The 71424-nt window shown below is 48.0% G+C and overlaps 2 protein-coding genes across 2 annotated transcripts in view; one reads left to right on the forward strand and one right to left on the reverse strand.

Moving 5' to 3' along the window:
* The window catches only part of Igfbp5 (insulin like growth factor binding protein 5), a 16824-nt gene extending 16790 nt beyond the window's left edge, over positions 1-34 (forward strand). The window contains 1 exon segment of the mRNA XM_028870018.2: positions 1-34. This exon segment is cut by the window's left edge and continues 4423 nt beyond it. The gene's annotated coding sequence lies outside the window, so the exon portion shown is untranslated.
* Positions 35-5158: 5124 nt separating this feature from the next.
* Igfbp2 (insulin like growth factor binding protein 2) lies at positions 5159-31299 on the reverse strand. Its single transcript, XM_028870019.2, has 4 exons — positions 30818-31299; positions 8485-8714; positions 7609-7749; positions 5159-5633 (listed from the first exon to the last, which is right to left on the reverse strand). Exons 1-4 carry the CDS (start codon positions 31200-31202, stop codon positions 5469-5471), a joined length of 921 nt encoding a protein of 306 aa, XP_028725852.1. The 5' UTR covers positions 31203-31299; the 3' UTR covers positions 5159-5468.
* Positions 31300-71424: the final 40125 nt, after the last annotated feature.

Genomic DNA, 71424 nt, shown 5'->3' on the forward strand with positions numbered 1-71424 from the left:
TAAGGAAATAAAAAAAAAAAAAGAAAAAAACGCAGAAGATCTCACATTTTATTGCCAAGTGACAATTACTGTATTCTATTTATTCAACTTACAATTTTTGTTACTCCCCCGATCTTTGTCTTTTGTCGTGACAAAGCATTCATTTAATAAAGTTCTGCATTCAGTTAGCTTGCGTCGCCTTCCTCCTGGGGCAGAGGGCTCTGTGAGCACCCAGGCTGCCGACAGGAGGGGAAGGATCCAGACCTGTGTGCGCCCTCCAGAGGGTCCCTGAGTGGAGGAAGGCCGGTCCCCACAGACAGCACCCATTCTACTTAAGTTGCCACTTCCTTGAACTCTCTGTCCTTTGCGGCACGAGCTAAACCCTACAGAGCTGCTGAGAGACTATAGGGAGCCAAATTACATGGAGCACATGGAACCGTGAACACACGCGTGTTCTACGGTTGTTGCTATAATTTAATCTCCACCACTGTCAGCGAATCCAGTGGTCTAACCCACCCTTAGACAAATCACCTTCTCTTCTCCTTGGAGAAGAAGCTAAGGAAGACATTTCTAGAATGTTCCTCAGTCACTTATACCAATCCTTCACAAGTTCTTAATGCATAGAAACTCCTGGCCCAGGTGAATCCTACTTTCAGCTCCTCCCAGGTACCCGCTACTCCTGTTTATGCCCAGGGAAAAAGCAAAGCTATAAACTGACTGCTGGGTTTAACCACACCCTCTGCCTTCTGCCTCAGTTTCCCTGGGGCTTTCCTTTCTAGGTTCTTTCAGCCCTTGGACTCTTTGCCCAATTCTGCATGGCCCGTGTTTATTCTCAATGATATTAGGGCCGTACACCGCCCCTTAAGTGTGCCATTGACGACATCCTACAGGCCCCCCACAGCTGGGGAAATCAAGGCAGTGAGCTGTCCATCCTGTCCCAACTCAATGCTGAGGCTCTGGGAGGTGTCCACCTCTTGTGGTCCCACGGTAAATGGGGCCTCGTTTCTCACTGCACACTGGTCCTTTGGGAGCATCTCCCTGGCGCTTCTCAGCCCTCCACATCACAGAGCCAGAGACCCGAACACTGTGTTTTAGGTAGAAATGAACTGTGAAAGGTGCATGCAGTGCTGTGGAGAGGAATCAGGTGCTTGGAAGGAGTGTGAGCAGAGGACACCGCGTGGCTTGCGGTGTGGTGACACCCGGGACAGTCTTCTGACTGCTCCATCGGAAAGTGCTCACCCTGCTATTGCCCATGCAGTGTCTGAAGGGAGCAGGAGCCAGGATTTTCCTGCCAACTGTTTCTCGTGACCCTAACTCACTCCACATTCCTCGTGGCCACCCCCCCCCCACCACACACACACAGCACCTTATCTGACCCTTATAACCCCCACCTTCTAACTCCCTGCTCACAGCCTTGTGGCCATTTAGCAATCTGCCTCTTGGCTGGTCTGCACAATTCATGATCGGGAGGCACGATCTACATGACACATTCCCATCACGCATCTTACCTGGACACTTACAGTCTTGAGTGGAGCCTGGCATCCACGGTCTCCCATACTCCCCCACAGTGGATGGCAGTTGGTCCAAGACCACACGGCTCTGTACCCTATTCATCTTCTTCTGCCTCGGTCCACTTAGGCCACACTCCGAGTCTCGGAGCTTCCTTGTCTCTAATGATGTCATCACGTCCTCCCAGATGTCCATGCCAGACCGGCAGGTCTCAGTCCCCACTCCTCACTTACCGTCCCATCCGTGACCCCAGCAATCGGCTGCTCCCTGGTAACTCTGAACTACCGTCCCATCCGTGACCCCAGCAATCGGCTGCTCCCTGGTAACTCTGAACTACTGTCCCATCCATGACCCCAGCAATCGGCTGCTCCCTGGTAACTCTGAACTCGGCCGCTCTCACTATTTCTCTAGTCCTAGTCGGGGTCATGTTCAGTTCTGCCTCCTGGACCCAGCTCCACCCTCCTCTCCAGGTCTCATCCTCTTGGATGGCCTTCTCACAGCCACCGTGCCCTTTCTAAACACATACCTAATCTTACCCATCCTTGACGTAAATGATCTCCCAGCTTCCAGCCCGAAGTTCAGTCCTCAGCAAGCAAGACACTCACATCCCTCCTGTTAGGTCCCCCACAGCCTTCCTCTTCAGCTGCCCTCTGCCTGTACCCTGTGAACACCACACGTCCTCAGCCATGTGCAGGCCTCCAGGTTAGAGTACAGCTTAGGGCTGAAGGCCTTCCATGTGCTGTTCCCTCTTTCTGACACACACACACACACACACACACACACACACGCACGCACGCACGCACGCACGCACATTTCCTTTCATATCTATGTCTTCATTACAACTCCCCTTACCACTCCAAGATGCTCACAGCTGCTCCTCATTGCCCCACGGTCCCAGCTGCTGGAGGGCACACCTCTGCCACATCATGCCCGAAGACGGTAAAGCACTGACTGTAGACTGTTTCCAGCATTGGAATATAAACACTACAGGACATCCCTTTCAGCTCTCTTTCAGCCACATCCAAGCACTGCATCTCGAAGCTTCGGTCACAGCAATAACTCCGTTTCACCAACACTTACTATGACAGAAATGATTTTTCTATTCTGCAAGCCCATCTTTGGGATAGACGTTATCCCACTACTCGGAGATGACATTGTAAGAGGTGTACAGAAGTCGGAAATATGCACAAAGACACAGAGTTCGTAATCGGGGCAAAACAAATTCTTCCCAACAGCAGTCCGGGTTCCTAACTAGCACATTGTAGGTAGCTAATACCGAAGATACACTTAGCAAATCCAGGAGCTACAGCAGGGTGCCTGTGCGTCCAAGGAGCAGAGAAAGGGGCCAGCCTCGTGGACCTGTATCTGTGACGTCACCCAGAGCACCACGCTTTGGTGTTCTGCTTTCCTATTACTGTCTTAAAGTTCTTAGTCATGTGGGAACAAGAGGCCTCATATATTCATTTGTCCCAGGCCCTGCAAATTAAATCACCACAGTCTTCCGGTAGAAAGCACACATGAGGTACGCATAAAGATTCGCAGGCCCTGTCCATAGCTGCTAACTCAGGAAGTCTGTGAGAGGGTTCAAGAATCCATCCAAAGCCGGGCGACGGTGGCGCATGCCTTTAATCCCAGCACTCGGGAGGCAGAGCCAAGAGGATCTCTGTGAGTTCGAGGCCAGCCTGGTCTACAGATCGAGATCTAGGACAGGCACCAAAACTACACAGAGAAGCCCTGTCTTGAAAACAGAGGAGGAGGAGGAGGAGGAGGAGGAGGACGAGGAGGAGGAGGAGGAGGAGGACCAGGAGGACGAGGAGGAGGAGGAGGAGGAGAAGAAGAAGGAGGAGGAGAACCCATCCTATGAGGCAGTACCTCCATTTGACTTACTCTGGGTTCCTGCATCCCTTTTAGGACATTTAAAGCCCAGTGAGCTTAGCTGCAGTTCCCCATGCTGCCACATGTGGGCAGTATTGCCTCAGTGTTTACTTGCAATGGCCAGGCTTACCCTTCAAAGGACTAGGCCTCTAGTGAGAGACCAGGAGACACACTCAATCGCCTCACCCAGCCAGCCCCCTCTTTCTACAGAAAAGATGGGCGTAGCAGGTTGTGGCAAATATCAAGAGCCTTCCACAAAATGGCATGGAAAGAACCTAAACAAGGTGGCTATCTGAGTGTCTGTAAGCAGAAGAGTGACCCGAAAACATCCCAGAAGCCCTCCCATCTGGTAGGCTTGACAGCTATCTCCCCGGGATATGGCCTTGTTCCGTAAAGCTAGGCCCAGGATAAAGTGCACCCACAGGGGGACGCATAATCCAGGTCTGAGCAGCAACCCTGATCCTGGACAAAAGGGGCCTCTGGAAAACTTTCCCTCATCTGTACAATGAAAATGAGTAACGGTGCTTTTTGGTGTGGGAACTCATGAGGATTTGCTGAAATAGTTTATTCTGGGGCAGGGGGATGACACCCTCTGTTCCACCCTGAAGTAGTTCTGTTCCCTGCAGGGGTCTGCTCTCGGAATCTTGCCTTCTGGCACCTGCCAAAGGTCCCAGGAGTCCCTCGACATCTCCAGATGTGCTAGGTTAAGTCAGATGGGAGGAAGACTGGGCAAAACCATGAAAGAGGCCCCTCCATGGCCAGGGGGCTCAGATGCAGCAACCTTGCACTGGGGCGGAAGGTGAAGGAGACTCCCTGGACCTGACTGGGGCTTCAAGTACAAACAGAACAGGAAGTGATAGAGAGCCCTGACACAGATCACTGCTTTAAAAAAAAGCAGCTTCCCCCACCCTATACTCTGTGACTCCATTTCCAGTCTCTCAGCCTAAAGTTCTTGCCTTTTTTGAGACAGGGTTTCTCTATGTAGCCCTGGCTGTCCTGGAACTCACTCTGTAGACCAGGCTGGCTTTGAACATCCACCAGAGGCGTGTACTGCCACCACCGCCCACCACCACCAGGTCCCAGTTCTGTGTCCATATAGATCTCTTTGTGGTTGACTTGCTGACCTGGGACCAGTTCTAAGGGCCCCTCCAGGAGCATCTTCTGAAAACTCAGAAGTGACCTTTCTGTGTGAGTCCAGCAACAAGAGTCATCAGCCTTTCCCTTGGGGGGCCCAAGTGAAATTCCTTGTCCTGGGCTGAAAATTATTTCAGGGGTAAGAGAGGCCCAGTTCCAATGTTTCCTATTCCCCATCTCCCACCGCAATGGCGTCTGAAGTTTTTTGTTTGGTTGGTTTTGGTTTTGGTTTTGGTGTTGGTATTGGTATTGCTTTGTTTGGGTGTTTGTATGTCATGTAGCCCAGGCTAGACTTGACTGTCAATCTTTCTGCCTGTGCCTCCCAAATGCTAGAACTGCGGACCAATGCATCCAGTGTCCAGTGTCTTCTGGATATTGAAGAGGAAGGCAGGCTTGTGCTTTGCCTTACCACCCATCACCTCTAAAGAGTCAGCTAGAGAGGCCCAGCGGGTTGGAAACCCTCCCTCGTGGGAGAAATAGCAGAATCCTGGGTCCCACCACAGACCCAGATCTGGGTGTAGAAGCATTTTCCTGTGCCTGTGTATGGTGAGAAGCAGTAATCCCCTCTGTTTCCAAGTGCTAGGGGCAAGTTGGATGGAAGGCTTAGCCGGCCTCCAAGGCTCCTTCCCAGGGATGCCCCAAAGACACACGCAAGACACACTTTATTTTTTCCTTCCTTTAATCTTAAGTAAAAGAGACGCGGGGGTTCAAAAATAAAAATTTCTTTCCCCATTCCCAAGCCTGTACCCAGCACACCCTTTTCCCTCCCTCATAGAAGCAGGAATGGAGGTACAGGTCATCTGCAGCTGGGGAGGAGGGTGGGGGGCTTCTGAGCTCACTCAGTGTGGGTCTCTTTCCAAATATAAATACATGTGTCAAAACTGGGAAATCCTCCCCACCCATCACCCAAGCACCCTCCATTTCTGCCGGTGTTTGGGGTGGGGGAGGCAGGCACAGACTGGCTGTGGCTTTTACTGCACCCTCTGGGCATGAGCCCCACCAGCCTCTTGCTGCTCATTGTAGAAGAGATGGCACTCGGGGTCTCCCCGAATGGTGGGGGCTCCCTGGATCAGCTTCCCGGTATTGGGGTTCACACACCAGCACTCTCCACGTTGTCCATTCAGAGACATCTTGCACTGAGAGGTAAGAAGGGAAAAAGGTAAAGATCCCCCCTATAGCCACCTTAGCTCGCTTTCTCGTCACTTAACCCAAGGCTGACCAAGTTCCCAGGTGCTCGGCTATTTATTACACGGCGGTCTTTCCTTGCCATAAGTGAAGACGGGGAAGCTTGTCAAAATGCAGATTCCTATACAGGTGGCCCTAAAATGCTTCGTGGCCCACAAGCTGCAGCAGGGTGCTGAGACTGTAGGGCCAGGGGCTGTGCCCATCGCCAGGGCTGCTGGAGACATTAAGACAGAGAAGTGACTCAGCTTCAGTGGGAAACCCAGACTAGAGTGTAGCCACGTCAAAAGATGAAAACCCTCACATCACGATAAAGCGTGTGCCGGGCGCTGTGAGAGCCAGAAATTCCGCCCACTGACATCGAGTCACATCGACAGTCTAGTGACATCTATAGTCACATAATTCTTTTTTTTTTTTTTAAGATTTATTTATTTATTATGTATACAGTGTTCTGTCTGCATATACATCTGCAGGTCAGAAGAGGGCACCAGATCTCATTATGGATGATTGTGAGCCACCATGTGGTTGCTGGGAATTGAACTCACGACCTCTGGAAGAACAGCCAGTGCTCTTAACCTCTGAGCCATCTCTCCAGCCCCCTATAGTCACATAATCGACGTTACATCACACTGCTTTACAGCGTGACCTGAGCAAGATTGCTTAAGTGACTCCTAGAGAGAGAGCTGAGATCTGAACTTGGGATGTTCCCATCCAGGGTCCCTGACCTTATCATATAAGCTTCAGGGATCGCTGTTATAAATGGGTCTGGTGGCTCAGTGGGAATAGGAGAACATCTCATTAGATGTCCTCTTTTTTTCTTCCAAGTTCCAACTGAAACAATTAGCTTACACTTGGAGGGAAAGACATACAAACAGCTTCTAAGGCTGGTGTCATATTGGAGGGGCTAGATGATGATGAAGCCGAGGAAGCAAGACCCAAAAAAGAACAGTAAGAGTCTTGTAGTATCCCAGCTGCTGGCTCCACACATCCCCTCCTTAAGTGAACCCTGCTGGCCAGCCAGTAAGATCACCAGAAGAGTTCTATAAAATACCACACACCCAAAAGATCCAAATCTCTCACACAAAAACCTGGCAACTAAATTTTTTTTTAAAGCTGCCCAGACAATCCCACATGCACTGAGGTCTAAGGGAGTCTGTTTACTAACAGGGTGACAGTCCAGTTCCCACTGTCCCCACCACACCCCGACTCCTGCCAAGCACATCCCCTGCCCCCTCCCTTCTCCTCCGTCTTCAAGAAAATGCATGGTTTCCCCTGTAAGAGGTTGTGAAGTGGAGGAGGAAATGAGGGGTGGACCACCTAAAAGGACTTATACACACAGAGAAGCAGGAGGGTAGAGGCTCCTGGGAGTTTACTCAGACTTCCTTAACTCTTGCTAAGGTACCAACTACTATGTTTAGAACTAGACTTTTAGTACTTAACTCCCCAATTTCCCATCTCTTGAGATACCTAGGCACCAAAGAGGCTACTTGGCCAATGGCTAAATTGGTGATTCTGAGAATACAGTTCATGGACCATTAGCAACCCACAGCAGCTTCTTAAAAGGCAAACTGTAGGTTCCTAGCCAACCTACTAAGTGACAACCACTGGAGGAGGGCCCAGGGGTCAGATCTCAGGAGAAACTGAAGCGAGAGGGCTTAAACCTACTTCTCTCACTTCTCCAGGGCCCTCCTTCCTGACAGACACCCGACAGACAGAAAACAGCCGGGAGAGTGGAGTCAGCCCTGACCTGCCTGAGGACCAAGAGGGCAGCCTCCTGGAGCTGATGCATCACCCTTTTGGTTACAGAAGCCTGCATCGAGGCTCAGCTCTCAGCTTCCAAGATGACGAGCAGGTTCAGTGTGGCCTAAGCACAGCAGGGCTCAGGGCTGAGGAAGGGCCTCCCCAGCCCAGGCTGGCGCCCACACTCACCTGTTTAAGGTTATACAGGCCGTGCTTGTCACAGTTGGGGATGTGTAAGGAGTAGAGGTGTTCCAGAGGGCCCCGGTCATCCGGAAGGCGCATGGTGGAGATGCGTTCCAGGACTTGGTCCAATTCCTGCTGGCAAGGGGTCTAAAGGCAAAATGGACACCTGGGGTGAGAAAAATGAGCCCACAAAACCCCAGTACTAGACAAGGTCTCATAAACCCCTCAACACCAAGCGGCTAGTAAGGCAACATCCATGGCAACCAACCCCACTGTGCCCTCCTAACCCTCTAGAAAGTCACATGGCTGTGAATTTTCCCTGCTCTCCTCCAACTCTGACAGACAACAGCTTGAATGAGTCAAAGCGGGCTCCCCTTGAAAGATTAGAGTTTATGTCTCAAGCCATGGCCCAATCCAATTCAGACATTGTTCCTAGACAGTTTATACCCCAGCCCAATGCAAATGCTGTCCTTGTACCCCAGCCAATGGCCCAAGCTCCATTCCCCTAACATAACCTGACCAGGGTCAATTGCCCAGACAGTGAAGCTGAGCTGGTGAGAAACTCATCACGACACAGGGGAGCGGCTTCATTTGCACTTCTGGATTTTTCTCTCCCGGTATTCCAAAGTCCAACGGACATGGGAAGGTTTTAGGAGAGATGTCAAGAAAGCATGTCAAATCCATGTTAGAGACAGAAATGCCATGTGGCTCCCAGGTCATCAAGTATGTCAATGACACTGTTTGTTTTTTTGTTTGTTTGCTCATTTGTGGCAGAGTATGTGGGACACAGTGTGACATCCTTCCCAAGGGTGAGGCTCCCTTTCCACAGCCTCCTTCCTCCGTCAGACCCCCTTCCTCCATCAGACCCCGTTCCTCACTGACCCTAGCAGGAGGTGGCCGCAGCTTCTTGGGCTCCTCCAGGCTGAGGTGGTGTTTGCCGCCTTTGCCCATCTGCCGGTGCTGTTCGGTGACCTTCTCCCGGAGCACAGCCAGCTCCTTCATGCCTGACTTGAGGGGCTTCCGGCCAGCACTGCTTCCACCTCCCAGCATGTTCAAGGTCCCATCCACATGATTCTCCACCAGGCTTCCTTCAGAGTGGTCATCACCAGTGTCTGCAGAGAAGAGAAGAGACACTCCCGATTCAGCTCCCCAGACAGATGGGGCCTGCTGAAGCCTACCCTAAGGGAGGGGGGCTGTAAGAATAAGGGAGAAGCCTGACAGCTATGCCCATGGCCCATGCTCCACAGCTTAGCTGGACTAGCCATCTAGTCACATGGTAACTCTTTGGGAGATATCATGGGCTGGATACAAAATGTTTGAACTCTTGCTCCCTGGGTGGCGACACTGCTGAGGGAGGCTGTGGAGCCTGGCTGGTGGAGGGGAGTTACTGGGGGTGGAACTCTGAAGGTTAGGGTCCCACCCTGCTTCTGGTTCAGACTGTGATGCGACAAGCCTCCTGGATGAAGTCCCCTGAAACTATCACCCCAAATAATGCGTTCCTCCTCTAACGTGGCTTCCATGGGACATCTAAGCACGGTGATAAATAGGCCACTGGCATCCCCTATCTTTCACACACAAGTTGGAGCTCATGGAGGCCAGGTACTGTACTTGACCAAGATCATGACGACCCTGGTAAGTGATGGACCCAGGAGTCAAACTCAAGCTGTGTGACTCCGGAGAAATGGGAGAGCCATCCTCAGTTCTGCCCTCATTCTCCAAAGCTGGGACAGAGGAGCCCAGAAGGATGAAGACAGCCACAAAACTCTCAACATGGAATGGAAATAGGTCATCCCTAGGTCCATCAGAATCTACCAGACTCGCCCACAACCATCCTAAGTTTAAATTCTCCTTCATTTCTGGTCTGAACAGGGCAGTCTGAGCAGGACTGAGGCTTAAAACTACTACCATGAGCTCCCTGAGCTATGGCACAGTTGGCAAGGGAGTACCAGGCAGACAGCCACCTGCCAGTGAGTACCAGGCTCCAGCACTCCCGTCCCTCTTCATCCACTCATGCATCCCTGATGAAATTCCCATAGTCCTTTGCTCCTAGGCGCCTAGGCTGCTACAGTACTAACCCCACTGGCTTTGCTTTGTTTTAACATCTACCTGTGTGTTGCACCCCATCCCACTGAGAGGCCTCAACGCAGGAACTACATAGGATAGCACTGACTCTGTAGATTTAGCTTCTCACAAGGCATGAAACCTAATCGAGCTGTCTGCTAGAGAACAGCCCTTCAGTCTCTTGAGACCATCTTACAACCTGCCGCATGCAGCGGACACTAGAAGCAGCCCCGAGATTGCAGTCTCAGCCTGGCTCACTCATGTCTTTCCAGGGTAGATAGACAGAAGGGGAACTGGGGGATCAGGTCTGCAACCAGGGACATGTACTGTCAGTCCAGCCGCAGCCCAGGGGTCCCAGTAAAACCTAGGTGTTTTCAACAAATCTTGCATCACTCAGCCCAGCTTCTAATGCTCACTCAAAAGCTTTACAGTCCCTGCCCCCAAATGGGATAACTCTTCAAGTACTTCTGTGGGGACGTTAAGGCATGTAGTTCCCAGAGGACTCTTCAACATCCATTCTGTACAGAGGGCATCAATGGTCCCGCTCTTAGGCAGTACCACAAGTTGGAAAGAGGCAGAATTAACTGCAAAAGATAAGGCGCACTGCCCTGTTTGAGTCATTAGAAACTAGACGAAGCTCAGCTCTTCCACACCAGGTGCAGTCCTGGGTACCAGTGTTGATAGCTACACCTGCTGCCGAGAGGTGCCTTAGCATCCAAAAGCAATCAGGGAAGGTTTGTTCCACACCATCCCTTCATGCAGCTGTGAACTCCAATAAACGCAACCCTTGCATTCTTAGGTGGATACAGAGGTAGAGGGCAGGAGCCCTGAAGAGACGTTTAAGGAGATCTGAAATGAGCCAAACCTTGGGAAACAAACATGAGAGACCTCTGAAATGCTGAGAGTTCTTCACCAGTTCCTGATAATTAACCTTCGAAACATCATGCACTGTTCTGGTCAGTCCTTACCCCAAGGGCCAGGGGTTTCCAGACCAATGCAGAAATGACTAGGCTCCATGCAGGGTAGCTCTAGCTCTTCTGTAATAGCTAACTCCCCCACCCCCACCCCACTTGCACCCACAGTCACACTAGTCCACAGGTCCAGGGAACAGGGCACGGGGTCTTCCCAGTGCATCCAGAGCACTCAGCTGGCCGATCTATTGTTTCCAAGCCCTCCCGGGCACTTCAACTACAGACAGTAGCCAAAGAAGAACCCCTCGGCTGAATCAAGGTCAGTCCAACATTGAATGCCCAGAACACCTTCTGGCAACCCTGGAGTCCTATCTGCAAAGAGACTGGCACTCTCCATGCTAGATACTCGGGTTTGGCGTCTACAGGCAGGGCAAACTTATCCATTACACACAGCAGACACAGGACGTAGAAGCCGAGAAAATGTTTTTGTTCACCTTAAGGTCAGAAGATAAAAAATAAAACTTTTAAAATCAAAAAGTCTTAACATATAATACTGATATACTTGCACTTATAAGGCCAGACGTTATCATTTTAAAATGTTTTTTTTTTTTTTTTTAATGGAGGGCCCACAAAGGTGAAAAGGCCTAAGATTCATGCAATGTCCTAATGTGATCCTTGCTTGGATCCAGGCCCCAGAAGACCAGGGTCAGTTGGGCAGCTCTCTCCTGTGAGACTAGTTGGCTTCCTGTCCTGAGAGGTCCCCAGCCTCCCCAAGGTGAAAGTCCATTTGTCCATCCTCACAGAGGCCATCTGAATTCAAGGGCATGTTTCGTTCTCTCCCTTTATTGATCTCACTACTACCAGCAAACATGCCAATAAGGTGGGGAAATCCACAAGCATGGCTTTGCTGACACAAGCTCCCTTTAAAGGCAGCAGGACATCCATTTCCTTCTCTGGAATAGATTGCCGGATGGACCCAAGCAAATACATCCTGAAGCAGGAGCCCAAGGAAGAGGAACAAAATGCTGGCAAGTCGAGAGGAAAGGGATGGAAGGCTGAGAAAGGCCCAGCGCCTTGTCAGTATCCCTGGCCAAAGGTGTTCAAAGGTTCAAGACCAACGTCTGAGTCTACAGGAAAGGACCCCTTTCCTACTCAGTTCTGAAGTCCCGAACAAATTCCTTAAGCTCCCTGTGCCTCCAGTGACCGTCTGTAAATGAAAGCAAAGGGCTTCCAGCTTCTGGATCTTGCTAGAATGATTCCCAAGAGCTGTTCATGTTATATGTGGAATGAAGCATGATGGGAGTATCTGGATAAGCTCATAGATGCTATTTCTCCATATTGGCCCCCACCTCACCTGAACAAGCACCCCCCACCCCGCTGCCTCCCATCATACATTTTCTTTTTCTTCTTCTTCTTCTTCTTCTTCTTCTTCTTCTTCTTCTTCTTCTTCTTCTTCTTCTTCTTCTTCTTCTTCTTCTTCTTCTGGAGCTGAGAATTGAACCCAGGGCCTTGGCGCTTGCTAGGCAAGCACTCTACCACTGAGCTAAATCCCCAACCCCATATACTTTCTTATAGGCTACAGAAGTGACCCACAGGAAAACATGCCAAATAGGAATTTCAGCTACAGATGGAATGTTGCCTCAGAACAAAAATACCAAGTTGCATTCTTTTCCGCCTAAGAAAGTTAGATCCAGAATAGTATTTATTAAGCAACCACTTCTACAAGCAGCTAAGCAGGCTATGTACAGAGGTCACTGCAGGAAACATTTCTTAAGCACCCCCAAGATCTATGTGAGAAAGGCTTCAACCTCCGAGGTAATCGGTAGGGACTTGCAGGGCCTCTGAAGGGACCTTGAGACGTCCCCTACCGTTGCTAAGCCTTGGCTGTTCTCCCCAACATAGCAACTAAGGAAACGGATCAACATGGAATCTCACAATTATATCAACATGCGAAAAGTAAAGCTTTTTCAAAAAGAAGGAAGGTAGGCCAAGGAATAAACAAAACAGAGCCCTGAATGGAGGAGGGTCTGAAGAGCATGGGAAACTCCCTTTTCCCTCACCTTGCTGTACAGCCACATCATCCCACTTTAGACATGTGGAAATGAATCGGGCAGCTGAGATCAAAGGGAACAGAGGGCTTATCCTCTTTTAGAACTGGCAAACCTGAGGCCCAGGTCCATCTGGGTCTACAGGAGCAAACATACTCTGCCATCATCAGAGAAGCTTCACCCCTGGCGCGGGGACCCATGTTGTCCATTGACCTACACTTACTAACCTGGCCAGGGAGCCCAGCTGGAGGCGGACATCAGAAAAGAGGTCCATGTCCAGTTCATGCATCCATACAACAGTTTTAAGACTTAGTTATGGCACGTCCCTCTCTCTCTAAGGCAATCCTGTTTGAGCATCAAGGACCTTACTCAATGAATCAAAATCTCCATGTTTTCTAGAGGCCTGCCTTCTTCCAGGGCCAGGTTCTGGTCCCGCTGCTCCACTTGGAAGTCCATGGTTCATGATCTGTGGGAAATTCTAAAGCGTTATTAGCAAAACAAACCCCAAGAAACTAAAAGCAACCCCTTGTTTTGAGTACTTGGCCCTGGTCCTTGCCCCGCCTGCAGGGCTTCAACGGGTTCTCAACCACCCTAAGGAGGGAATGTAGGGACAGGAGAATACAAAGGAAAAAACACCAAGTCTGGATTCTGATCAAGGTGCCACTTTATTTCTCTTCCACAAAGGTTTATATAGTTCCACAGGGTTGGGGGAGCAAGAAGCTGCCATCTGCATAAGGTGGGGCAAGCTAACAGGATGTTTGTATGGGATGTTTACAGGGTGAGAGGGTCAAGGGCTCTGACTCAATGTCCTGTTGCTAGGCAACCTGACTGTAAGATGATCTAGTTCCCTGTCTTATTGAGGGTCTGTATTTTTCCACTAACTAGAGATTCTGTCCTTGTCCCTGACAGGTCCTTATCTAGTATAGTCAGAAATGAGCCCTTACCCCCAAGCCATGACCGTCTTCCTAGTGAACCAACTAGCCTTCTTCCTGCCTTGTGTTTATTCTAAACTATTTCCCAGCCTTCTATCTCATTTTGATCCCACACTCTGGGAGCTCAGGCACCACTGAGGTGAAGACCCTCAGTCTTCAACAGGCGCTGGCCTTCCAGACCTGATGCGATCAGTCGCCTCTGAGCATCAGAGGTCAAGGATTGAGTGCTGGGTGCCTTCCAGTTCTGGCCGGACACAGAACTCGAATGGCCCCTCTGCTGTCCATCCCTCCAAAAATGCACTTAGCCTGGGCATCTGCTGGCCCTCTTCCTACTCAGGCAACTTCTCTACTAATATCCATGGCAACAGAAAATTCATGATCAAACTCAAATGAGCAAAGCACCCCCAGAACCAGCCGACGGAATTCCACACTCAGGAGCTGTCTTTCTTCCGTGGCTTTGGCCAAACTGTTTAATTTTCCTGATCTCACGACTCTTAAGTCGGAGCAGTGGGAATAATGGCCACAATCTAAACATGATACCATTTTCTTACTCTCCTCACTCAAACTTTCATTACGGGAAAAACCAAGCTTTCTACAAGACGGATGGATGATCTGTTTCTTGACTGCGTAAATGTAGGATTATCTGCATGTAGGGGGGAAAGTAGCTTATATCTAATAATAGAATCATCAAATACATGGAAAAAACTAATTAGATGACAGTTGCCCAATATTCTCTGCTCTGATCTGATATTTCTCCATTTTGGTTTTTAAGATTTTATTATTTATTTCATTGTATGTATAATATGGATTTTTTTAAAGATTTATTATTTATTATGTATACAGCATATGTGACTGCAGGCCAGAAGAGGGCACCAGATCTCATTACAGATGGTTGTGAGCCACCATGTGGGTACTGGGAATTGAACTCAGGACCTCTGGAAGAGCAGTCAGTGCTCTTAACCTCTGAGCCATCTCTCCAGCCCCAATATGGATTTTTTTGCCTGCATGTATGTCTGTACGTCATGTGCACGCAATATCTGCAGATGCCAGAAAAGGATTTCGGATACTCCCTGGAACTGGAGTTAGATTGCTGTAAGCCATAACGTGGGTGCTTGAAATCAAACCTGGGTCCTCTGCAAGGGCAGTGAGTACTCTTAACTGCTGGGCCAGCTCTCTAGGCCCCTCAGTTTGATTTGGAGGGAGTGTATTCTATGTTTTGTTTTTTTATTTTTTCACTTTTTGCAGTTCTGGAGACGAGCACACACTGCAGGAAGTAGGGAGGCAAGAGAGAGAAAGAGGTGCCTATTTGTTGTTTAGTTTATATACATGTTTGTTTGTTTTTAAGGAGACCCTTGCATGGACTGGAAGTTTAAAGTAGATGATTTTGCTTTGTTTTTCTTTCGTGGTTCCGGATATGGAGCCCCGAGTCTTGCAGCCACGAACTGCACACTCCACCATGGAACTATACGCCCAGGCTAGTTATAAATCCTATATGTGGCTACACAGCAAGGCTCTCTGCTGCTAAGCAGAAGTCTTTGGGCAAGATCAGGCTTGCCTAAATTCATTTGACCTACAGAATTTGTGCCAAGAGGGAAGGAAGGGGAGGGAAGGAGACCGGGGGGGAGGGGCGGGCCAGAAGTACCCAGCATGCATGGGTAAATGTCCAGTACACATAGGAAACAGATTGTGTTAGTGAAAATTGGAAGCTACTCCCTTTAGAAGGCAGATCACTACCACCACATTCACCTTCATGGCAACCACTCCCCAGCACACGCCGCAGGAAGTAAGGGAGCCAGAAGAAAGGGAGCCCCACTTGTTTGTTTAGTTAATATTTAACCTGAAGACCTTAGTCTTTTGAAGTGACATTGTATTTTCCCCCATCATTTTTTCAATAGGTCCAGGACAGCAGGCAGCAGTGGCCTCTGGCTCTGGAATCCAGAACAGTGTACAGGGATGCCTTTATACAGAATGGTGCACAGGGGTCCCTAAATATGGAATGGTGCACAGGGATGCCTGAATACAGAATGTGCACAGGGATGCCTGAATACAGAATGTACACAGGGATGCCTGAATTCCGAACAGTACTCGAGTGTTCCTGAATTCCAAATGGTGCATGGGGTATCTGATTCTTAACAGTGTAAAGGGATGTTTGTCATGGTATAAGTTAGTCCCCAGGACACAGTCTACTTTAGTTACCAAGTGACCCTCTCTGGGTTGGTTGGTCCATCTACCCTCTGCTGACATCCAGCTTCTGTCCTAACTCTCATCCTTGACCCCGTCCCCCCTACCTCCCAGAATCCAAAGCCAGTCAAGTAAAGCCTGGCATCTCTTGGGCACCACCGCCCATGGCCACACTCTAGAAGAATGTCTCCTTGTCCAGTGGACCACAACAGACAGCCCTCCTCTCAGAATCATGCTTGTGGAAGGAAATGGTCGGTGTTTAGATCCACAAGCCTCAGGGACCATCCTATTGCTATTGCTCGGAAAAGACTGTCAAGTGGAAAGCTGAGGAAGTGCATGCCCTCCTCCATGTGTGGGAGAGCAAGGCACCAGAGCACAAAAAAAAAAGGGCAGAGCACTGACCACTTGCCTGAGGAACCCCCATCCATCCCGCCATATTCTTGCAACACAGGTCTTTGAGCTCCCAAGGCTGACTCAGTTCTAGCGTGGTTGGAGAAGCAGTGCTGCCTTGCAAGTCAAAGGACATGGTTCTGACCCTGAATTTACTGCCCGTGGTGCTGGGAGTGATGCCAGGCTGGGTGCTGAGCAGGACTAGGCATCAGTGTGTTGTTCATCTCTAAGTCGGGCAGTTGGGCTAGGTCACAGTGTCCAAACGTTAACTGTACAAGAGGGATCATCTGAAACCTTTAAATACAGTCCTGGACCCAAGCCCTGGAGATCCAGAAGCATCAAGCCTGGGCCAGGACCAAGGAACCTGTATTTCAAACAAGAACCCTCAAACACTGGCGTTTCCAGGGTTCCATCTTTCTTTGATTCTTCTGCGGGGCTTTCTTGAAGTCCTTGGTGAGAAGAAAAAGAGATCTCTTCTATTGGAGCAGGACAGCCTCGGGTAAATACTTCAAGCTGTCTCCCCATTGCCTCCTGGGTTTGTAGAGAGACACATATGGATGCTTACACACATGCAGAGGGGCTGCCCTCCTTGGCCAGGCACCATGGAGATTTCTAGAGCATGCCCTCACACTGCAGGCTCCCCCTGAGTGAACACAGCCTCACTGGAGCCTCCCTGCCTGTGCATACTCAAAAGGGCTGCTTTATAAACACCAGGTTCATTCCTGGAATCGCGAAGACCTGGGGAGGGTCAGAGCTGAGGCAGACAGTTTGAGAAAACAAAAACATACTCAAATTCAGCCCAGGTCCTCTGGGGCTCTGCTAGCCAAGTTGTCCTTGAAGAGCCAGAGAAACCGATATCAAGACAGGCAACAGCCGCTACCAGTTTTCCCTTCTTCCCATGAGTCCTGAACATTTCTCCTCCAGCTCGCTCACGTCATCCAGAAACCTGGCAAAGTGACTCAGTGGCCAAAGGCCCAAGTGAGGAGTGTGTGCGCCTTAGCGGACACTGGGACCCAGAAGCTACAGGGACAGAAGGAAAGTATCTGACCCCCAAGGTCTACTTGTGCATAAAGTATGTGCATAAAAAAAAAGTTCCACTATCTGTAGTTGTAAATGATTAACATCTTGACCAGAAGGTGCTATACAATTGGCAAATGAAAACATAAAGTGGATATGGAGCAGCCATAAAGACAAGCTTTCACCTGTGTGAACACCAAGAGATGCATAGTGAGAGCAGCCTAAGGTAACCACCAGCCGCTCCTCCCCATCTCAACGAGGGTAACGGTGAACTTGAAGAGTCCTAGAGAACTCCTGACTAGACAAGGCCTTAACTGTGCCATGGCAGGCACACCACTGCCACTGGTTGACACGATGTTGCCGGTACGAGACCAGTAAGTCTCTCCATGGGCCCCTCTCCATTGCTCTGTGACACGGAGAGGTGGAAGGCTGTGTCAGGGGAAGAAGACCCAGACCCAGAGGCAGAGGGTCCATGACTCAAGAAGGACAGAAATGAAGGAATGAAGACGCTCAGCCCAGAGAACAGAGAGAGTCAAGTGTACCCTGGTGCAGCCCAAGGGGTCAGTGGTGTGGGGCTTCCGCAGATGCAAAGAGGTAGAGATGTCCACAGGGCTGTTCTGCCTCCCCAACAACAGGTAAGAGGAGAGATCCAGGCAATTACCTAACTTGGAATTTCACAAGAAAGAAGAGAAATAAGTGACAAATAGCAGGGGGAAAAAAATCACACATATCCTCTGGGATAACTTAGGAGGACCTTTGAAGGAATAAGGAGGATGGATAATGTGGCTACTGAGGACGCAAAGCCACTTGACTTTGAGTTGATAAAAAGACATCACTGGACAAAACATCCTAGTAATTCAACTTTACTTCCGTCTTAGTACTTTAGGTCTAGTCCTTTAACAAACATGGGGAGATGCGGAGGAAATAAGTGTCTGATAAAGGGCCTGTCCCCAAGCCTGACAACCTGAGTTCAATTCCCAGGAGGTTTGAATGACATGTCCCCCCGGGGTCTCTGGCTTTTGAATGTTTGGTCCCTCGTTGGTGGCGCTGTTTAGGAGGTTTGGCTTTGTTAGAGGAAAATGTCGCTGGAGGTGGACTTGGAGAGTAAAGAGACTCTGATCACTCTTGAGTTTCTTGGCTTCATGACTGCAGTTAAAAATGTGATTCTTAGCTTGTAACTCAGCTGCCTAGCCATCTCTTCACCGTCACGCTGATTCTTATCCCTCTGGGTAGTGTTTTATCACAGCTATAGAAAAGTAACTCACATGAGAACTCACACAAGCTGTCCTCTGACTGACACAGGTACCATGGTGCACATGCGCACACGCACACACCCACACACGTGAAAGCAATGCATGTAATTAAAACAAACAAAAATCAGTGAGTCCGTGGACTCAACTTCTCCTCTGACGTATGGAAGCCTCAAAGACGCTAGCTTGGTCTTGGCTTCCCCCAGAGACTTAAAAATTATACTTCATAAAAAGGGACCATTGTGGGAGGTGAGTGATGGAGAGGGGACTAGCAGGGTACAAGTGATCTGAAGGAGGAAATGGAAAAAAAAAAACCAGAGGCTCTAATTAGGCAGGGGGAGGGAGATAGATGCAGATAAAGGAGGGTAAAATAACAGTTAAGGATGTGGGGAAAAGTTGTAAGGAATTATATGATCATCTAAAAATACCTATAGTACACAGAAGTTGGCATATAAATATGCACTTATAGTTTAAATGGAATTCTCACATCTGGGCTAGCATGGAAGGGGCAAAAGCTGACGAGGCTTCAAACCTAGGGGAGGAACCACCGGCAACCAAGGAATACAGAGAGAGGAGAAGTAGTTTCCCAAGGGAAGAGAGCACCACCTGGCTATCCAATTCCAAACTGTCAGCCCTGAAAAATGCATACAAGTAACATTATAGAGATTGGGAAGGTTGTATTTATATATTTAGGAATGTGCATGTATGTGTGTGTGCACCTATATGCATGTGCATGTATATGTGTATATGCATATATGTGTGTATATGTATATATGTACAGATATATGCAACAATATTTTTTTTTAAAAAGAGGCCATGAATGTGCAAGAGAGCAAGGGTAGGTAAATATGTGGAAGGGTCTTGAGGGATGAGAGGAAAGGGAGAAGTGACGTCATTATAACCTCGATAATTAATAAATAGAATTTTAAAAGTTCTGCATCATCACAGATGGAAAAGAGGTTTGCTTTTCTGGAAGATCACGTGCCTTCTTCCTCCAGTCCAAAGAAGCAATTCCTCCCAAGCTTGACTCTCTTCTGTGGATTCTGCCACTTCAGGGACCTCACTGCTTAAGAAGGTCTTCCTAGAGTGTTTATCAAAGGCTGGGTCTTCTGCTCAAAACTGCATTTAGATATGGAGACATCTCTTCTGACCTCATAACGTGGGCAATATTTAACTTTTAAACTATTGTTCTTGTGTTACAGATGGCATGGCAGTCAGCTGTGGGCTGGTGCACAGTATATGATCAATTGTCACTTCAACATTAGAAAAGCTAATTAATGTGAGGAGCCTTCCCCGTCCTTCCCTGGAGTACCTTCCTAATTCGTTGTTTTCTTTAACATCACACCATCTCGGCCTCCACAGCAGCAAGAATGGTTAGGGGATAAATAAACAAGAAGCAGTGAGCAGTAAAAGCATGAGATGGGAGGGACACGCGTTTCTTCTAGGGCCCATATCCAAGCTACTGTCCGCTGTATTTGATTCTGATGATGTGACCCCACCGTCCTGGTCCAAGAAAGCGATACCCACTGACCTTTCCAACCACTCTCCCATCATCACCTTCCCGGTCGGGACGGCCTCCTCTCGGTCTCCACAACACCGCCCCCAGCTACTCCACCCTGACACACTGAACCCAGAGGAAGCAGAAAGAACTGTAAAACCTGCAGGGATGCCCAGGCTTGCCAGCCACACTCTCAACCCAGCACGCCAGTGTCCTGAATATAAATAAGTGTCTTTAAATAGGTCACCGTGCTCTCCTCTTGCTTCAACTCAACGTTCACTGATTTGTGACTCATCGAATACTACATCACATCCATCACCGTCCTTGATGTGTCGCTCTCTTGGGTTGAAGGGGCAACAATCCAAACTAGAGACAAATGATGGCGCCTTGAGCAAGAATTCTCACGTCTGGGCCAATGAGACGGCTCAGTGGGTGAAGGCGCTTGCTGTGCAAGCCTGGTGTCCTGAGTTTGATCCCCAGAACCCACATAAAGGTAGAAGGAGAGAATCAACTCTGCCAAGTTGTCCTCTGGCCTCCACTTGTGCTATATATCCAAACTCCCCCACCAGACAGACAGACACACACACAAAAATAATAACAATAATAATACTTTTTAAAAGGATCCTCATGTCTGGGACATAAATGAGCCATCAGGCTATCATCAGAAGCACCATCGTTAGGGAAGATTTCGATGGCCGTGACTGCCCACTGGAAATCCTCAGACATGGACTCCAAGCTCTGGATTCACTGAAAGCTTTGCCAAGCAATATGCTACACCAGGCATCCTCCTCTGTCTCCTTATTGTCTTGAGACAGGTTCATTCGCTGAACCTCGAGCTTGGTGGGTTTCAACTAGAATGGCTGACCAACAAGCCCCAGGGGTCCTCCTGTCTCTGTCCCCAACACCCCTACACCCCAGCAGCTTTCTTTTTTAGCACGTGGGTGTTGGGGATCCTAACTGGGATCCTCAAGTTTCCATAGCAAGTGCATTTACCTACTGAGCCAGCTCCCCAGCCCTTCCCCCAACCTCACCACCCCCTCCCCCCATCCATGCTACACCTCATCAGAATTCAGGCCCTGACTCCCTCCTGACCTCTGCTGAGATGGGGAGAGAAGAAGGAGGAAGAGATCAGAGTGTGCATACATACCATCAATTTGACTGTTTGAGTTTCTCTGCTTAGTCATTTGTATACACAACTCCGTTTATTGTCAAACCGTCACAAGAGGTTGATGAATTCATAGCCCCTCTCACATTTGATAACAGCCCTGGAGTTTGAAGGCCAGCGGCACAGTTACCTTGTCAGAGGCAGGGCCCAAACCAAAGCCAGGCTACTGGCCTACACAGCTCTTAACTCCTCAGAATGCTTTCTGATCATAAGATCACTTAAGGAAAAGCAACCAAGACATTTCAACCCCTAGGGAAGCAGGTTACCAGTCAATATGCCAAGTGGTCCTGCCCCAACCACAATAACCTTTTCCGACCCAGGAAGCCCAATCCACTTGACCCCTTTATCCTGCCTGGCATGCCTCCTATGACGGTTGGAACAGAACCAGTCAGCATTATCAGGTACGGGGGAAGAACTCAAGACACCAGGGAAACTGCTTTTCTTGGCCTTGGGAACTTTGGGAAGCAAATTCAGCATCCAGGGGAGGCTGGGCATCTCCATCCAGAAGTAAAGACAATAGTCCCCAAAGAAACTCCCTGGGGAGCTGCATAAAGGAATGTTTTTTGATGTTATCCCCCTTAATGACTGCCACCCAGGGAAAAAGAACTTTTCCAAGAAGCAGTGTATGCCTGCCTCACTGATTGTGTGCACGTATTAACTCCGGGGGGAGAGAACACAGGAACAAGGATCCAGGGCCATGGGTTTGCCTTGGCGCTTGACCCAGAACACAGCCCTGATTTCTCCCTCTGACTCTGAGCTGTGTAGAAGGAAATGCCTGCAGCAAGGCATTTCCAACTGTCCTGGACTCATTGTCTGCCTGTCGAGATGGCACCTTGGCTAGCGGCTCTCTCCCACCCCGCAGTCTAACTCCGACCCGCCAGCTGGAAGCCAGCGCCCCCCACCCCCCCATCTTTTCAACCCACCAGGATGAACACACTAAATAGGCTCCTCTAGTCTTCCAAGCTCCAACAACCTGCCAAGGCCTTCGGGGGGCCCCCCGGCCCCCTTTCCCTCCTCGACATCCTGGCTCCGTTCAGTTCCTTGAATGAACATGGGCTAACACACCTACGCCCGTCCACTAATTAGAAACCTCCCCAGCCTTCCCTCCCAGCCAGCTCCACCAGGGTCTGTGGGCTAATTTCCCTGCCCAGCACCTGGAGATGTGCCAGCCCATCCCCTTCTCCCCGGTCTTCACTTCTGCCCTGCTTCCCAACCGCCAGGAAGGGATGTGGGGCAGACAGCCAGAAGGGCTTCAAGGCTTCCAACGGCCTACCCTCCTCAGGGGAAAAAAAAAAGAAAGGGGAAAAAATGTCTAACTGTAGTGGACTGTACTTCTCTCCCAGAAAGCCAGCTCTCTGAGCAAGGTCTCCCTCTGAGTCCTGACTGACACCCAGGCTGAGGCAGCCCAGATCTTCCTTGGCTTTGTTAAGGAACAGAAGGGGAGGGGGCTAGAAGCCAGGGAGGAGGAGGGGAGGGAGGATGGTCCATCCTCCACTAGAGAAAAAAAGGGGGGGAAATCCCTCATTCGGCTCATTGTGGAAGGAGTGACTGGAGAAAACGAAAGTCCCACACGTATCCTTGGTCTCACAACTCATCACTCAAGGGGCTTCACCTTCCCATCCCTACCACGAAGGACCTCAGGGTCTAATTCACCCCACATTCCCCAGGGTCTTGGGTTCCAGCCTAAATAGATACTCACCACCCCTACTTGCCTAGGGTCCCACCTCAATTAGATGCCTAAAAATAGTTGTCACTGAGAACATAAAGGCTACCTCTCAAGAGAGGGCTTTCTAGGGTCCCAGATTCCTCAAACATTAGGCAAGCCCCCAGTACTCAGAAAACCCTGCCCAGGCCAGCATGGCCCTGAGGATCACTCCTTCCCGAAACTGACAGGCAGCAGCCCCATCAAAGCAGTGAGGTCAGCTCTGGAGACCACGTAGTAAGAGAACATTGTCCTGGAGAGAATATCCAAATTCTTTGCCAGGGTCATGCTCAAACCCCTGGCACCCAAGGCTCAGTGACACCAGACCTGAAAACTTCTGTTTCCCTGGAACAAAAAGGGGGGATCTCTGGGGTCTTCACTGGGTTTGGCCACTGCATGCCCCTGAACACACACACCTCCATGTGCGAAGTGTGTGGAGCACTTGTGTTAGTATGTGACCCCACTGTTCTGAAGCCTGTGTCCAGTCAGCTTCTTGGGAGGAACACTTACAGAGAAAGGGCTTCCCACCAAGACCATCCTTGTCCAGTGACACCTCAGGTATTATCCTGTCTTCCCAAGCTCTGGAAGGCTCTGGAAGGCTCGGTCCCTAGGTTGGCTGCCTGGTGAAGGCAGGCAGGACTCCATCCTTTGTCATAAGCCAAATGAATAGGAAAGCTGGCACAAGAACCCAAGAGTCCCAGCTCTAGAGTCATCTCGGTCGCTCTGGTTTTTACTCTGAGCACTGTCAAGTGTGAACTACAGCCCTGGAATGGTCAGTCCCAGAAATTTGGACCTGGGCCCCAAAATGCACTCAAAAAGCCTAACTCATTCATAAGAAATGCAAACCATTTCTTCTCAGCTGGTTTTGTATTGCACTGAAGTGTAGTTTCATGACCTCTTCCACAAAAGGACTCTCTAAAGCTCAATGGACATAGGTCAGAGAAAGATAGACTTCTTCCTTTTATAGGTAAAGAGGTAGGCATCATGTGACACCCCCACAAGACAGCAAGCACTGAGCATTACATATATTATCTACTTTGTTGTTGTTGATGATTTTTTTTATCTTGTTTTATGGAATAGCTAATCTTGTTTGTCAACTCATTGAGTTCTACAATCAAATGAGAGATGATGGGCTTCTAGGTGTGCCTGAGGGGTGTTATCTCAAATCAACTTAATTGACATGGAAAAAACTGCCCACTGCAGGTGGCACCATTCCCTAGGCTAGGGTCCTTAACTGCATAATAGGAGAAAGCAAGCAGAGGAGAAGTATTTATCCTATGCTTCCTGCATGCTGTACCCCTGGTGCCATGACCTCCCCTCCATGATGGACTGCGTCCTTGAACTCTGAGCCAGAATAAACTCTGCCTTCCTCCAGCTGCTGTTGTCAGGAAATTTCATCACAACCGCCAGAAAAGTAGCTAAAACATTCTGTTTTGAGACCCCAAGCTTAGCATGACAACCCTTCTGCTTCAGTCTCCCTAAGATGATAAGCATAAACTATCTGCCTAGCTGTGTTATCTACCTTAACACATGTCCATGCAAATGTAACTCAGTTGAGTCATGAGCATCACCAATTTCTGATTTATAGACACACAAGAAAGAAAAATGGAGGTTCAAAGAGACTAGACATCTTACATCTGAATGCACAGTTGACATGTGGGATTGGGTCCTAAAGAAATGAGCAGCCCACCTGATTTGTCCAGACTGGCCTTCATTGGAAGGGCCAGCTACCAAAACAGCAAAGATGTCACTGGTGAAGATGAAGTCAGCTAATGTGTATGACAACTAGTTTGGTTAAGACACACAACTATTGTGTGTGACACTTCCCACCACTAGCCTAATGTACATGCCCTGAAAGAAATAAAGATTATCCCTCCTTTACCAAACCTGTTTTCTGAGAAAGGCCCGTGCTCACCATGAGTTTTGTTTTGTGGCTTTGTTTGGGTTGTGGAACTCACAATGTAGTCCAGACTGTCCTCTGCTCTTGACTGACCCTGCCTCTGTCTCCCAAGTGCTGAGATTCCAGAGACACATGCCATCAAATCCAGCCCACCACACAGGCTGCTAGATACGGTGTCTGCACTGGGACAGGTTAGTTTAAAAGCACAAGCCGGGCTACTTCCCCCAGAAAATGTTGTCTCCATAGTCCTTCCTCTCCAGAGTGTGTGACTTCTGTCTTCTTCATCTTCCCACTCCATCTCACATGCCGGCCCCTTATGTTTTTGTGGTGTCCTCTCCCTCACCAAAGCTAACAGGGGTGTACCATGACCTAACCGTCACCCAGATGCAACAGGTATCCAGGAACAAAACCTCTGGCCCATAGGCTCAAAAGTATTTTTCCACCAATAGCTCAACCCTGACTTGAGCACAGAGGTAGAAAGGATTCAGCAGCAGGAAGCCAGCAAAAAACCTTAGCTCTTATGCTAATACTGAGCCCATGTAGGCACCTAGGATGGAAGTACAAAAAGCTCCCTTCCTAGCTGGGTGGTGAAGGCCTGTGCATTTAATCCCAGCACTCAGGTGGCAGAGGCAGGCAGATCTCTGAGTTTGAGGCCAGCCTGATCTACAGAGCAAGTTCCAGGACGGCCAGGGCTATACAGGATAAATTCTGTCTGGAACAGGGGAGGGGGGGGGACAAAACTTCCCTCCCCTAGGGGGATGGAGGAAAACTGGGCCCAAAGCAAGCAGTCATTTCAAAATAGGACAAGGACACAAGAGGGGCTGACCCATCTTTGGATGGCTGCCGGCCACCACAGGAAAACGCCGGCCAGAGATAACAAAGAGAAACCGAGGGGGCTGGAACATCTGCCAGCCAGATCTCAGGCTCCCTAGTGAAACATCTGTAACTCTCTCCTCTCTGCCTCCACTTAAGCAAATGCAGCAGGACTCGGCTTTACGAGCAAAGTGCCACGTCCCTTGTCTAAGGAAGTCTCATTCTCTGACCCAGCCCCTGCCTGCTCCCTGACACTCAGCCAGCCTTTTTCATTCCGGAATCTGCGTTTTGTTCAACGTTCCGGTCTCCAGTCACCTTCCAGGCCTCCCTCTGATTGGAGCTGAAGAAGGCTGGGGCCAATAGATTATCCATGCTGCTTGTTCTGAACACTGTCCACCTACTTACCATGTAGTCAAGGATTCCAGCTGGGCCCGCAGTGGAAAAAGGCACAGGAAGAGGCAACCATGTGTGTGTCTGGGCGGGGGAGGGGGAGGGAGCTACAGAGACTTCAAGGTCAGGATAGAGGCAAGAAAGAGCTGAAAACGGAGAAGGCAAACACTCAATGCAGCCACGGTGGCAGACAGTTGCAGCATTGAGACCCAACCAGTGAACTAAAGGTGTCTGCCCCTCCTCCAATCCCTTCTGCAGCCCTGGCCCTACTTCCAGGTGTCATTTACCCTCTTCTCCATTCCATTAGCAGGGTAGTCCTGATGGCAATCCATCTGACTTTTTATAACAGTGAAGGGCCACGCTCATCTGATGCTGAGACCTCTCCAAGTAGGCCCTCAAATGTCTGAGGCTGGAGGGATGGACTCCTGCTTCCGAGCAATCTGTGACACTTATTATAATTACTACTACTATTCTGGGGGTCGGGGGGTGGTGGTGGGAGGGGGCACATGCCACTGCACGGCTCTAGAAATTAGAGGACAATTGGAAGGGATTGGTTCTCTCCTTCCACGCTAGGTTCTGAGGATTGAACTCAAGTCACCAGGCTTGCATGGCAGGGTGTTTTTATTTATCAGCTGAGTCATCTCCGCAGCCCCAGAGTGCTTTTATAGGGTTACTCTGAGATGCCCCTACCCACCCTCATTGTCAGGAAATGTTCTAAGATGTACCGCTAAGGTAGACTGGCAGCGAGGGCCATCCCAGCCTCCCTCTTCCTTTGGCTCCCTAGCAAACTCAATAGGTGGCCGAGAGCCCCTTCATAGAGAAACCTTCCATAAACACAGCCAGTGGGTGGCTTCTCCTAATTCTCCTACCTGTTCTAACTCAGAGCATCCTGAGCTCTAGTTTGTTAAAGTGCTTTTTAAGTTTGAAACATTTACAAAAGGTTTCTGCTTTGTTTGTGGGTTGTTTTGGTTTGGTTTGGTTTGGTTTTTTGTTGTTTTGTTTTTTGAGGGTTGTTTTTTTTTTTGTTGTTGTTGTTGGTTGGTTGGTTGGTTGGTTGGTTAGTTGGTTGGTTAGTTTTTTGGTTTTTTGAGACAGGGTTTCACTGTGTTGCCCTGGCTGTCCTGGAACTCAATTCTGTAGACCAGGCTGGCCTCAAACCCACAGAGATCCACCTCTGCCTCTGCCTCCCTCTCTGCCTCTGGGATTAAAAGCGCCAAGTTTTTCTTTTTTAAGAAATTTTATTATTTGTTGTTATTGTGTATGTGGGAGGCTGGGCCCACATGCATGGCACAGGTATGAAGGTCAGAGGACATTCATGGAGTAGGTTCTCTCCTTCCACCTTAACAGGGGCTCCAGGGACCAAGTTCAGATTGCCACACTAACACCTTTGCTACCCACTCAGCCATCACTGCCAGCCCACAGATTTGTCCTTCTTCAGGCTTTCTCTTAAGGAACTGGGTCATCATTGCCACACAAAGGAAACCATGCAGGGAACATTGCTGACATTTGTAAAAGGCGGGGAATGAACCTGAAACAAAGACTGGACATCCAAGCGGCTTCCAATCCCAGCCCCTGGACCAAGGCAGGCCAAGGCCACAGTATGTGCCTCCCCGGCCCCCTGCACTGCCCTGACTCTCACGCCTTGGTACCCAGAGCCACACCCTGCACAGGTCCCAAACCAACCAACTCCAGGAGTCCCCAGCCATCCTAGAGCAGTGGCCTTAGTCCGTGCCTCGCCCTTCCGTGGTCCTCAGCGGAGTGCAGCTACTTAGCCGGACTGGGTAAGTTCTGTCCAGAATCGGGGCAAGGAAGTAGAAGGTGGTGCTAAGAATCAGCAGAGTACAGGGAGTCCCACTCATTCCAGAGTCTATTTTACCATTTTTGAACTCGGTATGCAAATTTATGCAAGACAAGATGCAAAGCGGTGCTCTGAGCCAGAAGTCCCAGTGGCTTTCTCCCCCTTAGTCTTGAAGCCGAAGGGAGTCACTGTAAATCAGGTCCCCCTCTCCTAGTAACTGAAGACTCGGGCCTCCCCGCGCCATCACCTACCAGCAGGCTGGCCCTTGTCACTCTGGGACTTTAAATGACTGAACATTTCTATAGCACCTTTATATGTGCTCAGGGCCAGACAGCCACTTGGACGGCCCTGCCCCTCAGCATAATCCTTGCATTGTATGAAATGGGGAGGGGGGGGGGTGGAGCAGAACAGGAGACAGGGGAACTGCTGAGGAACCAGCCTGGCTGAATTCTGAAAGGGCTTAGCCTGGCCCAAGCCTCCACCCCGTATTCAGTGACCCCCACCAGAGATTTTTTTTGGGGGGGTTATTTCTGCCACCCCACCACCTTATTCCCTCCCAGACCCTTTATAAAGCACGGAGTTGCGACAGTTCTCGGGAGTTTGCTTTTCATTTTTTTTTCTCCCGGGGCCTGATTCCCAGCCTGATTTCTGTTTCTATGAACTGAAAAGGCCCAGCCCATCACCTCTTAGGATGCAGGATCCCCCCCCCCCCCCCGCAGCCACTTCTACCCACTGATGTGCCCACCCCCACCCCCTGCCTTCCTGCCATTCCCCAGGAAGCCAAGCCACACAGCCCCTGAGTCCCTGGGAACAAAGACAAAAGAACCAGCAGCAGAGCCGGAACTTCGTGGAAATAAGAGGGGTATGCTTAAAATTCTCAAAAGCAACCTGCTCAAAGAGGATGCTGCCGGTGGGGGGAGGGGGCTCGGCCTTCAGAGTCGGGAGGAGAGGGGGTAAAAGACTGTGAGCGGGGAGGCAGGAGCCTTCATGGCTCAGATCCGTCTGGGCCGGGTGTGAGATCTCCCTCCCCACCACTGGGACTTCAACATTCCCTGCCCCAACTCAAAAGCGTCTCCCACCGGCCCAGAAGCCCCCCGATCTTTGCCCCTCTTCTAGAGGCCCTTGCAAAACCAGGCTCCCTCCCAAATGACTCCTCTGAGAGCCCTGCTGGCCTGCTGACCACCGTTTTCAAGTGTACCTACTCAGCTTCCAGTTCCCACTCCCACCCCACCCCCTACCTTGGTTAATCATCCCCCCCCCCTTCCAGACAGGAACACAAGAGAAAAATGTGGAAGGCATCTGGACCTTGCTTGGGAGAAGGCTGAGGCAGCAGCTGGGAAGAGTCAGTGGAAGGGAGACCCATACATAACCAGGCAGAAAATCCAGAGTGACATTCTTCCCACGAACTCACCTCATTGTCCCCTAGCTCCCCTGACAACCCCTGTCACCCCACCTCCCCCACCCCTCCCCCACCCCCGCCGCCTGTAAGGAAAAGTGACCCAGGGAACCGGCCCCATCTGTTGCCTGCACAAGACTCCAATCTATTTCAGAGTCTTGGGAAGCAGGAAGGCTGGATTTCAGGGTTAGAATGAATGCCATGGGGGGCGGGGAGGGGGGGTTGAGGAGGAGGCACTAAAACCATGAGAGGACAGTACGCCAGGATTTGATGACATGGTCAAAATTTGAAGGATTCTTCAAGGCCTGTTGAGGAAGATGATTCTGGGGCCCCAGAGGTGATGGGGGAGGAGGGAGGGCGTGGAGAGAGGACTTCTTTTTCTTTTTATTATTATTTAGAAGTAAGAGGCAAGGATTAATTCCAAGGCAGGCTAAGAGAGAAGAAAGAAAGCCTGGGACTCCAATCAAAGAAAGCCCCACCTTGCTCTGCACTCAAGGTCAACAATGTCTCCAAGAATGAGAAGGCTTCAACTGACCTCTAACTCTGTTGGGGCTGGGCGATAGCAGAGCCAGGGAAAGTGTGGGGTGCACAAAGAAATCGAAAAGCAGCAAGAGAATTTGTACTCTCTTCCTTCCTTCCTTCCTTTCTTCCTTCCTTCCTTCCTTCCTTCCTTTCTTCCTTTCTTTTCTCTCCCTCCCTCCTTCCTTCCTTCCTTCCTTCCTTCCTTCATTTCTTTCTTTTTTTTAAACCAACACCTCTGAGAAACTTGGTCAAAGTCTCCTTTTAAATATTAGCGAATAGTGGGCACAATTCAGCACTGTCCCCAAGACGAAATAAAACAATTACAGCTTTCTCCAGACCGAATGGGCAGGAGGCTTTTCGTAATGAAGAAGGGGGGAGGAGGGTAGTGAATTGTGTTCCTCAAGTTAACTTTTTTTTTTTTTGAAAGAAGGGCTCCTTAACAAAGAACCCCACCTCCCCCATTCTGGGGGATAGGAAGAGTTCCCTAGATTTAGGAGGAGGTAGGGTGTGAAACACACCCACGTTAAGGGTTCTTGCTTCCCGGCTCTCAAGCTGCTCCAGCCTTCAGACCTGAGGCCCAGATGCTCAGCCGCACAGCTTGGCTGCCAGGGTGCCGGAATGCAGCTGGCGATCGGGCCAAAGTTAACACAGATGGAGCCCCTCCATTCTCCACGGGCAACCTTACCCTATAAAAAAACACCAGGTCTTTTCTTCTCACCCCCCAATGCCAGAAGGAAGGGCCCCTTCATGTCTGCGGTGTTACCTGCGCCCGGTGGCCTCGGCCTACCAGCAACTTCCCCCACCGGGGAGCATTCGACCGGCGGTCACTGACTCAACCTGTGTCCTAAGTACGTTTCAAGTTCCTACAGTCCCAGCTCCAGGCCCACCCCGCCGCCCCTAGATCTGACCAATACTCTCCTCACCACTAAGTCCCGCCAGAGTAGAAGTGAGGGTCACTTTCACCCAGGGAAGACCGTGGTGACACGGTGTCTCCTTCTCCCTCCTCGTCTACCTCACCTCGTTAATCCCGCCGGCTCAACCTCTAGCCTCCCTCCCGGGAATCTTTCCCGCTCTCCTGAGTCTCCCTGGATCAGATCGAGGACTGGGCTGTTTCTCGTCTACAACAGTCCCAGGGTCCAGACAGACTCTCCTTCCCCCACGTGAGGGCTGCCAGTCAGGAGACCCCGCTGAGCTGAGAGATTTTTTTCCCCCCCCAAACTAGTGCTCACTGTCCGCATTACCTGCAACCTGCTGTGGGGTGGCGCCCACGCGACTCTTTGCACAGGTACCCGCGCCGGAGACCAGCGCTTTCAGGGGCAGCTCGGAGCCGGGATTGGGGTAGCAGCGCAGCATCTGGGCGCAGCGCGGGGTGTAGACGCCGCACGCCTCGCCCTCCAGCCGGGCGCACACCGAGCAGCAGCCGCAGCCGGGCTCTCGCACCAGCTCGGCGCAGGGCCCGTTGGGCGGGGGTCCGCAGGCGGCCAGGCGCTCGGGCGTGCAGGGCGGGCAGCGGAACAGCACCTCGGCGCGCACTCCGGGGCCGCAGCCGCCCGCGCCCAGCAGCAGCAGCAGCAGCAGCGACGGCAGGAGCAGCGACAGCGCGGGGCCGCCCAGTCTCGGCAGCATGGTGGCTTGTGGGCTGCGTGAGAGCGGCGGGCGAGCGGGCAGGTGGCACGGTCCTGGCGAGCGCGGGAGACGCCTCCTTGCCTTCTTTCTCTCCTCCCCGCCTGTGCCGGGTCCTAAAAAGCCTGCTTCTCCCCGCCCCCCCTCCCGCCTTCTCCCCTCCCCCTTTTGGAGACCACTCCCTTCTCTCCCCCCCCCCCCAGCACTCCTGTGTGCGGGCACGTGCTTGCGCACACGCCCACTCGCCCACCCTACGTTACTAGGGCATTAAACTGGTCCCCCCACTCCTCGGTGACCACGGCTTTGCGCCCTTCAGCCTTGGCTCGCCCGCTCCGAGAGAGTAAGAATAACTTGGCAAGCGTGGGTAGAAGCGGCGTGGAGTGGGAAAGAGCCGGTGCTTTTGTCTCCTTTCTTTTAGTTTAGTTCGGGTTGGAAGGACTTAGTTTGCGCACTTCCCACGTGGCCGGCTCGGAACTGACTGCTGGGGAGGCACAAAGGCCGTCTTGACCTTAAAGATGTCGGCGCTCACACCGACTCCCTACAGCCCTCGTGTTGCTAGGAACAATGACCTTGAGTGAGTCCCCCAGGAAGTTCAGTCTTTCTAGACCAGGCTGGTCCCAAACCGCACCTCCTAGCAACAACTTCAGTTGCCCAAACCAGAGCTCACGGCTACAACAGATGAAAACCCGCCGTATTTCCTGGTACCTCGCAAATCTCCTCCCTTCCCATTCCTCACCCCCAAGCCCTCTAACCTCTGAGAGATCCAGGCCACCATCTACAAACCCTGCTGTATTTGCCCACCCCACCCACTACACACACTATCTCCCACCCCACCCCCGCCCCAAGAAGTCTGAAGACACACCCACTGCCGGGGTCTTGAAAAGGTCAATTTAGACGCCCCCCCACCCCCGGGTGTGAGCGAAAGCCCTAGCGCTGGGCTGAAGCGCTCACTCAGGTAATACGGATAACAAAAGTGTGGCTACCTCCGTTGTTCCGACTGACAGAGTCACCCAGCTGCCCCCAGCCTCCATCACTCCAGCCTGGACAGGACCTTAATTATTCATTCATCTCCCCGGACTGTGACCTTAACAAAGACCTTCGCTGGGTGAGGTGTCTCCCTTCCCCCACAAGACTTCTCCAAGCCATCCTTTCTAACTCCAGGGCTCCGAGCCTATCTCGTTCCATTCAGCAACTATTTGCTCATGTGTCCGCCGGGCCCCCAAAGGTGAATTTCATGCCTCCTGGAAGGCAAATGTCTAATCTTGAGAAATGAGGAGAGAAAGAGTTGTAGGGGAGAGTCTGGGCGATTTAAGTATCTGGCCATCGTCGGGACCCTTGTGGAAGAGGACTAACCAGATGGAAGAGAAGAGGGATGGTGTAAAATTAAAGCTTGGAGATGCCACAGAGGGAAATGGTGGCTTGGCAATGGGTGCTCTCAACACAACGACCAGCCGAAATGAGGACGCAGAAAAGGAAGATCACAAAGAGACTAGAAAGTCACTTTGGCCAGAGACCAAAACCCCTGGGGAGATGGAGAACTGGCCCGCAAGCCAGTGAATTGTGCTGAGATTTGGCTTACGTTGGGGCGTCACAGGGGCACAGCATCAGTGTTTGAGCCGAGGGATGGTCCTCTCACAGTTACCTGGATCTATACAGAATGAAGACCTCCCAGTAGGAAATCGACAAAAGCTGGTGCAGGCGCCTGCACATCGTCTCCAGGGGTCCTGGTGTCTTGGGCCTGCCGTGGAATATGTTCCTATCAGCCTCACCCACTGAGTATTCCCTTAGAGTAGAAATGGTGCCGTAGACATCCAGCGCAGACTGCAGGGGGAGGCACGTTACTACCTAACTTTCCTAGTAGCCGCATCAAATAGAGTCAAGGTGTGGTGGTGCACGCCTTTAATCCCAGCGCTTGGAAGGCAGAGTCAGGCGGATCCCTGAGTTTGAGCCAACCCAGCCTACAAAGCAAGCTCCAGAACATTCAGAGTAACACAGACAAATCCTCTCTCAGAAGTGGGGAAGGGGTTAAAAAAAATAAAGCACCATCTGTTTTAATAATATACTTGAATTCTGTTTACTCCAAATAGTATCATTTAATCAGTAATGAATATAAAAAAATTATAAAGGCAAGATGATCCAAGCACATCTGGAGACAACCTTGAACTCACAATCCTCCTGCCTGGGTCTCCAGACATCACAGGCATGAGCCACTGTGAATTTCTAGAATTTCTCTTTCTGGTGAGTCTCATCACTGCTGATTCCTTCCCCTGATTCCCATATTAATAGCTTTACCCTGCACAACCCCAAATACTCACACCCCAAGAGTAACTCATCTCGGTCCCTTCCTGATCCCCATAACCTTCAGATTCTACTCCAGAGCAGTCTGCCAACACTGGCTTCTGATACAGCTTCTATAAAATACAGGGGGGATTCGGGAAGCAGAACTAGCAGAGTTTTTTTTTTTTTTTTTTTTTTAAGAGGAGTCAGCAGGCATTGTGGAAGCAGGACATGGGGGATTCTGGTGAACCTGTGCAATTTCAGGACCTGGGAGGCTGAGGCAGGAAGATCGCAAGTTCAAGGTCAGCCAGCACTACCTAACAAAATACTGGGGGGGGGGGGAGAAAGAGAAAGAAAGAAAGAAAGTAAGAAAGAAAGAAAGGAAGGAAGGAAGGAAGGAAGGAAGGAAGGAAGGAAGGAAGGAAGGAAGGAAGAAAGAGAAAGAAAGAAAGAAAGAAAGAAAGAAAGAAAGAAAGAAAGAAAGAAAGAAAGAAAGAAAGAAAGAAAGAAAGAAAGAAAGAAAGAAAGAAAGAAGAGGGGAGAGGAGGGGAGAGCAGAAAAGGGGAGGGGAGGGTGGAAACAGGACTTCTGCACACCCTAACCTGCTACTCAGTCAAGTGAACTTGACCCTTCATCTGCTGGCCCGTGGAAGGGAGCAACAATTGTGCTGTGTGCTGAGATGAGAAGCAGCTAAAGATCTGTGGGTTGTGTGTGCCCTAAATGTATGCATTCTTGTCTTTAGCTTCTGTGGTCACAGTCACACTTGGGAACACGGCCTCTGTCTTCTCACTTTCAGAAATCCGTGTGACACTTTTCCTGCCGTTCCAAGCCCTCAAATGTTTATCCCTTCTGTATTTGAATTGAGCTATGACTGAATCCACTGAAACCTAAAAAGTGGAGAGGCTTGACCATGGCCTCAAATCAATTTACTGGCTCTGCTGCGTCTTGACCACTTTGCCCAAGCCCAGAGCCTACACCAGTGCCTGGCACACAGAGACTGGATAATCGTATTTTCTGAGTGTACCTAAAGTCTCTACTCCCAGTCTCTTGCTTTGACCATTGTTCCTGGAATATTCCTTACTTTACATTTCTCAGAAAGCCTCTGTAAACGACACGTTCTTCGACTCGAAAGCCTGTCTTTGTTGGGCATCTGGACTGCTGAAGGGATAGAGACAAGCTGAGACCGGTTTTCTCCCTTCTAATCCCTGCTTTCTTCCCATTAAACAATACTGTGCAAACTCCACCCTCCCGTGGTTTACCGTCACTAAGTACCATCTGTACTATTACTTACATAATTTCTAATGTAAGTTAATTCGCTCTTTCTTAACTTGAGGCTATTTTAAATGGAAACTCTATATCATTACCATAAATGGAAACCCAGTAAGGATAGCCATATACAGATGGTAACCATAAAAATAAACACAATAAAAACCGTTCGGGCTGGATACTGTGACTTGCTGAAGCTTCCAGTTCTGGAACGCACTCCTGTGGGTGAGCCAGTGTAAGAAGTGCTGAGGGCCAGCCAGACCCACGCTGAGATTTTATTCTCACCAAGTGATCAGAAAGGTAGGAAATGCTTTTCTAGATATTTTATTGGAATATGATATGCAAGCCAAAAGACACATAGCATAAACTTGAAACACATTTGCAAAATGCCAGTTGTTTAGCAAGCACCCAGAACAAGAAAGACATTAGCCAGCATCCTCCACGCCCTTTGTAGTAGGTATTACCTCCATTGTCCACCAGGACAAACATTATCCACACTTAGATGAACCTGGGTGCATTTTGCTTATTCTGCTTTTTATTTCTTCATAAGTGAAAACATACACTGTGCAGTCTTTCAGTCTTTAGCATGTGTGTGTGTGTGTGTGTGTGTGTGTGTGTGTGTGTGTGTCTTTGCTCAGTGTTCTGTGTGAGGTTAACATATATTCTAGCATGTAACTGTACATCATCCTTTCTCATTAGTGGCTATGCTTCATGAATTTACTTATCCATTCTGCCATTGGTAGGTATGTAGTTAGTTTCCAGTTTGTTACTGGTAAGAACCAGTGGCGGGCTGGAGAAATGGTCCAGCAGTTAAGAGCTTGCTGCTCTTGCAGTGGACCAGAATTCAGTCCACCTGTAACCCCAACTCCAAGGGATCTGACACCCTCTTCTGGCCTCCACAGGTACCAGCACACAGAGACACATGTACACAATACACTTAACAAAAATGCATAAACCAGCCAGGCAGTGATGGCCTTTAATCCCAGTACTCGGGAGGCAGAGCCAGGCAGATCTCTGTGAGTTTGAGGCTAGCCTGGATTACAGAGCAAGATCCCGGACAGGCACCAAAACTGCACGGAGAAACCCTGTCTCAAAAATACCAAAAAAAAAAATAAATAAATAATAAGTAAATAAATAAATAATAAATAAATAAATAAATAAATAAATAAATAAATAAATAAATAAATAAATAAAATGCACACACTTCCTAGAACATGTCATATTCCCAAAACATGTCATATGTCATTGTTGAACATGTCAATTTATTCTGTTGGGTCTTGTGGCTTAAATGTACAATGCCCCCTACAGGCTCATGTGTTTGAGCACTTGGCCCCCAGCTCATGGCGCTGTTTTGGAAGACCGTGGAACCCTTAGGAGGTACTGACTTAGTGGAGGAAGTAGGTCACTGTGGGCAGGCTTTGAGGTTTAAAGCCAGGTTCCACTTCCTGTAATCTCTCTGCTCCATTGTCGTGAAGGGAGTGAGGACAGCGGTCACACTCCTGCCACCACGCCTTCTCCATCACGCTGGAGTGGACGTCTTCAAACTGTAAGCCATAATCAGTCCTTCCTCCCTAAGTTGCTTCCTGTGGGTCTTTGGTGACAGCAGAGAAAAAAATAACTAAGATAGGTCTACACCTGGATGCGAAATTTCAGAGTCATGGTGGATGCACATATTCAGTTTTAGTAGGGATAGCCAAAACGTTGTGCCAAGTAAGTGTGTGAAAGTATACACTTGTCAGCAGCACATGGAGGTTCCTATCTTGGCCACCATTTCGGCATTTTTGGTCTTTTCTCTACTCACCTGTACTGGTGAATACATGTTTGTATCTCATTTAGAGAATTAGTCTGATGGTTAATGGGGTCACTGAGTGTATTTTCATATGACAGAATTAGAATAGGAGGGATTGTACAGGGGAACCCATCATACAGGGTCACACTCTGCCATGCCATGGATTGCTCTTTGGGAGCACATGAAATTACTTTGCGTGCACCACATTACATACCTTCTCTTACTATGTAGAGTTGTTCTAACCTGAGTGTTACTATTTCAGGAGACAAGAAGAGACATAAGGGAGAAGGGGCGTGCCTTGAGCAGAGAGGTCCTGTAGCCTCTCTGCCATCCTGAGGAGTTTGCCACAGACTAGCAACACCTCCTTTGGTGAGCACCGGAACCAAAGAACAACTCGGGATTCCATAAAAGAATTAGAGATTATTGGTGAAATTATTAAGGCCACTCCACAGTAGTTAAAAGGAAGATTTATTTAGTGGGTGACTTACAAATGAAGGGATAGGTAGATCGCGGGGGGGTCTGGGGAAGGTGTATCGCAATCCAGCGGAGTTCTCTGGAGCTCTGCTCAGTCAACCTCCACCGTCCAGGGTCCAGGAACAGAGAGAGCGCTCGCCCATCCAGGTCTGGGTCTCCAGACGCTCCCTTGGCCCGCCTCGTAGGCGTGACAGTTGCCAGAGTCTCAATGGGGGTTGGAACTTCCATATCCAAGCTGGAATAGCTACGCACTACAGAGATTTAGAAGGGTTGTTGGTTTTCGCACTGTAGAGTAGTCTGTCTTGATGATTGCAACCAGTTATTAGCTGTGTGAACTTTGGACAAGCTACTTAGCCTTGATGCACCTCTGTTTTCTCATCTATAGAATGGAAATATACAACCTCATAGGGTTGCTATGAATTCTTAACATTTTAGGTACTTGAAAGTTAAAAACCAGGGGCTGGAGACATCCGTGGTTAAGAGCACTTGCTGCTCTTGCAGAAGATCTGGGTTTGGTTTTCATAGACCACATAGTAGTTCACATCCCTCTGGGACATCAGTTCCAAGAGCTCAGACACTGTCTTCTGTCCTTCATAGATACCAGCCACACACATGTTACACTTACATACATGCAGACAAACACAAACACACACAAATATAAAATAAAAGTAAGTGAATCTTTCAAAATTAAAAAACATGCCTAAACATTGCAAGTCCTATGAATTACTTAGTCCTTGGATTTTCTAAAGGATTAAGTTCCCCAGAGCTTTAGGACTGCCTGTTTCAATTAAAATCCACATACTCCAAAGGTCTTAGTTTACAGCCTGGTCTTGCCACTTGCTGTTTGGATGACGCCGACACAGCCATCCAACGCCATCACACCTGTTCGTTCTTACTTTTAATATGAACACTTGCCAATCTCACAGAGCAGCTGTGAGGATTCTTGAGCGCTGGAATGTAAAGGGCTCAGAAAAGATCCCTTCTCCATTGACATTTTGTAAGTAGGGAGTTGGTGATGGCTCTCTCCCAAAAAAAAAAAGAGATACCAGAGCACAGAAGGGAACCCCCCCCCCAACTCCAGCTAAAGGAAGCATTCCAGAGCAATGGAACCCACCCAGAAGTAACCAATGACCAAGGTCACACTCACTCCTCACAGCCACACTGCCACCTGTGTCGCGTCTCACTTGATGATAAAGTAGGCTGATGGGTCAACGGATATAATTCAAATTCATTTTTTTTTTTCCTTGAGACAAGGTCTCACTGTGCCGCTCTGGCTGTCTTGGAACTCAACATGCAGACCAAACTGGTCTCAAAACACACAGTATAGCTGAGAATGACCTTGACCTTGAACTCCTGACCCTCCTACCACTCTGCCTGCTGAGTGTTGAGACTGCGGGCATGCCCACTTTTTATGTTCTGGGGACCATACCCAGAGCTTCATTCATCCCAGACAAGCATTTCCCCAATGGAGCTACACCAAAGTTTACATTGAAACGACCACTGATGGATGCTCTGTGAGTCTGGGATTGGTTAGGCTCAGGTCGGTAGTTTTCACACTATTATAGTAGATGGTGTCCAGGCCCAGGTAGGTGGTTCTCACACTTTTACAGTAGACAGTGTCCTGGACGATCGCAGGAGACCACTGAACCGTCTCATAAGGGAGCTGCTCACCCCCTTGGCTGGCAGCGGATACCGACTTCTGGCTGTGAGCTGAGCTGAGTGGTCAACAGCATTGGCTGCATATGGCTTCTCCACGTGGCTTGGGCTTCTCCGAGCACGGCGGCTGAGTGCCGAGAAGCAGTGGGCCAAAAGCTGGCGCTGCAAGGGGCCAGGTGGAGCTTACCAGGCACCCTAGCATCCCGCTGCATCCTTTCCCCCAAATTCTACTGCTCCAGCAGTCACGGGAGCAGCCCGTGCGGAAGGAGGTGAAGAAAAAGCATGAGGTACAGAAGATGTTGCCCAACGGTCTAAGCGGCACAGCTTCCACCCTCTCCAGAGCATCTGTACACAGGCCAGGTCTTGTCCTGAAGAGCTGGTCCTGTCTCTACTTCTCCAACTCCCGGCCATACCCTGGGGAGTCAGGAGCAGCTGCTGCTCTGAATATGAATCAGCCCACCCCCCCACCCTCTACCCACCCCACCCCACCCACCCCCGCCCAGGCCACCACTCCCTTCCAGCTCCAGGGTGTACAGTCTTTAAAAAGCAGTGTAGAGCTTCTAGCCTAAGGTAGCACTAACCCGTGAAGCTAATTACAGCGTTCCCTCCCCTTTTGGAAGGTTGGTACCATCAGAGAGATGTGGAAACCCTCTGTGGCTTTGGGGCCATAGGGCCCCACTGCATTAAAGGAAAGGGTGTTTGAACAAAGCATCGCTCAGCCAGAACTCTCTAGACGAGGAGCTGGCAAGCTTTCTGTGGAGGGCCCTGTGGTAAGTATTTCAAACTTCACAAGGCTCCATGGGGTCCCTGTCACGGTCACTCAGCTCTGCCATTGCGCTGCAGAAGCAGCCGAGGAGGACAATATTCCAACAAATGAGTATGGCTGTACTCCAACAAAATTCTATGTGCAAGAACAGATGGAGGCCAGAATTGGCCCACGGACAGCGGCGTGCGGACCCCTGCTCTGCGGGCCCCCTCAGCTTTAGAGAGCTGACTTTCAAAGGCCCCCCAACGGCTGGGAGACAGTGTAGGGCCTGAAGTATCACTTCCCAACTTGCATCCAAACCTACCCTCAGGTGATCTTGCATTAACCGCAAGGGAGCAAGAGAATGCGGGCGGGAAAGGCAACTCTACCCATAACCACTTCTTCCCGAGGGTCCCCACTCTCAGTGAAGTGTCCTGAGTCCCCAGCATCCCAACGGCAGAATCTTAACCCAACCAGACTAATGGCCAGGCCCTGGCGGATCCTGAATGTTCATTTAGCACAGCATGATGGAGGCGCAAGAAAAAAACAGTCCCTGTAATATCGGGGAGAGAAAGAGGTGAGGCAGACGCCTACATCAGAGCCAGACAGAACCAGCTTCCTGCAGGTTTCTAACAGGGAGCATCTGTGAAGACACAGCAGGGTAGCTGCCTGTGACCAACAGGGCTTCCTCCGCGCCATCAAGTCTTTCTTTAGAGAAACAAGTCTACATCTGTTTGGGGACACTCTATCTGCAATCACTAAAGAAACCTTTCAGACCACACAAACAAAAGCCAATCTTACTCCAGTGAGGGAGCTCCTGTAACCGTGGGTTTCTTAATCCTGAATGCTGTCTGCAGCTCCTCCTCTTCTCCCTGCCCCCAGAGTCCCTGGCCCTCAACCCAGAGATAGAGAGCTTGTCACTTGAGACCTCGGGGCTGTTCTCCACTCCAGAAGACCCCTGGTTTCAGTCTTCACACTGGCTTTTCAGCATCGTGCTTGTTTTCTTTCTCCGTCTCTTTCTTTCTCGGCGGTGGGGGTCAGGGTGGGATGGGAGGGGGTGAGGCGGTGAGGGGAGTTCCTGACTCTCCTTCCTGCCTTGCTCAATGAGTCTCAGCCACACAATACCGTCTGAGCAAACTTGTTTCAGGCCCCTACAATTATCTCATTCCCCCTGTTATCCCCCGTTCTCACCCTCACTAGAAGGCAAAGCTAAACAAATAAAGAACGGGAACAACCAAGGCATTTCCAAGGCTCTGGCAATGGGAAATTGCAAGCTTGCAACTCAGCCGGCCTTGTCCTCCCCACAGGCACTGGACTTCCCCTCCTCCATTCTGTCTGTCTGTCTGTCTGTCTGTCTGTCTGTCTGTCTCTCTCTCTCTCTCTCTCTCTCTCACACACACACACACACACACACACTGCTGAGCCCCTTCACAACTGAAACCTACAGAGGCATGCCACAGGGCAGGCACGGCATCTGTGCGTCCAGCTGCACGTGCACACCACACACTGCTCCTCTCTCCTCAGCATGGCAGGTACGCTTTACCCTAAGGCTCCTTCCCAGCAAATCAGAGACTCTCAGCTGAGAGTCACAGGAAGCTGCAAAGGCACACACTGGGTCTCTGACATCACTTCTACTTGGCGATGGGGAAAAATGAATTCGAGTTCACCCTTCCACAGCCCTGCCTAGGAGGATGTGTTACAGTTTTGCTCCCCAGGTGCTCGGTGGTTAACCCGGAGACTCTCTTCTCCAATCAGGAGTCAGCCAGCCAGCGAGAGATTACATCCACTGGGATTGGGACTTGAGTGATGGGAGGAAATGATGAAATAGTCTAGCTTGGAAATTAGGCCAGGGGGTGCGGGGCGGGCAGGTGGGAGTGGCAATTACAAGGAATTGGCCTCTAGAAGAAAAGAAAGATGCTCAATTTGGAGACCCCTTCCCGGTCACTTTGAGGATCAGGGATGTTCTCCACTGGTGTCCTTTGATTCAGCTCTTTGCAGAACATCTTCTTGAAAGGGAGATGAATCTCTTCTTGCCCAGCTAGCTGTTCTGCTTCACCAGGATCAGAGGCCCTCTGGAAGCTGTTCTCAGGTCTCTGTTTCCACTTTTGTATTTCACGTCCTGCTCTGCCTCCCTCCGCCCACCTCTCAATAATACTGAAAGCTGAGTGAGGGCAGGGACCAAGTACTTCTTATTTCTCTGCCCCTGGCCCCTCATCTCCCACCCCACAAGCCTTCAGCCCAGCTTTGTTCGTACATAGAGGGATGGCTCTGTCTTTCCAGTGTTTTGTAGACTCCTAACAACCGCAGTGACTCCCTTTGGATGAATGGGAACACATCCTGGAGAACGTAAGTACCATGCCTCACTCAGGTGCTTAGACAGACCTGATTCTGCGGTCACTTCCAAAGCAATAGGTGCTGTTTTCCTGCCTCCTGTTCCTGGCCATGGTCAGGCGGTAAAATATCAACGATTGAGCACACTACTGTGGACAAGGCAGATGCTGCCAAACACCAGCCATTCAAAACCTTGTCTTCTGACCAGATGTGGTGACACATCATAACCACAGCTTGAAGGAAGTTGAGGCAGGAGGCTAGCAAGTTCAAAGCTAGCTTTGGCTATGTAGCAAGATCCTGTCTCAAAGCCAACCTCCCCCCCCACACACACACACAAAGAATTGCCTTCTAGCTCTTGTCCCATGGTTACGCTACCTTGTTTATTTCTCTAATATCCATGCTTCAGATAACTTACTTATATTGCAAACAGTAACATTCCCAAAAGCACAAATTTAATATATATCTTTCAATTTCACAGGACAACAAAATACACAAGATGCCAAATAAAAGAAGTTCCTGGAGGACCATGAATATAACTTTGGTAGGATAGTTATTTAGCATGCTTGAGGGCCTGGGTTTCATCCTAAACATCACAGGAAAAAGAAAGTGTTCCCTTGGAATGCCTTATCAAAATCAGCTTGAGAGGCCTTGCTAGAGAAAGGAGGTCAGTCACTGGGGTGGAGCTTTGTGTTACATCCCAGCCTGGGTTCTGGGTTCCTTGGCATCCTCATCCTCTGAGATGTGAGGATGCAGCCTCCCACTCTGACTACCCCAGACAAGAGACATTTCTGCCTCAGTGACTCCCTGCCATATGAACTATAACCTCAAACCAGAAGCCAAAGTGGCCTTGTAGTGGCCCTTGTAGAATACTTGGTCACGGTGATGAGAAATGAGCTAATACGCATATGTTGGTAGAACGTATGGCAAAAATGTTCATCTTTTGAATGGCTTAAGTGACTGAGGCATGCCCCTGAGGTTCATTCAGTGCCTTCATGTAGAAAAGGAGAATAAACACACCAGCTCAATCTTCAAGAAATAAGTATTGCATAAGGAGCAACAGGCAGTAGAAAGAGCTATCAGATAAGAAGGGAATTTGTAATAAAAGACATAGATGGAAGACTAGCATACAGTTCAATAAGCATGGGGGTTTTCCTTAACCTAGCCACTGCTAAAGGAAAAAGAGTAGAGAGAGCTGAGCATACCCACAAAAACCCGAGCTCTGGAAAGAAAGTGGAAAAGAAATAGAGAGATGTACGGGTTGTTAAAAGACACAACACACACCCATTGAAAACCACAAATAAGAGAGCCTGCCGGGCGTTGGTGGCGCACGCCTTTAATCCCAGCACTTGGGAGGCAGAGCCAGGCGGATCTCTGTGAGTTCGAGGCCAGTCTGGCTACAAGTGAGCTCCAGAAAGGCAAATCTACACAGAGAAACCTGTCTCGAAAAAAAAAAAAAAAAAAAAAAAAAAAAAAAAAAAAAAAAAAAAGAGAGACAGAGAGCCTATAGAGAACTCTATAGAGTTAGGAATCCAAACAAAGGGCCAATGAGCTTCTAGAAGAGCCACAGAGCACTCTGAAGCCTAGAGAGATATCTGGGAGGGCTTCTCAGAGGCGATGTAGAACTACTGTCTCCTTGGTGGGTGGGGGGTGGATAGTTCTAGAGTCCTTTATCTCTCACACTTTAATTCCATCTTCTCCTTCATTTCAACTATGCACAACAGAAACCACTTTTCTGAAGGTCACTGGTGGTTGGTTGTTGGCAAGGAACCAAGGTTATAGGAGGCAGCCAAGCTGTGTCTCTGAGGTATCACTCGGCACTATCTCCTGCTGAGGCCTCTTCTATCCACTCCCCTTCCTTTCCTTTCTTTTCTTTTTTTTTTTTTTTTTGTTTGTTTTGAGAATGCTGTGGATATTGCTCTATATAAATAAAACACTGATGGCCAGTGACCAGGCAGGAAGTAGGTTGCCAGCAGGAAGTAGGTGGACAAGGAGAGAGGAGAATCTGGAAGCGGAGGCTGAGAGGAGACACTGAGCCACCGCCAGGACAAGCAGCATTAAGACTCTGGTAAGCACCAGCACTGCAGGTATAGATTTATAAAAATGGTTAATTTAAGATAAAGAACAGTTAACAAGAAGCCTGCCATGGCCATACAGTTTATAAGTGATATAAGCGTCTGAATGATTATTTTATAAGTGGATTGTGGGACTGTGGGCTTGGGAACCTGAGAGAAGCCTCCAGCAACAGAGACAGGGTTTCTCTGTGTAGTTCTGGTGCCTGTCCTGGATCTCGCTCTGTAGACCAGGCTGGCCTCGAACTCACAGAGATCTGCCTGGCTCTGCCTCCTGAGTGAGTGCTGGGATTAAAGGTGTGCGCCACCACTGCCTGGCCAAGAATCATTTTTAACAGAGTCATCAATGATGATGGAAAAGGCAAAAAATGAGAGAGAAAGTAAGACAACCTCTGAGTGAACACAATGTGCCGAAGATCAACAAAGGAGGCGCACACCTTTAACCCAGCACTCAGGAGGCAGAGCCAGGTGGACCTCTGTGAGTTCGAGGCCAGCCTGGTCTACAGAGCGAGATCCAGGACAGGCACCAAAACAACAGAGAAACCCTGTCTCGAAAAAACAAACAAACAAAAAATTATTCTTGCCCCCCTACACCCACCTCCCAGCCTCTCTCCCCTACTCATGACTAAAGACTTTCTGTGTTCCGGCCATTATTATCATTGAAGGAGAGGCTTAACAATGCTATGTTGTAATGATCATCATGGCTGAGAGACTCCTGGGAAGGTGTCACTGTAGGCAGAGGGGAAATCCACCACCATTACCCTAGCCTGCTCTCCCACCCCCACCCCCCAACCCCCACTAGGGTGAAACATTAGACACCTTTCGAACCCTTTCCAAATTGTGCTTCCTGCCCAAGATCCAGAATGGAGAATCAATAGTTATTTCCATCCATACCTTTTACAAAATAATAACCAGCCCAAGGCAATGACCTCAGCCTTTGTCCAGAAGCCTGCTCTCTGGACTTTCAGTGTGTAATGGGCCACTTCGGCTGTAACACAAAAGAGTTCCAAGATTGAAACAACCCGCCTCAGAGGCAGTTGTTGGAGGACCCTAACCCCAAGTGTCTTACGTAACTTAGATATGACATATTTTTGCAAGTCACCAAACTGCTTGGAGCCCCAGTTTCCTTTCCCAAATTCCACAAAATTCCTGACTGACTCCGAATGTGTGTCTAGTCCAAAAGGGGGATCGCTTTGATGTATGTTATACCCGATGATGGGCCTTTGCTGCAGGACACTGGCCTCTTGGAACAATCGGCTTTGAAAACTATAGTCCAGAATAGGAGGGTGTTTGGCATTCTCCAAGACTGCTTCATGGTACCTTAATCCCATCCTCCCTAACAAAGCCTGGGGAATGTACCAAGCCAGAGTAGCACCCATGGGCAGAGGGTTTTATCTGGCGGGTGTGAGTTCCATCACTGCCTGCCATCCAGCAGCGGTCCCAGCTGCCTAGAACAGGACCTTCTCTCAGGGAAAATATTGTTTCTCTGGCTACTTGTTTGACCCACCGGAGTCAATATTTGCAGAGATAAGCACCACGGTGTGATGAAGCCACACCCTGGGCTTTGTTTATGACTCTGACCCCATCCATTGCCATCTGGTCCCTTTCAGGCCACCAAGTGAGTGGGTGTGCTCTCACAGAAGGCCCTGCTTCTCATCCATTGTGCCTTGGAACACTGGAGCAAAGGGCTGGGTCAGCTACCTTCTGACTTTCTGGGGCTATGTTCTCAATGCCACTCCCAACGCCAAGCAGAAAGTTACCATGGCCTTCCCACCGACCCAGCAACCTGGACCTCTGTGGACCATCCCACTTCCAGGCCTTCCCACTAAGTCTCCTCTATTAGACAGCAATGGTCCAGGAAAGTCTTCCTATATCTAACAACAACAACAACAACAATAATAAACTTCCTGTTTCTTTTTCACATAAAAATACACATAGATTTCCCCACCCAATTTGGAGGGCTTCTTTCAAATTTATCTGTCTTAAATCATAGGCTCTGACTGTACAAAAGACCCCTGTGAAGTGGCTTTATAGGAGAAGGCAACCCACCCCCACCCCCACGCCCCTGCCCTCGCCCCAGCAATTCTCTCCATCAGCTACCCACAGAATCCATCAGAAGGCCAGAGAGACATCTCATTAGGAAAAACACCTAGGGGGCTGGAGAGATGGCTCAGAGGTTAAGAGCACCGACTGCCCTTCCAGTGGTCCTGAGTTCAATTCCCAGCAACCACATGGTGCCTCACAACCATCTGTAATGAGATCTGGTGCCCTCTTCCGTATATATAACAAATAAATAAAATAAAAAAAGGAAAGACACTTAGACATCCTGAGCTGCGGAGGACAGAGAAACTGAGCATGGCTTCGTACAGAGGCCCCAAACCGAGAGCCCCAAGGGCACGCAGTGCAAAGCTGCTCCTGAGCTGTTTCCTACATGAGCAGCTCTGTGTTCTCACAAGGGAGCTGTGTTCTCAGCCGTCTATCCCTGTAACCAATGCCTGATATAATGAGCTTATGAGGCAAAACGACTTGTTTGGGCCCATCGTTCTGGACGGTCTGGTTCTTGATCAATGGGCCCCATTGTTTGGGGCCTGTGGAGGGGGGGGCGGGTAGCACCTCAGGTGAACACGGGTGGTGGAGGAGAACACCTCTCATCGTGTTCAGAAAGCAAAAAGAGACAGGAGGGGCCGGGATCTTTCCATCACCTTTTAGGACATTTCCTCAATCATCTAAAAGACCTCCTACTCTGTCTACTTCTTTTCATTAATTAATTGATTACTGGATTGTGTGTGCACTATGTGTGTGGAGGTCAGAGGACAACTTTGTGGACTCCGATCTCTCCTTCCACCTTTATATAAGTTCCAGGGATTGCCTGGCGAGTCCTTTTGTCCCTTTGGGCCATCTTAGCCGTCTTTTAGCTCTTCTTTTTCTTTCCATGCTGGAGACTGACTGAGAGCTCCACACATCCCATTTTTCTATTCTCCAGCCCCTAGTTCTGCTTCTTCTTTTTTTTTTTAAGATTTATTTATTTATTATGTATACAGTATTCTGCCTGCATGTGTCTCTGCAGGCCAGAAGAGGGCACCAGATCTCATTACAAGTGGTTGTGAGCCACCATGTGGTTGCTGGGAATTGAACTCAGATCCTCTGGAAGAGCAGGCGGTGCTCTTTAACCACTGAGCCATCTCTCCAGCCCCCTAGTTCTGCTTCTTAACGTTTCCACCACTCCCCAGCAGTGACGTCCTAAGAACTCAGCCTTTTTCTCCCGGGGCCTTAGAGGGGAACGTTTGACTTCCAAACCACAGCAAACATGGAATCAAGGATGGCCACAAGAAATGCCGAAGAAGCTCGCTATCTGATAACCAGATGAGGTGATGTGGGAGCAGAGAGGAGAAGAAAAAGGAAAGAAGAGAAACAGCAGAGGTGTAGCTGGGCAGTCACTGTGTGCTCTTGTCTCTAGCAAAGTGACATACGGAGCTCACCTCATTGACTTCCCACGCAAACCCCACAAAGCATTTTCTATCGCCCCTACTTTCCCGAGGGAGGCAGGTGAGGCTCTAAGGGGTTAAGGGGATTTGCCCATGTTGACATGGTTTACCAAGAGCAAACCACAAATGAAACTCCAATAGCCTTGATGGAATACCTTCCAACGGGTCCATTTTTTTTATGTTAATGGTGATTTAAAAAGATTTATTTATTCTTAAGTATGAGTATGCGTGAATTAGGAGGTATATGCATATGAGTGCAGGTACCTTTGGGAACCAGAAGAGAATGTCGGGTCCCTGGAGCTGGAGCTACAGGCAGCTGTGAGCCACTCAACATGGGTGCTGGGAAACAAACTCAGGACCTCTGGAAGAGCAGGAACAGTTGAGCCATCTCCCCAGCCAGAGGGTGATGCTCTTAAAAAATCATCAATTAGCCGGGCGTTGGTGGCGCACGCCTTTAATCCCAGCACTCGGGAGGCAGAGCCAGGAGGATCTCTGTGAGTTCGAGGCCAGCCTGGGCTACCAAGTGAGCTCCAGGAAAGGCGCAAAGCTACACAGAGAAACCCTGTCTCGAAAAAACCAAAAAAAAAAAAAAAAAAAAAAAAAAAATCATCAATTAATTATTAAGACAAGGTCTCACTATGTTGCCCAGGCTGTCTCAAATTTCTAGTCTCGATAGATCTTCTTACCTCAGCCTTCCAAAAAACTGAGACTACATACATGTGTGTCCCTGTGTCCCTGACACCCTAAAGACCAATTTATCCATAAACTTGCCATCCTATGCTGCAGACAGTTGAGCCCTTACTATTATTTCTGTTCTGTTGTTCCGAGGTCACTGTTGTTTTCTGCTTTGAGACTTGGACATATTCTGTATGCTCCCGAGTCAGCACAGTATGGGTGCCAGCTGGCCAAATGAACCAAGTTGACTTACTTTGCATTTCTTGTCATAGTAACAGAAGCAAAGGAGTAAGGTTTTGTTTTGTTTTTTCCTTGTCTAAGATTTGTTTTGACTGCTTTAATTATGTCGATGTGTGTGTGTATGTGTGTGTGTGTGTGTGTGTGTGTGTGTGTGTGTGTAGGTCTATTCATGTGTGAGTGATGTGCCCACAGAGTTCAGAAGAAGGTGTTATATCCCCTGGAGCTAGAGTTAGGCATTTGGGAGTTGTGCATCATGGGTGCTGGGAACTAAACTCAGGTCCTCTGCAAGAGGAAAGATTTATTTTAACTCACAATTTCAGACCATCATGGGGGGCAGGGTTGGTTCATAATAAAGTTCACAATTTGGGACCATGTGGCAGAGACTCCTCATGTCCTCATAGAACAGGAAAAAGAGAAAATGGGACCAGAACCAGAGCCTGTCTATAAACCTCAAAGACACGCCCCCAGTGACGCACCTCCATCAGGAAGGAAGAGAGGGAGGGATGGAGGGAGAGAGGGATGAAGGGAGGGAGGGCTGAAAAAAGAATACAATACAGTGAACAGAGGGAGAGTGATTTATAAGGAGAAGAATCTGAAGACAGCCCCAGTGAGGAACAAAAACCAAAATGATCTTTGTCGCCAGCTGGTAAACACCGAGGAAGTGTCTAAGTCAGAAGGCATGATGGAGACTTCTACCTAGTGTTTCCAGATTTTTATCACTACCAAAGAAATAACTCAGACATCCCTGGTGCATGAGTTGGCTTTTTGGAGCCCATTACCTACAGTGGGACACCTCACACAGCCTTGAGGCAGCTTACTGAATGGATCAGGCTCTGCTGACTCCCCATGGGAAGCCTTACCTTCTTTCTTGTAGAAAGGAATGGGAGGTAGGTTGAGGGGGGAGGTTGGAGGGGCTGGAGGAGGGAAGAGGGAGATCTGTGATTGGTATGAAAATTGAATAAACATTTTCTTAATAGTAAAAAAAAAAAAAAGAATTGGAAAGAAGTTTGTTTTGGAGCAAAAAGTTGACGTTGAAATTGTGAGCGTAGGCTCCTCAAGAGTGTTACACCACCCAAGACTCTGGAGACTTCCTTATGCTGGTCCAGCCAGACCATGCCATTTTGATTGACTGCTGCCAATCTTTTTGGGGGTGGGGTGGGGGAAGAGATTCACTTACAGGTTCAGATTGGTTCCTTGGCTCCTAGCAAAAGTGACTCCTTCTAGTTGGGTGTGGTCTGAGGGAGCCTCATTTGGGAGCTCAACTCAAAACAATGGCCTCCCATCAACTCTTCCTAACTCAGCGCGCTCCACCGTGACCAAGGGTGGTAGCGAACATGGACTATGAAGAGAAACTGTGTCCTCAGTAATCTTCCTAAATGAGGTGAGGACCAGCAAGGGACGGCCAACAGTCAGTGAGCAGTGACCTCAGAGGTTTAGTCAACCCGAATCAAGAAGTATCTGTGACTGATTAACTGCTGCGGCACATGCCCCGTGCCGGGTGCAGAGACATGGCAGCCTCCACAGTTGAATAATCCCATTAGGTAGGAGCCGCAATCACATCCATTTTTAAAGAGGACGGTTCTCGAGCCTCAGGACATTTCTCTTTTCAAACCAGCTGGGGGATCTGGGTTCTAAACCACTGCTTTTTTAAATAACTCCTGGTGAAGGGCCGACTTGTCCCCTAACCCACTGCTTTTGTTAAATACAGTCTTAAATGGCTAGACTGTCTGGCTTCGGAAGGTACAGGAATGTCAAGCCGGCGTGTTTACTCCCCCTTCCATGGTGGGGCCCTAATACATGAGACCCGATTCAGGCTCGGAGGACAGAAGGGAACTGCGAGTCGCCCCGCTTTTACAGGCGCTCTCTGGTCTGGGTTTCCAGCCGCTGAACTGATAGCCTCACCTTAGGGGTTCCTGACAGCCTCTTGCACTGTATTCTGGTTTGGTTGATTTAGGGAGATACTCCTCTGTATCTGGTTAGTTTGCTCTATCCCCCACCCCACCCCACCCCTTTCCCTACCCCCAACAGGCTAAGCTCCTGCCCATCTTAAGGGCGACCCAGCTCAGCAGGAATGTTTGCAGGGGCCAGCTGTCCTGGTTCATGCATTCATTAATAAATGTACTGAATGCGGCAAGAGCCACGCCGCCACCCCTCTCTTTTGTCTTGTCTGAAAGGGGGCAGGGAGGGGGCAGGGGCGCCGACGAAGACGTCGGGGACGTGTCAGACGTGCCGCAGGAAGGGCTCTGCCAGAGGAGGAGCTGTGAGGAGGGAAAGCAGGTGGGCGGAGGGGAGGGGTGGCGTGAGGGGAGGGGAACCTATGACCAGATCGGCAGACTGACATGTGGAACAAATCCCAAGGCAAAGGGGGTGGGGAGTGGAGGGACGGGAGGAGGGGCGGGGGAGGGGGAGGAAACACCTGAGAATAAAAGAGACACCTGGCCTGCCTTTTGGTACACCGAGGGTTAAGGGTTGATGACAGGGCAGGGGCCCAGTGAATTGTGGGCCAACTCTGGGGCCTTGATACCTACTTGGTAACTGAAGAGTGGATACTTTTCACTGTCTCTGATCAGTCCTCAGCCAAGGCCCAGCCTGGGAAGCCAGTGGCAACCCTGTAGGCCTTCCTTGCTGGGGAGGGCTCGGAGAACGCTGGGTATCAATTCCAGGACTTCACACACACCACCCGATAAGCAAGTTCCTTCCCCCCTGGCCCCAGATCTCTTGTTCAGCGATTCATATGAAGGAATTTGGCCTCCATGTGAAGGGTTTAGAGGTGTTAACAAAGTGTCCTCTGCTAGAAGGGAGGACAACGAAGGCATCTTCTTCACCGCAGCAGCAGAGCTGGGGCTTTCGGTCGGGGCTGCTGCCCAATGGACAGTGAGCTGGCTAAAGTAGGAACCTCAAACGCACATAGCAACCTCTAGGGCACGTGGACTGGCAATATTGCTCACTTAGCATATACAAGGCCCAGCACCACAGAATAAAAAAGCAGGACAGAATGCGTTAAATACCACAGAATTTTATTCCTTAAAAAGAGGTTAGATGGCAAAATCTGCGTTAAGTTCATGTTGTCTCACCATCATCAAATTTTAACGCACAAAAAACTGTGTGAGCTTATCTGTGGTTCAAATTTAACTTGTGGTCCTGTCCTTGAGTTGTCAGGCCACCCTCCATCCATCCAGCAGGAAGGCTGAGGCTGCTGGGAACGTGTCACATCTGCTGTCCTGGACAGCAGGAAGTAGAGGGAACTGGGGAGGAGCCTCCTGGAGTTTACTTCCTGTGGAGGCTCTCCAATAGTCTACCCAGTCAGCCTAGTATGACCTAGAAGCCAGAGGGCCAAGGAACCCCAGCAATGCAGGAGTGGGAGCAGGGCAAGGGCCTGTGAACTCCATGGCAGTCGTGGCTAATGATCCAGGCAGTCTTCTGAAATCTGCGCTCTCTGTTTCAATCCATGGCAGGGAGTTACTGCCGGCTGCTAAGGGAGCAGACAAACACATTTGGGGACAGAATCTATGCACAAAACTAGGAAGCCAAGGGGAGCATCAGCTGGGCAGTTTACGCTACGGTCTCCAAGTCTGGTCGTTCATTCTTTCCATGTCTGTTTACTAAATGAGCCTGTCCATGGCAATGCCATACATCATAATAAATACAATAGACATTCCATAGTCTCCACACTCCATCCACATGCCTGTGGTACTAATTGGTTGGGAAGATATTGAAAGTTGTGAGATTTACCTCAAATGCAAGAAGTAAATGACAAATAGAAGGAAAAAAAATGAGCAGAGAAATGGCCAAGAGAGATGCTAATAAAAAGGAAATGGATAGTACAAGTAATGCCTACTGCTTGTATGTGCCCTGCTAGTACCAAATACTAGTGGACAGAAGCTGGGCATGTGGTCCTTTTCTTACCAAAAGCTCACGATGCCACTCAAGAGAATCTCCAGGAAAGCAGTAGCTAATATTCGTTGAACCAACTTGGCTTCTCATAATCCCATAGAGACCCTTGGAGAAGAAGATAGACTTAGTTGCCCAGAGTGCCTGTTTTCCTGCCAGGCTTGGCCTCCAGCCCTGTGGGTGTGGGGGCTTCAGCACCCTGTCAGAAAGTGCAAGCCAGCTTCAGTGACCTCCACCCAACTCTGAGATTCCTCGGGACCGGGGTAGGGCTGCTCTGGTCCACAGCTTCTCTGCTGTCACCTCTATCAGCCATCCCAGAAAGGGATGGGAGCCTCATCTAGTCATCTGTAGCCCAGGAGTACTGCATTCTGGGTTCTGAACACATGACTGAAGAGGAAAGTGTGGGTGATTGTGTGGAGATGTGGCCAGACACTAGGACCTAATGACCAATGCTGCTTCCTAGCTCTACCACCTCCTCGGCAGCTTCAGAAGTGTGGGAAGGCTGGGGGCTTCCTTTGCTTCCTCTGAAAAAATACAAAGAGTAACAGTACCTCATAGATGTGTGAGCCCCAAACAGGGAATGCAAACGCTGGACCCTATCATTATTTATCAATCACCATCCTTAGATTTAGAGAACCGTGATCAATTCAGTCCCAATCACCAACGTTCAAGGGGTTGCTTTTCAGTCTGAGTTACAGCCCACCGATGGACTGTGGAATCACTTTGGCGCAATCACTTTGGTAAGCATAATATTAAACATGTTTAGTAGCAGTTAGAATCTGCAAGAAAAGGTAAGAATACAGGGGGAAATACAACAGAAAATATTAGCATTGCACAAGCAAGCCACAGGGTAAGTATGTAACAAATATGTGGCACGTAGTAGGGACCTCATGGGCACAAAATACAGGTTCTCACACCCTTAACCCATACCACACAGAAAATGAAAACATGCCTTTTCTCTCCCTGTCAATGACATCTGAAATGTGTCTTTACTATCCATTTCTTATCCCAGGGACAAAAAAACTCATTAGACGTGGGGTGATGTCAACATGTCCCCAAAGGTCTACTACCGGTTTGTACTTTGCAGTAAGAAAAATCCCCTTAAACTAGGAGGGAAAGATTTCTTTTAAAGTTTTGTCGAGCTGGCTGATGGCTCAGTAGGTAACAGAATTTGCTGCACACACACGAGTTTGAATCTCCAGAACTCATGTAATAGTTGGATATGGAGCATGAGTATCTACAATCCCAGCAGGGAAGTCGAGGCAGAGAGAGGAGAATCCCAGGAAACACACAGGCCAGCTCCCTTTGTATACACAGAAAAATTATTTTTTTAAAAAAAATACTGTCTCAAAACAAGGTGGGAGTTAATGGCTGACGGGGATGGGGTTGTCTTTTGTCACGTGTACACTGTAGCATGCACACGCTGGCATTCACACATAGACGTGCACGAACACACACATGTACTCTCCCTTTCTCTCACACACACATGCATGTGCACGTGCACACATCCACACGCACACACAATGCTGTCCTCGTGACTAGTGGAAAGTTTCCAGATCCGGGATCACTCCAGCAATGTAAAGGAAAGGGCCCGTTCCTCTGATTGGCGGCAGGCAGCTAGCTCTGTCATTCAGGGCTGCCATCCATGCCTTCTTGAGAAAATGTCTCTATTAAAGCTTTTGAGTGAGCTCACTCTCTCCACATTTTTTATTCTTATTACCACTGGGAAAGAAGTTCCCTCACATCCTATATCATGTGTTCATGCATGCATGTGTGTGTGTGTGTGTGTGTGTGTGTGTGTGTGTGTGTGTGTGTCTGTGTCTGTGTCTGTGTCTGTCTGTCTGTCTGTCTGTCTGTCTGTCTGTCCAGGTGGAGTGCAGTCCTGTAACTTGAAATGCATCTCTTCCTGGGACCCAAAGACTTTGATCCCCATGTTTTAGGTTAAATCTCTGTGTCTATGACAAACTCTTCTCATGGCAAGGCTTTCGTCCGGTCCCTGAGCCCTCTCCTGGGCCTATCTGTGTCACATCCAGTCTTAGCAAAGAGCCCCGCTTTCCAGCTCTTGTTTCCAGGAATCCCTGCTCTCAACCGCTCACACCCTCCACTGTCCCTCAGTGTGTCTCATCACCCCAGCTTGTCTTCAGTAAGATTCCTATTGGCTTGCCTAACCAGAACCTTTCCAAGCCCCTGCTGTTTCTGAGTGATTTCCCATCCCCTGACCCCCATCCTGCTCCCTGGCTACATCTGTACTTATCCACACTTAAGGTATTCAGCTTTGCACCCAGTCTCTCTCCCTATTGAAGGTCTTCCTGTGGTAGTCCTCATCACTCTCATAGTGATTCTGAATGAAGTTCTTGCTGTGTGTGGTGGGTAATCTTGTCTAGTTGGTCAGATGCCTCTATGCGGGCAATCTAAAGAGAAGTAGATCAGGCAGTCCTGACCTAAGCCATGATTTCACTCACTGATGACTTTAAAATTTGAGTAGTCTACCAGGAGGTAGTTTAACTATGGAAAGTGGGCCTTAGTTCCAGGAATTAGCTTCCTGGAGCCATGCCTTTATGTGGTAAATCTTGGCCCAGGTTCCCTCCTGTGGCTTTTCTCTGGGACCTGGCTGTCACGAGTTGAGCGGACCCTGGCACATGGCCCCACCCTCTGGGTCCTGGCTGTCCTGAGATGAGCAGACCCTGCCACATGCTCCACCATCATGACCATCTGTCTTCACGCCAACCTAAAGCAGAGTCCAGCTGAGCAGGGACCGAAGCCTCTGAAACTCGGAGCCAAGATAAATCCTTCCTCCTCCAAACTGTTGCACCCCGGGGGTTTTGTCACAGCAGTGGGAAGTCCAAACACGATTTAAACGAGCATCTTAAGATAATCGTTTTTCTTTAATATCCACAACTCTGCTCTTTATATTTAAAATATATATTTTAAAAAATTATTTTTTGCATAAGGGTGTTTTGCCTGCATGGATGCCTGTGCACATGGAGGGCGGAAAGGGACATCTCCTGCTCCTGGAGATCCAGACGGCTGTGAGCTGTGAACCCAGGTCCTCTGCAAGAGCAACAAGTGCTCTTCACCACTGAGCCAACTCTCCAGCCCTACCTTTTATGCTTTTAAAAGTCCTGGTTCTCTCTGTCCTGAAGCAGACACCATCCCCTGTCTTCTCCCTACCACGTGCTCCCGCCTGTAATTCTCCCTCCTTCCTTCCCTCCCTCCCTCCTCTGCATTGGAGAGTTTGACCTTTCTCCCCGTCCCTGACCCCATGTGTCCAGTGCTCTCCGCTCCGCCCCCAGCTGTGGAAGACCACGGAGGTGCTTTGGCCTTGGCTGCAAGTGCTGGTGCTCCCCCACACACACTGCTGTAAAGAAGGAGCCACAAGGGAAGACTTGGCGTTTGAGCAACAGAGCATGGAGAGGAACTGACAGGGAGCAGGGTTCTTGGGAAGTGAGAGAGAGAGCAAAGGTAGGTGCCTGTGGTCAGTTCTGAAGAAAGACGGTCCTGAGTGGGGCGGAGAAGGATTCAGCGGTCCGGAGGATGAAGGGGAGAGGAGGCCCTGGAAGATACACTTGCAGAAAAGTGCCTAGAAGGGCAGGTAGCTAGACGACAGGAGAGTTGGAAATGTGTCCAGGTGACGAGGGGCTGCCAGCTGACCACGGCCTGCAGAGAGGCTCTCCCGGGGCTCATCTTCTGGGACTTGTCTCTCACCTTGAAGAGTTTGTTCCTCCTCCTCCTCTTTCTCCTCCTCCTCCTCCTCCTCTTTCTCCTCCTCCTCCTCCTTCTCCTCCTCCTCCTTCTCCTCCTCCTCCTCCTCCTCCTCCTCTCCTCCTCTTCCTTCTCCTCCTGCTCCTCTTCTTCCTCCTTCCTCTCCTCTTTCTCCTCCTGCTCCTCCTCTTCCTCCTTCCTCTCCTCTTTCTCCTCCTGCCCCTCCCCACTCCTCTCCGTCTTCCCACCCCTTTCCCCTCCCCTCCTCCTCTTCTTCCTCCTCCTCTCCTCCTCACTCTCCCTCTCCTCCCCACTCCTTCTCTCCTCTTTCCACCCCCTCCTCCTCCTCCTCTTCCTGGAGCCCTAGGAAGCAGCTTAAACAAAACAGCTGGTAGGGCTCAAATTTAAGCCCGCTTAGCAGCAACCATTAGCCATCCAGCAGTCTTATTCTTTCAATCTTCTCCAGGTGTTTGTGACGTCAGGGCCCATTCTTTGTACAGCCCCTGGATAGCCGACGGATCCTCCTATAGTAGCTTGCTAGCCTTCTCCTCGTGCTTCTTCTCCCTAGGACAAAGGGAGGTAGTCTCACAACAACCCGGACGGTATCTCAGTGACTTGGTACGGGACGCCTGTGCAGGGATCGCAGTGTGAGGGGCACTGAGTGGATCTAAGTCTATGAGTCCATTTCTCCACCTCAGCTCCCTCAAGACTAGATCTCATCACCTTGCATTCTTTGAAGACTGGGGCACGTTGGGCAACTAAGCCACCTCTTCTCTGGGAATTCTACACCCTCCTCTGGGCCAGCAAGGGCTCCTATTGGATGATAACTAACAGCCTCTATTGAAAAGCTATGCTGTAACAGCCATTGTTGGGTCTAGCGGGGTAAAGGGGGGGAGGGAAGCATGCCAGCTGTAGCGCCACAGGAAGGAACTAGATAAGGCAACTGGAGATTCCTCTCAGAGATCAGCTCCTAATCCACTCCAGTTGGCAAAGGCCCTAGGAAGCCAGGAGCTTCCCAACTGTAAATGCTGATGCCTGATGTCAAGTTTCTAACTATCACACGGGCAAAGCAAAACAAAACACTGTGATTCTGCCTGGGGCTTTAGGTACCAGGCTTCTGCCTCATCCAGTTGGATTTGAAGTTGAAGTGGACATCGGAATCACCTTACTAAAGCAGACCGCAGGACTCGGGTAGAGGTGAGGCTAGAGCACTTGCCTAGCATCCATGTGGGAGACCCTAGCTTCAATCCCCAACTGGAAACAGAACTAAAACTACAACTAAAAAGTTGGGTGCGGTGACACATGCCTGTAACCCCGACACTTGGGAGGGCGAGGCTGAAGGATGTCCTTGAATCCAAGTCAGTTTGAACTACGTAGTGAGATTCTGTTTCACAAAAAAATAACAACAGCAACACACACACGTACGTCTCAAAGCACGGATTGCTGGCCCCACCTGCTTGTGATTCTGTAAGTCTGAGACAGAGCCTGAGAAGTTATCCTCTGGTCACTCCCAGCTGCTGCTCCTACAGCCAGCCGGCCTAGGAAAAGAACCTGACTTTGAAAACCGCTGCTCTGCACTCCAGGAAACCACCCCAACCCCCATGTATCCCTTTCATAACGTCAAAGCAGCTTCTCATCAGGCACCATCAAAATCCCAGGCCCCCAGTTTGACAATTCGAATGCTGACGCTAATGACGGTTGGGACCTTAAGTCTTTCCCAAGGCGCCCTGAGGTAGGCAATGTAATAGCCCCTGGTTTCAGAGGACAGTAATTATTAGGTGATGGAACCAAGACCACAGCAGACAGACCGCTGCTCCCACTGTGATGGAGGGGGTGAGAGTCGCCATCTCACCCCCTCCATCTGTCTTAGCCAGTAGACCTGCTACAGCAAAAGCATTCAGACAGTAACAGGTAAAGCTTGACGATTATCTCTCACATCTGCGGGGATCAGGTGGTCCCCCGATCAAGTCAGTGGCAGACCCAGTGTCTAGAGAGACTTGGTTTTCTACTGGGATGGTACCTTGTGACCACAGCCCCCAGAGGGTAGGAGCAAGACATGGGAGGACCAGGAGTGAATTCATCCCTCAAGGCTGTTGGGGGCACTAGCAACGGATCTTAACATCACCTACTCACTCCCTAAAGGCCCCTCTCCTCTCCTCTTCCTCCCCCACACCTGCTTCCTCTGCCTCCTTTTTCGTCTTTGACAAAGGGTTTCACTCTGTAACCCAGGCTGGCCTCTGACAAGCAGTCTTCCTGTCTCACGAGTACTAGGATCACAGACACACACCCAGATACTTTTTACTTTGGGTCCCACGTCTCCCTACTGTCCCTTTGGGGGGGAATGTTGTGGGTTTAATATTAAACGCCCACATAGTTTTGTGTTTCCAATGCTTGGTCTCAGTTGGTCATGCTATTTTGGAAGGTGTGGAAACCAGCTAGAGGAAATAGGTCACTGGGAAGCAAGCTTTTGCAGAGTATAGCAGACACCCCCCCCCAGTTTCTTTCCCTTTCTCTGCTTCCGTTCCTATATGAGTTGAGCATCCCTCCCATGTTCCCATCACCACAATATTCTGTATCATCACAGGCCCAGAAACATGGAGCCAGGTGACCAGGGACTGGAGTCTCTGAAGCCGTGAACTTAGCATAAATACTTCTTCTTTGAAACTGTTTTGTTGAGCATTCTATCAGGGTGCTGGCGAATTTTGGGAGGGACACTGTCTTCCAATCATTCTCACACAGGCAGAGCCTCCATATCACACTTTCCCTGAGTATGTCTCTATGAACCATAGCTCATCGTGAGTTAGCCAGTCTTCACTCTGTGAGGGTCATTGTTATTTATTAAATGGCGCAATGTTATTCATTAAGCGGCGCTATTTACTGTGCAAGAAAAGCCATGAGGTACAACAAAACCCACTGTAAGAGTTTATTGAGGGAAGGGAACAGAAGGGATGTGCATTGGCCTATGGAATGACCGTGCAGGAAAAAGAGGGGGGAGGAACACATGGGACGCTGCACATGTGCATATGGGCTTACGTAGCTGTGCCGTACATGCGCATAAATTACATATTCACACTGCATGCAAATTACGTGATCATGCAGTGCACAGATTACTTAGGACATAAGGCCCTGGGATGACCAAGCATCTTACCAGTGCACATGCGGTCATGTAGCTGGGATTAGGAATTCCAACAGTCCTGCTCAAACAACAATTGCAGATCTTGCTGCAGAGAGGAGCAGAGAGAACCAGGGAGAGGGGTGCGGAGTGACAGCTAGGGGACCAGCTATGGTAAGATAGAGCAGGGCAATGGAGAAAAGGCGTTATCTTCTCTCCCACTGCAGGGCTCATGGCTGAGAAGCAGGGGCCACAAGTGTGCTGGGCATGGTGCTATCATCCCAGTGCTCAGGAGATAGACGCAGGGGGATCGTGAGCTCATTGTCAGGCTGGGAAATAGTGAGCCCCTGTTTACCCTCCCCCCCAAAAAATGTTTTGTGTGGCATAGGAGCCTTCAGAGAAGAAGACCCAGAGACCTAGAGATTATATATTTTATATTGAAGTTTAATATAGAATTATGATTGGACTTAAAAAGGAATGGCTGCCAGACATGGTGGTACACACCAGCATCCGAGAGGCTGAGGCAAGAGCATCATGATTTCAGAGTCATTCTCAGCCCTCAGATACATAAAGTGTTGGAGGCCAAGCTGGGTTACCTGAGACCTAGTCTGAAATATCCATAATGAGGATGAACTCCAGGAACGGAACCAGCTTATATGTTGAGTCTACAGGGTATCTCTGTGTCTCCGTTACTTCCCTGAACATCTAAAGCAATACACCTGCCACATGAAGTTCCTATGACCTGCTACACAAGAGGAGATATGTCAAAGAATCCTTTTGTGGCCAGCTCTCACATGAACAACTGGGAAAGGGTAGAGATGCTCCTAATGCCATCTTTAGGTCTAGGATATAGTGTGCCCTGAGTAGTGAGGAAAAGGCTTTTTGAGATGCCATTTTTACCAAAACCACATGAAATGAAGACATAAGGTATAGCATGAATCTTAAAGAGTCTTATTAATAAAATCAAACCTGAGGCCAGTTATTGGGGTGAATGCTGGAAGATTAGAGAAGCAGAACAAGCCACAGATAACCTCACCTGGCCAACTTCTCAGCTGATCCTGTTTCCTCAGACTGGAAGCCTCTGAGTCCTCATCCAGAATGAATCTCAGCTGAACTGCTGCTAGAAGCCTGAAAGCTTAACCAGCCAAAATGCTTCTAGTTTCTGGTCCTCACGCCTTATATACCTTTCTGCTTTCTACCACCACTCCCTAGGATTAAAGGCGTGAGTCACCATGCCTGTCTGTATCCTTGAACACATGGATTTCTGCCTCTGGAATGCTAGGATTAAAGGCGTGGGCTACCACTGCCTATCCTCATGTTTAATATTGTGGCTGTTCGGTCTCTGACCCCAGATAAGTTTATTAGTGTGCACAATATTTTGGGGGAACACAATACCACCACAATAAGGAAATGAGGAAGTGGGGAGGGGGCGGGGAGACAGTAGTGGAAATGGAGCAGTGTGATGTGCTCATGCATCTTCTCATCGCATTGATTGAGAAGCGTGAACAGACGAAGGCTTGAGGGGTGAGGTCAAGGGTCAGGCAGATATCGTTAAAGACCATGCCAATTGGGTTAAGACTCCAAAGGAAGCTTGAGCAGAGGAGCGACAGACTCTGGTTAGAACTGGGTCAGCCCCCCTGGGCTGGCACGGTGACAAGTAGACTTCAGGGAGACTGAAGTGCATGAAATGGAGCTGGTGTCTAAATGACCGAGAGGTTTGAAATGGGAGCTGCCATCTGTCTAAGCCTGGGGGGCAGGGGGCGGGGTAGGAGGGAAAATAGTTGAAGAACAAGAAAGAAGAGTGGAAAGAAGTGTAGGCCAGATAAACGGGGCCTGGGAAGTTCTGCCTCCCTGATGGAGTCCAGGGAAATATTAAGAAAGAGCTTGCTTTCTGATAACAACACCGTGGTTCAGAATGCCCAGCATGCAGCTTCTTGACTTGGCTCAGGAGTGGGAGGTGGCCATAAGAGGTGTGGATGGAACCTTCAAGAATATGCTTCCTGCTGGGCCCGCTCTCCTGCTTTGCCATCTAAATGAAAATGCAAGGTTTCCCGTTAGAGGTTGTGCTGGCTAGTTTTATGACAACTTGACACAGCTAAAGTCATCGGAGAGAAGGGAACCTCCAAAGAGAAGAGAAAATGTCTCCAAAAAATTGGGCTGTCGGCAAGCCTGTAACAGGGCATTTTCTTAATTAGTGGCTGATGGTGGAGGGCCCAGCCCATTGTGGGTGATGCCATCCCTGGGCTGGTGGTCCTGGGTTCCATAAGAAAGCGGGCTGAGCAAGTCATGAAGAGCAAGCCAGTAAGCAGCACCCCTCCATGGCCTCTGCATCAGTTCCTGCCTCCAGGTTCCTTCCTTGCTGAGTTCCTGTCCTGACTTCCTTCAACTATGAACAGTGATGTGGAAGCGTAAACCAAATAAACCCTTTCCTTGCCAAGTTGCTTTTGGTCATGGTGTTCTATCACAGCAATAGAAACCTAAGACACTGATCATGGAAGTATGAAAACTGGAGAGTGGCGATGGCTGCCCAGATGTACAAATGTACTAAAAGTCACTGAACTGTATCCCGCCTAGGGGTAAATATATTTTAAATCTTACTTCTAATAGCCTTTGTCTTCAAAATGAAAGACATTTGGCTCTAAGGAACCCATCATTTGAAACTCAAGCCATTAAGTGTACAAGCCTCCAGCACTTTAAAAACACATTGCATAGCATCCAGCTGACCAGAATAGCAAGGAACCACAGAAGCCACACTTTTCTATTGTGGAAATCTTTGTGGGTGGCAAGCATGCCAATGTTCTAGACACAGGAAATTCATGCTTTTGAAGTATGCTGGAAAACAGGGAAACAGGTACAAAATGGATGATGTTTCTATAGGTTAGCTAGAAAACTACATATATGTCAGTTTTGCTATATGTAGTTGGTTGGTGTAGTTTGTAGATGTTAGTTAGCTTGCTTTTTGTTTCATGAGCATTTGGGGGGATGTCTGTTTGAGACAGGGTCTCACTATGTAGACCGGGCTGACCTTGAAGTCATAGAGATACACCTGCCTCTACTTCCCCAGTGCTGGCATTAAGGCATATGTCACCACACTTAGCATTATACGCAATCAAAAGAATGTAGGGTGGAGAGAGAAAGAGAGAGAGAGACAGAGAGAGAGAGAGAGAGAGAGAGAGAGAGAGAGAGAGAGAGAAGAAACAGGGGAACAAGAAGAAAGCCCAGTATTAATTAACACTGAGTGGTGGGATTTTTTTTTAAAGATTTTATTTTTTTATTATGTATACAGCATATATGACAGCAGGCCAGAAGAGGACACCAGATCTCATTACAGATGGTTATGAGCCACCATGCGGTTGCTGGGAATTGAACTCAGGATCTCTGGAAGAGCAGTCAGTGCTCTTAAGCTCTGAGCCATCTTTCCAGCCCGAGTGGTGGGATTTTTTAATTTCTCTTATCCCTATCATTTTAATATTCAAATTTCTCTATAGTGAATGTAAATAATGGAGATTCCACTATAAAACATGTGGGTAGAAAGTAAATCCCATACAAAATAAAGTTATGGGAGAGAACAATGTTCTAGCTTGCTTTTCTGAGGCTGTGATAAATACCATGACCAAATGCAACTTGGTGAGGAAAGGGAAACCGAGGCAGAAATTCAAGAGAGGATCTTGAAGCAGAAACCATGGAGGAATGCTGCTTACCGGCTTGTTCCTTCTTGCTTGCTCGGATACCTTTGCTATACAGCCCAGACCCACCAGCCCAGGGATGGCACCGTACACAACAGGCTTAGCCCTCCTATATCAGTTAGCAATCAAGAAAACATCCCACCAACATACCACAGGCCAATCTGATCAGGGCCATTCTTCAACTGAGGGTCCCTCTTCCCAGGTGACTCTAGGTTTGGGTCAAGTTGGCAGCTGTAGCTGACGTTGACAACCTGATAAATTGGGATTCCCACATCAGAAGAAAAAGGAAATCGGCTAAACTGGAAACTGTGGTGGTAATCTAATTGTACTGAAATATTATTTTGATTGTATGTTAATAAATAAAGTTGTCTGGGGGTCAGAGCTATTAGAGCCATAGCAAGAGTGTGGCGGTGGTGGCACACGCCTTTAATCCCACAAGATCTCTGTGTGTTCAGGGTCAGAGCTATTAGAGCCATAGCAAGAGTGTGGCGGTGGTGGCACACGCCTTTAATCCCATAAGATCTCTGTGTGTTCAGGGATACAGTCAGCATTGGAGACATATACCTTTAAGACCTAGGGGGCTGTACATTCAGACAGTGACGAGGCAGTCATGTGTTTGGGTTTACAACCAATGAGAAGGCAGAACAACATACTTTAAAAAAACTAACCGACAGGAAGTAGGTCTCTTTTCGCGAAGCTGGGACAGCAGAAGGAAGGGTGAGATTTAGCTCTGAGCTCTGACCTCTTGGCTTTCTCTTTTACATTGTTTCTGTGTTTCTTATTTAATAAGACGGTTGGTTACATCAACATCTGGCGCCCAACGTGACAAGAATCCATTAAAAACTGCTTGGCTTGGCGGCAGGTCCGCTTTCCCGCAAGGGCGGCAGGCGGCCCGCGGCGGCGGCGGCAGCGGCGGCGGCACGTGGCGGCCGGCGGCGATCGGCTTCTTAGTCCTTAGCCTGGGTCTAGTTCTGCTTGACCTCAGGCTGGACTATCGGTGAGCTGCTTGCTTAAATCCTGCTTGCTTAAAGCCGGTGCTACAAACAACTCAGAGTTGCCCTGCCGAACAGGGCCCTGCCTGTAAAGCCAACGCACGTGGTCGGAGCATAAGGAAGCCAGACCCAAGCCTTGATTCGGCACAAGAGGGAACACGTGGCTGCATTTAAACTTTAGCCAGCTACGCTTTCTTGCTCTCTCTCTCTCTCTCTCTCTCTCTCTCTCTCTCTCTCTCTCTTTCTCTTTGGATTTACACCTGGGACACTAGGTGGCTGTTTTGAAAATCCCCTCGGATTTCTACTGTTCTACGCAGATTTGGTAAGTCATAATATATCAGATATTTTAAAGCAAACTATCTAAAAGAGAATTTTTTTCCACGTTTAAAAAAAAAATGGGTTTTATGTGTACATTGGAAGAAAATTGGTTTTTGTTCGAAATTTTAGGCAGTCTGGCAATGGAACAACTATATAATATTAGTATTGGTGGAATTATGCACCTTATCACTATAATAATCCACATTTTAATATTTAAAAAGATAGTCAATTTAAGTGCCAGGATAACAGCTTTAGAAGAACTTGCTAAACCTGTAAAAATTCAGACAGAAGAAATTAACAGTGAAGTTGTTTCAAGTCGGGATCATAAGGTTGCAGAAAGAAAGCCTGTTTTCACACAGTCACCCTTAATTTATCCTGTAACCGTACAGCAGATGCCTGATCAAATGGCTACACAAAATACTTGGGCTCCAATTGAAATGTTGGATTTAAAAAGGTTTAAGGAGGCAATAGTATCTTATGGCATGCATTCCCCATATGTAAAACAAATGTTAAACTCTTGGTCAACATATAATAGGATAGTACCACAGGATTGGCGGGACCTCGCACAAGGTGTTCTGGAACCCAGCCAGAGACTTCAATTTCTGACTTGGTTTAAGGAGGAGGCTAAAAACATAGAAAAACAATGGAGGGATAAAGGAATACAAGTTTGCCAGGATCAGCTTATGGGCGAAGGCCAATATGCTTCAGCACAAACACAATGTTTATATGATGTCCAAACCCTAATTTTATGTCGAACGGCAGCCTTGAATGCATGGGACAAAGTTGAGGAACCAGGAAAAAAATCTGAGTCATTTACAAAGGTGAAGCAAGGCCCAAAAGAGTCTTTTACAGATTTTTTACAAAGACTGGCTTCAGCAGTAAAGAGAATGGTCTCGGATTCAGAAGCTAGTAAGGCAATAATTGAATCTTTGGCCTTTGAGAATGCGAATGCAGCATGCAAAACAATAATCAGGCCATTAAGGGCAAGATCTGCACCTATGGAAGATTGGATTAGAGAAACAATTAATGTTGAAGCTGATGAGCATGATGATACATGGGTAGGAGAAGTAATTTCAAAAGGTTTGAGGAGTGTTAGATGTTTTGGATGTGGAAAGCAAGGACATTTGAAAAGGGACTGTAGACAGGTCATTCCCAGAAACAATGTTTCTTCAAGGAACAATGGCAACAGAAGGCCCCTTCCTTCTGGAGTATGCAGAAGGTGTGGTAAGGGAAAACACTGGACCAACGAATGTAGATCAACAAAGGACAGACAGGGTAATCCTTTGCCTCAGTCTTCGGGAAACTCCCAGAGGGGCCTCAGGCAGGCCCCCAGTGCAAATCCAGTTCAAACCTTTCCTGCAGCCATAGAGGAAATGCCTGCTCTGGAGAGCGATTAAATAACCAAATGCCTATTGGAATAAATCATGCTGGTCAGGAAGATGAAACAGAGAGAATAGAAAATTCAGGAGAAAACATAAAGAAAATTTTTTGGCAAACTTCTATTAATGAACAAAGACCAAAATTAACAATAAAAATAAATGGTGTTTTGTTGTCTGGTCTGGTAGACACAGGTGCGGACGTTACCATAATTGCACCAGAATTTTGGCATCCAACTTGGCCTCTTCAGGAGGTAAACGTTCAACTGTTAGGAATTGGGACATTATCTCAGGTGAAACAGAGTGCAAGATGGCTCGAATGTATAGGTCCAGAAGGACAGAGAGGAAAATTAAAACCATATGTGGCTAACATAACTATGAACCTGTGGGGTCGAGACTTGTTGCAACAATGGAATACTCAGATTAACATCCCTCCAATCTCAGAAACAAATCATAAACTAGCACATGTTACTGAGAGAAATATTAGAAGATATTGTTCTAATGAGTGGTCACCAGCCATCCATATTATACAAGAACAGGGTACAATAACTGATGATCTTCCAAAGACACCAACAGCTCTACCTTTAAAATGGTTAACAGACAAGCCTGTATGGGTCCAGCAATGGCCTTTAACAACAGAGAAACTCCAGGCTTTAGAAGAGCTGGTAGAAGAACAGTTAAATGCTCAGCATATTGAAGAATCAACCAGCCCTTGGAATTCTCCTGTATTTGTTATTAAAAAGAAATCTGGTAAATGGAGAATGGTAACAGACCTTAGAGCAATTAACAAAGTAATTCAGCCAATGGGCTCTCTACAATCTGGGATGCCTTTGCCTACTCTGTTACCAAAAGGATGGCCTCTCATAGTTATTGATTTAAAAGACTGTTTCTTTTCAATACCCTTACAAGAAAAAGACAAAGAAAGATTTGCTTTTACAGTGCCTACTTATAATAATTCTCAACCGGTTAAAAGATTTCAATGGAGGGTCCTCCCACAGGGAATGTTGAATAGCCCAACTCTGTGCCAATATTTTGTGCAACAGCCATTGGAAGTGATACGTAAAAAATTTCCTAAATCTATAATTTATCATTATATGGACGATATTTTACTAGCTGACTCAAATGCAGATACTTTAGAAATAATGTTTGAAGAAGTAAAGAAAATTTTGCCTTGCTGGGGATTACAAATTGCTCCTAAAAAGATACAAAGAGGAGATTCTATTAATTATTTAGGATATAAAATAGAGCTACAAAAAATTAGACCCCAAAAGGTGCAAATTCGGAGAGATAGACTACAGACTCTTAATGACTTTCAAAGATTATTTGGAGACATTTCTCATCTACGAACTATTGTTGGGGTAAAAAATGATGAACTGACTAATTTGTTCAGAACCTTAGAAGGTGACAAGGACTTAAATAGTCCAAGAGAATTATCACCTGAAGCTGAGAAAGAATTGGCCTTGGTAGAAAAGAAAGTGCATGAAGGACACGTGGATCGTATTGATTCAAAGCTGGATTGCATTTTGGTTATCTTACCTTCTAGGCGTTCTCCTACTGGAATATTAATGCAGAGGGAAGATATTATATTGGAATGGATATTTTTACCAAATAAACCAAATAAAAAATTAAAAACTTATGTGGAAAAAATCTCTGACTTGATTTACAAAGGAAAATTGAGACTTCGTCAATTAGCAGGCATAGACCCAGCAGAAATTGTCGTACCATTAACTAAGGAGGACATTGAAAAATTATGGACAGAAAGTGAACCTTGGCAAAGAGCTTGCAGTAATTTTTTGGGAGAAATTAACAGCAAATATCCCAAAAGCAATAGAATTGATCTTATAAAGAGAGCTGAATGGATCTTGCCTCAAATTGTACGGCAAAAACCCATATCTGGAGTTCGTACATTTTATACAGATGCCAACAAAGAAGGAAAGGCTGGTTACAAATCAGAAAATTTAAGTAAAGTGGTTCAAAGTCCGTATAATTCAGTTCAAAAATCAGAATTGTATGCTATTCTGTTGGTATTAATGGATTTTTCAGAACCTCTCAACATAGTAACTGACTCTCAGTATGCTGAAAGAGTGGTGTTACATATTGAGACTGCAGAATTTATCCCTGATGCTTCAGAATTAACTTCACTATTTATTCAATTACAAGATACAATCAGGAAAAGGGATCATCCTTTATATATAACTCACATTCGATCCCATACTGGTCTGCCAGGCCCTCTAGCACAAGGCAATGATGAGATTGATAAATTATTGATAGGAAATGTGCTGGAAGCCTCAGAATTTCATAAAAAACATCACGTCAATAGTAAAGGTTTAAAAAAGGATTTTTCCATAACCTGGCAACAAGCCAAAGAAATAGTAAAGAAATGTCCTACTTGTTCCTTCTACAATCAAACGCCATTACCAGCAGGATGTAACCCAAAGGGTACTCAGAGAAATGAAATCTGGCAGATGGACGTGTTTCACTTTGCAGAATTTGGAAAACTGAAATATGTACACCACACTATCGATACTTATTCAGGATTTCAATGGGCAACTGCTTTGAGTTCTGAAAAGGCTGATTCTGCAATCACTCATTTGCTAGAAGTTATGGCCATCATGGGTATACCTGCACAAATCAAAACTGACAATGCTCCATCATATGTCTCTGTTAAAATGAAACAGTTTTTTGCTTATTACAATATAAAGCATATTACAGGCATACCACATAATCCTACAGGTCAAGCAGTTATAGAAAGATCAAACAGAACTCTAAAGGATATGCTAAATAAACAGAAATGGGTAACAAAACCCCCAGAAATAGACTACATAATGCTCTTCTAACTTTGAATTTTCTGAATGCCAATGAGAAAGGAACAACAGCTGCAGAGAGACATTGGATAATAGAAAAAACTACAGAATTAAATCAGCCTATATACTTTAAGGATGTGCTGACCTCAGAATGGAAACCAGGGTATGTATTACATTGGGGACGTGGTTTTGCTTTTGTTTCTACAGGAGAAGATAAGCTGTGGGTACCATCAAAATTGATAAAGGTTCGATTTGAACAAGAGAGACCTCTTAATTGAGGAGGTGATAGTTCATCAACCAGCATGAACATCCAATTTAAACTAACTTGTATCAATAAAACATGCCTTTTCATTTAATCAGATAATAACTTGTCAAAAGGAAACATCCCCAAAATTAGTCTTGGGAAAGGTTTTTGTTTTTGTCTTTTAGGAGAATGAAGGTTAAGGAATCTGAAGAACACTGGACAAATGAGACAACTGAAGAAAAGTGACAAATCATCTATCCCAAGAAACAGAGTGAAACGGTGTATGGGTATATATTATCTAAAAAATTTTATGTCTTCCTAAATGTTTGTTTCTGCTTTTCTCTAAAGATTTAACACTATTGGTCTTCTAACAGTCCAGTTCAATTAAAATTTAAAGCTGACTTTGGAGTTGGAGAATGGCTCTCTCCTTCTTTAAACTCAAGCATGTTGTTAAAAGGAAAATGCAAACTCCCTGTATCATGCCAGAATAAGAGCCATCTTCTGCTATGGTACAGGACAAAAGCAAAATTAATTAAGGGACTATTCTATTACTAATCTCAACTCTTTGATTCTATTCTGATTCTTTAAACTTTTCTCAAAGTATAAATTTTATATCAAAATTTACAAGATTAATATATATATATATATACATTTTAAACTTTGTTAAGATATGAATGGTCACATAGAGTACTAACTAATTCTAGAAAAAAGGCTAGCTGCATATATATGTTTTTGTGTTCGAGTCTCTTATCAGTTTTCTGCAGGAAATCATGGCCAGGCCTAACATCGACTGAAGTCTCCAGAAAGAAGATGGGGCCCCACAACAACAACAATTCCACGTGGACAATAATAATATCATTAAGCTGACAAACATCATCCATAGATCAGCTTTGAACTACAAGGTGCTCAGAGCAAATTTGAGATGACTAGCTGAGAAGATCCAGTCTCAAAGACTACTTGAATAAGGACTTGAGATAAACCCTGAACTTTGGCATTATATACAGACTGGATAATGAAGGATATAGTTACCTCTCCTAGAATTTGACAATTAACCTAAAATTTTTCTTTCAGGATAAAGAAAACTTCGCCCATACCCAGCAGGAAGCAATTTTAAGAATACGACGCCCACATTCCCAAAGAGGTGGTGTGGGGCGGGTGGTTTTTTGGTCTTTTTAATGGGTTTTGGGTCTGGGATAATTTTCAGTATTTAGGGGGTTGGTTACAAGTTATTGTCAAGGGTTAGGAAAAAGGCTAAGCAAAGGAGATTAGATTTAAGGTTCTTGTTTAAAAAAAAATAAATAAATAAATAAAAAAAAAAGAAAGAAAAAGAAAGAAAGAAAAGAAAAAGACAATTACTAATTTTAAATACTTTACATTGGATTGAATTGTTTTATATTGTATACAAATTTGAAATTGATATTGTTAGAAAATGCTATATGTATATTTCTAATTGTATTTATTCCATCCATTTAACAATGTAATGCAAATTTCTGATCCTTGAATGTTATTATTATCAACTATTAGGATATAAAGAAATGAAAGCTAGTAGTTAGACATTATCATAGAACTTGTAGTCATATTAGATATGTTTTAAAAATTGAGCAGAGATGTTTTAGACAGGTCATCTTCAAACCCTTCAGAGATCTACAGAATATGGCATTTAAAATGTTTTAATAACTTAGAAAAATTTTCTTTTTTGAGACATGTCAGCTCCTGGCAGTACTAATCTACTTCAGGGAAAATATGGGCATTGAAGAAACTGCATATGGAGTCAACTTTCCTTGTGGCAAAAGTTAGCCGCTGGACAACAAAGTATCCTCAAATCAACAGGACAAAATGGACAGACAGAACACGAAACAAGGGACTACTGATTCTTGCCAAAACAAGTGTGGTTATGGCTTTATCAAAAGGCATCTTCTGAGGCCAGGACAATATGGCCCCATCCCTGAAATGGCCTTCGCATCCGGAAAAGGTACGGTGCCCTTTTCTTCAAAGCAGCTTAACAGGCAGAGGGCCGATGGATTCTGTTGTACAATGGAACAGCAGCTGAAAGCTCATGCCTCTCAAAAGTAGACTGGCATTTAATAGAGGGATGTGGAGAAGAAGGGGATGCTGAGATGAAGCCATATATACACAGCCAAGAAGAATGGACAGTTGAATTTAAAAACTGTCAACAATTTCCAGAATTTAAAATCCTGAATCATGACAGAACACTAGTGGAATTCAGGTGTTTCTGGTACGTGGACTGCTCTCACCCAATGTGAGGTTGAACTGTTGACCTTGTGTACATCCTACTTCCAAATGAGTCTGTCAGATACACTGAGCCTATAGGCTGAAGATGATGCCCCAACACTGCGGAGAAACCTCAGGTGACTGCCCAGGCAGCTGGCTGTTTCTATCAACTCACAAAATTTTTGGAAGTTGCTTGGATGCACTTCCTGTTTTTATTTTTGTTAGCTAATATTATTCCCTTCTTGGGTCTCTGAGGGAGTTGAAGATTAGTTAGTTATGGTTGAAGATTAGTTAGTTATAGTTGAAAATTAATTAGGATAGAAAATGCATTAGATACATCTTGGATTTACCAAAATAGGATAGAAAATGGAATTATTTTCTCTGATTTGTCAAATACCTGTTTAGGTATTTATTACTTGTATATATTGTATATAGTTATTGTACTTTTGTATATAGTTTTTCTTTTGTTAGTTATAACCTTTTGCTTTTTTTCTTTTTATTAAAATAGAAAAGGGGAAATGTGGTGGTAATCTAATTGTACTGAAATATTATTTTGATTGTATGTTAATAAATAAAGTTGTCTGGGGGTCAGAGCTATTAGAGCCATAGCAAGAGTGTGGCGGTGGTGGCACACGCCTTTAATCCCACAAGATCTCTGTGTGTTTAGGGTCAGAGCTATTAGAGCCATAGCAAGAGTGTGGCGGTGGTGGCACACGCCTTTAATCCCATAAGATCTCTGTGTGTTCAGGGATACAGTCAGCATTGGAGACATATACCTTTAAGACCTAGGGGGCTGTACATTCAGACGGTGACGAGGCAGTCATGTGTTTGGGTTTACAACCAATGAGAAGGCAGAACAAC

Source organism: Peromyscus leucopus, chromosome 13, assembly GCF_004664715.2.
Source record: "Peromyscus leucopus breed LL Stock chromosome 13, UCI_PerLeu_2.1, whole genome shotgun sequence".
Taxonomy (NCBI): domain Eukaryota; kingdom Metazoa; phylum Chordata; class Mammalia; order Rodentia; family Cricetidae; genus Peromyscus; species Peromyscus leucopus.

Excerpts from the sequence above, each read along its gene's own strand:
- Igfbp2 (XM_028870019.2), bottom strand. The coding sequence starts at position 31,202 with ATGCTGCCGAGACTGGGCGGCCCCGCGCTGTCGCTGCTCCTGCCGTCG. Across the intron at positions 8,715-30,817 it reads CACCCCACAGCAGGTTGCAG|ACACTGGTGATGACCACTCT; the intron begins GTAATGCGGACA and ends TCTTCTCTGCAG. Across the intron at positions 5,634-7,608 it reads GCCTGTATAACCTTAAACAG|TGCAAGATGTCTCTGAATGG; the intron begins GTGAGTGTGGGC and ends CTTACCTCTCAG.